The 52,552-nt window shown below is 45.6% G+C and overlaps 5 protein-coding genes, 2 non-coding genes and 1 pseudogene across 7 annotated transcripts; 2 read left to right on the forward strand and 6 right to left on the reverse strand.

The window, feature by feature from the left end:
• The first annotated feature begins 18,900 nt into the window (after positions 1-18,900).
• LOC119366892 (1-aminocyclopropane-1-carboxylate oxidase homolog 1-like) lies at positions 18,901-20,094 on the forward strand. Its single transcript, XM_037632579.1, has one exon. The coding sequence runs from the start codon at positions 19,012-19,014 to the stop codon at positions 20,092-20,094; it is 1,083 nt and encodes a 360-aa protein (XP_037488476.1). The 5' UTR covers positions 18,901-19,011.
• A 116-nt stretch (positions 20,095-20,210) lies between these two features.
• LOC119360284 (NADH-ubiquinone oxidoreductase chain 2-like) lies at positions 20,211-23,261 on the reverse strand. The gene is made up of 2 exons (XM_037625990.1): positions 23,149-23,261; positions 20,211-20,737 (listed from the first exon to the last, which is right to left on the reverse strand). The coding sequence occupies exons 1-2, from the start codon at positions 23,204-23,206 to the stop codon at positions 20,211-20,213; spliced, it is 585 nt and encodes a 194-aa protein (XP_037481887.1). The 5' UTR covers positions 23,207-23,261.
• A 683-nt stretch (positions 23,262-23,944) lies between these two features.
• TRNAY-GUA lies at positions 23,945-24,027 on the reverse strand. Its single transcript has one exon. It is a non-coding gene; the product is annotated as a tRNA-Tyr (tRNA).
• Positions 24,028-24,720: 693 nt separating this feature from the next.
• Positions 24,721-25,638, reverse strand: LOC119366893 (annotated as a pseudogene).
• Positions 25,639-27,420: 1,782 nt separating this feature from the next.
• LOC119366894 (ribosomal protein S2, mitochondrial-like) lies at positions 27,421-29,371 on the forward strand. The gene has a single exon (XM_037632580.1). It carries the CDS (start codon positions 28,156-28,158, stop codon positions 29,227-29,229), a length of 1,074 nt encoding a protein of 357 aa, XP_037488477.1. The 5' UTR covers positions 27,421-28,155; the 3' UTR covers positions 29,230-29,371.
• Positions 29,372-35,134: 5,763 nt separating this feature from the next.
• TRNAD-GUC lies at positions 35,135-35,208 on the reverse strand. Its single transcript has one exon. It is a non-coding gene; the product is annotated as a tRNA-Asp (tRNA).
• Positions 35,209-36,245: 1,037 nt separating this feature from the next.
• LOC119361882 (cytochrome c oxidase subunit 2-like) lies at positions 36,246-38,389 on the reverse strand. Its single transcript, XM_037627041.1, has 2 exons — positions 37,864-38,389; positions 36,246-36,646 (listed from the first exon to the last, which is right to left on the reverse strand). Exons 1-2 carry the CDS (start codon positions 38,249-38,251, stop codon positions 36,252-36,254), a joined length of 783 nt encoding a protein of 260 aa, XP_037482938.1. The 5' UTR covers positions 38,252-38,389; the 3' UTR covers positions 36,246-36,251.
• Positions 38,390-47,604: 9,215 nt separating this feature from the next.
• On the reverse strand, positions 47,605-49,221 carry LOC119361883 (uncharacterized protein C594.04c-like). The gene is made up of 3 exons (XM_037627043.1): positions 48,834-49,221; positions 48,469-48,732; positions 47,605-48,296 (listed from the first exon to the last, which is right to left on the reverse strand). The coding sequence occupies exons 1-3, from the start codon at positions 49,059-49,061 to the stop codon at positions 47,817-47,819; spliced, it is 972 nt and encodes a 323-aa protein (XP_037482940.1). The 5' UTR covers positions 49,062-49,221; the 3' UTR covers positions 47,605-47,816.
• Positions 49,222-52,552: the final 3,331 nt, after the last annotated feature.

Genomic DNA, 52,552 nt, shown 5'->3' on the forward strand with positions numbered 1-52,552 from the left:
CGCCCCGTCGTCGCAGCCCCGTCCCGTCGCCGCCCCATCGTCGCCTCGCCGGTGAGCTCGCTACGGCCGCCGCCAATGTCCACACACACACACACACATAGTACTACACACACATACACACACACTACACACACACACACACACTACACACACATTAGTTTGTTTGTTATAAATTTTTCTGTTTTTTAGTTATAGAAATGTTAGAAATTATTCTATTTTTTAGTTATATAAATATTAGAAATGTTAGATTTATAGAAATGTTATAAATGTTTTCTGTTTTTTAGTTATAGAAATATTTATAGAAATGTTAGCAATTTTTCTGTTTTTTAGTTATATAAATATTAGAATTGTTATGGAAATGTTAGTTATATAATCATGAAATTTTAGAATTAGTTTTAGTTAGATGAATTAGATTAATATCAAATTGTTAGAATTTGCATATATATAGAATTTTAGTTATCACAATCCAATTATTTAAAAAATGTTACTTTTTGCGGGCATATAGTATTTGTTCTCGACGATATGCCCGGCCCGCATCCTCGCCGTCGACCCGTTCGCGACAACGTCATGCTTGAGGGGACCCATGTCCGGGACTGGGCTCCGCCGGGCTGGCACTGGGAGGTGCTACCTGGAGGTACGCGCCGCTTGGTGAGGAACCCGACCTCGGGTCCCGTCGTCGACCCTGGTCTTCTTTGGTGGCGTTCGCGTGGGCCACATTCGGTGCATAGGCAGCCGGCCCCGCCGGAGGTGGTGCGTCGCCATGTCAGAGAGGAAGATGAGCACGTCCATCGCTACATGGCTGCTATGGACGACGTCAGGTTCTCCACTACTTGGCGGGTTCTTTGGGCAGATGATCGGAGATATGATCCTGTGATGGTTCCTTCTCTTTGGGTGTGCACCGCTCGCGCCCCAGGAACCACAAGTGGCGCCCTAGATTCTTCTGTAGTACTCGATCTTTATTAGGTACCTAGCCAGTGATGTATTCGATATATAGTATTCGAGACGATGTATTCGAGATTATATATATTAAGACGATGATGTATTCAAGATTATATATTCGAGAGGATGTATTCGAGATTCAGATTTTCCTTATTGATTAATTGCATCCATGCATTGTAATTTGAATACTAAATTGTTTTATATTTCTTCTGTATTATTAGTAAAGTAAAAGCTATGGCGGACAATACCGGCAGAGAGAGAGAAGAGGAATTGTTCGACATCATACGCAGCCCTCACAGGCTAGATGATTTGAATGAAGCAGATGACGGCTCCCAATATCTTAACAATACCGGAGAGGGTGATGAAAAGATATTCGATCTCGACGACCGAGCTGATGAAGTCATGAACTATGATTATAATTATGACATAGACAATGTTTGTGATGACACAGACAATGCTGATCTTCAAATAACAAACACTACCGGCGAGGTATATTTATATAAGCATGCATCATGGTGATCATCACATGTTTTTTTATTGAAGATATATTAACGAATCGATCTTTCTTCTTTCAGCCCTCCGGATCGAGCAAATCTGCTTCTACAGACAGCAAGACAAAGCGAGGCCCGGGCAGATTGTTGAAGGATGGTGTAAAGTACCACATCAAATCCATCAAACCTAGTGGCGAACCCCTCACGCCTACGAACATTGCGAACAAGTGGACTCGTCAGTGCGGAGTTCTTGTGAAGGACAAACTCCCGATCTCCATTCAAGAATGGAAAGAGCCAAAGACTAAACGTCCAGGTGTTACTTGGGTCGATGGCAGAGCCAAAGAAGACCTGGTGAAATCTCTGATGGAACATTTCATCCTACCAGATCATTTCACTAAAGCAGATATGGACAAAGTCAAGGCCGCTGCTCTTAAGAAGATGGCAATTGCATTCAACACCCACAAGAAAACTGTATGGGCCAACTACCTCGCTAATGAAAGGAAGACTCCAGATTTCAAGGGAACACTAGAGAAGCAAAGAGAACATTGGGACGATTTCGTGACCTTCAAGGATTCAGAAATATCTAAGGAACGGTCGATGAAAAACAAGGCAAATGCCGCAACAAAGACACAGTTCCATAGGTTGGGTCCAGGTGGCTACGCGGTGGCATTGCCTAAGTGGGATAAGTCTGAGCAAGAGATGGAGGATGCAGGGGTCACTCCGGTTACCCGGCACTGGCCCCCCAGATGCAGAACTTGGTTCTATGCGCATGGGAGGGCGTTGGACCCGAAGACAGGCCTGATTTCGAAGAAGGCAAGTCTAAAAGGAGCCGAACAAAAGATAATTGACGCAATAGAAGAAGCTCGAGTGGGGGTGTTCACGCCCAACAGAGAGAACGACGAGCTTACGCGCACCCTGGGAAATCCTGAACACCCGGGAAGAACACGAGGCATGGGTGTTATTCCCTGGTATGAGGGCTTTTCGGACTGGAATGACGACTACAGGTCCCGTGCAAGAAAGAAGATGGAGGAGAAGAAGAGGAAGCTGGAGGAGGAGGAGAGGAAGCAGGACGCAAAACGTCTTCAAGGCCTAGAAGCAAGGCACGCGGACCTGGCACTCAAATTCCAGCAGCAGCAGCAGATCGACTCACTTAGCCAGGAAAGGGGGTCTCAGCAGCGGCAGCAGCAAGCGGATGATCGTCCAGCATTGGATAGCACCGTCCCATCCATGCCGAGAAGCAGCGTTGGTTCTGCTCCGGGCGACACACTGCTGGATACATACCCTGTGGATGACATCATAGAGAACACTAACTATGAGCTACACTCCAAAATGAAGAACATATCCATGAAGGTGGCGGACGGCGTTGCTTTTCCAGTTACCCCCGAAGCAACCTACCATTGCATCCTGATTCCAGAGGGCTATGCTCGTGTCATGGTTGATGAAGTGGTGGACCCATATTCGGGGCTAATGCTTGACATTCCTGGAGGTGAAGACGAGCGCACACTCGGAGAGGCCATACATCGTATCATCCTATGGAGAAAGGATTGCATAATCTTTCGAAGTCCACCGACACCGCGTCGTCTCTTTGAAGTCCGCCACCGAGTCAGCAGACTCCTGCTCCTCCAAGTCCACGAACGCATGAGACGACTCCTCCTCGAAGTCCCCCACCTCCTCCAAGTCCCCGAACGCGTGAGCTGACTCCTCCGGTTTCAAGCCCGGCACAGCGTCATGCCACTTCTCCGGTTGCAAGTCCGGCACCGTGTCAGGCCACACCTCCTACTTCAAGTCCGGCACATCGTCAGGCCACTTCTCCTGGTACAACTCCACGTCAGCCGTCTCCGCCGTCTCAGCAATCGCAGAAGAGACATCCCGCGGCTTTGGTGTGTAGCGGTACGAGTCGAGGTAGTTCAGGAAGTACAGGCGAAGGCAAGCGATATAAATATGGTCCAAGCCTCGCTCCTCTTCCTCAGAGGCCTTACGACATGACTAAGGAGCAAAACACAACCATAGTGCAAGCCCAAGTGGACGCCCATTTTGGACCGAAACCGGCACCGCCGCCAAAGGAGAAAGTGCCTGAGAAAGTAATTGACCACTTCATTCATATGGCTAGAGAACCAGCTCCCAAGCCTGTTGACTCGAACTATGAGCGCCAAATCAGGAAGGCACATCGAGCACGACTACAGAAGGAAGCGAGCTCAAGCTCGAGCCAACAAGCAGCTGGCAAAAAATGCGGGAAAACCGTTCCCCGGTTGGGAGAACAGGCGGCGCAAGCGATCCCCCCGCTTGTTGTGCCAACAACATATGAGAGGAGTAGTACACGCGCCAAATATTATTATGGGCAAACCGTTAGCGTTCCCCAGCATGGCGATGTGGTAATAACAAAGGATCATATAATGCAGGCTCAAATGCTCAATATCTCTGTTGGACAACTCCTCGAAATCGAGTCCATGCCTACGCTTAAAGAATCGGAAATAGCATGGCAATATGTCCGGGGCAAACCTTTGGTCCATCCAGATAAGGTCAAAGACCTCCCAACGAGAATGTATCAATTGCATCAATGGTACATGAACATTACCAAGATTTCCAATCGAGAGTCCCTCATGGTGAATGTCAAGTATGAGCATTATTACCATGAGAAAGCTCTGGCCATTGAGTATCCAGAACTATTTCAGTTATTTAATCAAGACGCACTCGACAAGTCTATCGTCAGTTGCTATTGTCTGTAAGTGATTTCTTTCTGTAATTTAAGTCTCAAGCTAGTTATGTAGTGATAATTTTGATCAATCATTACATGTAATTATCCTCACTATATTTTTTTCTGTGGTATTATATGCAGGATGAAGATGTATGAAATGAAAAAAGCTGGACGCTATGGCGTTGGGTTCATTGACCCAAATATCATTAATCAGGACATATGGGAGATTGAACATTGTAAAGCTGCTGTAGAGGAAAGCATGCTAGAGTTCTTGAAGCGCCTCAATACCTTCGAAGATATACTACTTCCTTACAACTTCCCGTGAGTCACACTGTCTTGTACTACAAATTCTGTTTTTGCTTATTAGCTAGCTAGATGTTAATAATTAAGTGTATATGGTTTACGATAGTTGATTAATTTTATGCACATGCCCGCTTAATTAAGACATGCAAACGTGTGTGTATGCAGTTGGCACTGGGTCTTGATAGACATTGAAGTTGAGGAAGGAAAAGTTGAATTACTGGACTCACTAACTAAAGAAGATAGAGACTACACCACCGTGAAGGGGATAGTCAACAGGTAATTTCAATCATTATTAACTATTAGTTCCTGATATGAACTATTTAATAACCCCTTTATTAATTTTCTTTGCCGGCGGGCAGGGCATGGGCAAAGTTCATCGCGGTGACTCCAGGAGAATGGAAAAAAATTTGTTTTGGCATCGACCCAAGGTAAGTAATTAAGTAGTACTAGCTAGCTACTGTCTCTTTAATTCTTGTTTCAATATCATTAATTAATTATTATGCTTGATTAATCATTATCTGATTCAATTCCATTCTCGTAAAGGCCCTGAGGCAGGCGAAAGGAAATAATCTGTGTGCATACTACATTTGCAAGAACATTCACATGATGACGTGCGAAAGGAGCAGATCTGATAGACAGGACTGGGTACGTTTTTGTCATAACACTATTCACACCATTATCGATATCTAGTCACACAACTAACACACATGCATATTGATCTCCTTCTTAATAGTTCAGAGAGGTGCGGGATAAGCTCCTACCCGAGGAGCGCATACAAGCACTTCAAGAGGAAATAGCCGGATTTTTGCTCGACCAGGTCATAGATCCGAAAGGAGAATACTATTACCCGCTACCTCCCCCATGAACCACTTGTCATTGTGCTCCGAAGGCACCAAGGCAACATGTAGTAGAAATTGTATATGTATATACATGTGTGAATAGTTAATGGTGTTGGCTGTGAGACATTCGATGATATATATATTATATATATATATGCGATTCTACGTACGAGAAAATCTATTTAATATATATGCATAACGTGTCCAATTTGTAGTATCGTGAAATACCAGCAAACAAAAAAGAATTAAATGGAAAACAAAGCCAAATTGAAAACACAAAATTAAAGCAAAAATTAAAAAAACACCCAAACATTTAGTACCGGTTGGTGTTACCAACCGGTACTAATGTTCTACACGCACACGGGCCTGGCTCGTGCCACGTGGTGGCACTTTAGCGCCGGTTCCTGACGAACCGGTACTAAAGGGGGGGCCTTTAGTCCCCACTCTTTAGTGCCGGTTCGCCAACCGGCACTAAACACCGTCATGAACCGGCACTAAAGCCCGGTTCTGCACTAGTGAAGGTGCACTACAGGTATCTCCGAAAGTGTCTGTTGGGTTGACACGGATCGAGACTGGGATTTGTCACTCCATATGACAGAGGGGTATCTCTAGGCCCACTCGGTAATGCATCATCATAATGAGCTCAAAGTGACCAAGTGTCTGGTCACGGGATCATGCATTACGGTACGAGTAAATTGACTTGCCGGTAACGAGATTGAACAAGGTATTGGGATACCGACGATCGAATCTCGGGCAAGTAACGTACCGATTGACAAAGGGAATTGTATACGGGGTTGCTTGAATCCTCGACATCGTGGTTCATCCGATGAGATCATCGAGGAGCATGTAGGAGACAACATGGGTATCCAGATCCCGCTGTTGGTTATTGACCGGAGAGCCGTCTCGGTCATGTCTACATGTCTCCCGAACCTGTAGGGTCTACACACTTAAGGTTCGGTGACGCTAGGGTTGTATGAATATGAGCATGCAGCAAACCGAAAGTTGTTCGGAGTCCCGGATGAGATCCCGGACGTCACGAGGAGTTCCAAAATCGTCCGGAGGTAAAGAATTATATATAGGAATTGTTGTTTCGTCCATCGAGAGAGTTTTGGGGGTCACCGGTATTGTACCGGGACCACCGGAAGGGTCCCGGGGGTCCATCGGGTGGGGCCACCTATCCTGGAGGGCCCCGTGGGCTGAAGTAGGGAGGGGACCAGCCCCTGGTGGGCTGGTGCGCAGCCCCCTTGGGCCCCCCTGCGCCTAGGGTTGGAAACCCTAGGGTGGGAGGGGGGGCGCCTCCACTTGTCTTGGGGGGCAAGCCTCCCCCTTGGCCCCTCCCCCTTGGAGATGCCATCTCCTAGGGCCGGAGCCCCCCCCCAGGGGGCCTATATAAAGGGGGGGAAGGGAGGGCAGCCGCACCCTGAAGTCTTGGTGCCTCCCTCTCCCCTGCTACACCTCCTCCTCCCGTAGTCGCTTGGCGAAGCCCTGCCGAAACCCTGCTGCATCCACCACCACGCCGTCGTGCTGCTGGATCTTCATCAACCTCTACTTCCCCCCTTGCTGGATCAAGAAGGAGGAGACGTCACGCTGACCGTACGTGTGTTGAACGCGGAGGTGCCGTCCGTTCGGCGCTAGGATCTCCGGTGATTTGGATCACGACGAGTACGACTCCCTCAACCCCGTTCTCTTGAACGCTTCCACTCGCGATCTACAAGGGTATGTAGATGCACTCCCATCTCTCGTTGCTAGATGAACTCATAGATTGATCTTGGTGAACATAGGAATTTTTTTATTTTATGCAACGTTCCCCAACAGTGGCATCATGAGCTAGGTCTATGCGTAGTTCTCTGTTGCACGAGTAGAACACAATTTGTTGTGGGCGTAGATGTTGTCAACTTTCTTGCCGCTACTAGTCTTATTTTGTTTCAGCGGTATTGTAGGATGAAGCGGCCCGGACCGACCTTACACGTACGCTTACGTGAGACAGGTTGCACCGACTGACATGCACTAGTTGCATAAGGTGGCTAGCGGGTGTCTGTCTCTCCCACTTTAATTGGAGTGGATTCGATGAAAAGGGTCCTTATGAAGGGTAAATAGAAGTTGACAAATCACGTTGTGGCTTTTTCGTAGGTAAGAAAACGTTCTTGCTAGAACCCTATTGCAGCCACGTAAAAGATGCAACAACAATTAGAGGATGTCTAACTTGTTTTTGCAGCAATTGCTTTGTGATGTGATATGGCCAAAAGTTATGATGAATGATGAATGATATATTGTGATGTATGAGATCATGTTCTTGTAATAGGAATCACGACTTGCATGTCGATGAGTATGACAACCGGCAGGAGCCATAGGAGTTGTCTTAATTATTGTATGACCTGCGTGTCAATGATTTAACGCCATGTAATTACTTTACTTTATTGCTAAACCGTTAGCCATAGTAGTAGAAGTAATAGTTGGCGAGCAAATTCATGGAGACACGATGGTGGAGATCATGATGATCGAGATCATGGTGTCATGCCGGTGACGAAGATGATCATGGAGCCCCGAAGATGGTGATCAAAAGAGCTATATGATATTGGCCATATCATGTCACTACTATATAATTGCATGTGATGTTTATTATGCTTATGCATCTTGTTTACTTAGAATGACGGTAGTAAATAAGATGATCCCCTATAACAATTTCAAGAAAGTGTTCTCCCTAACTGTGCGCCGTTGATAAAGTTCGTCGTTTCGAAGCACCACGTGATGATCGGGTGTGATAGATTCCTACGTTCACATACAACGGGTGTAAGACAGTTTTACACATGCAAAACACTTAGGTTAACTTGACGAGCCTAGCATGTACAGACATGGCCTCGGAACACAGAGACCTAAAGGTCGAATATGAGTCGTATGGAAGATACGATCAACATGCACATGTTCACCGATGATGACTAGTCCGTCTCACGTGATGATCGGACACGGCCTAGTCGACTCGGATCATGTAACACTTAGATGACTAGAGGGATGTCAAATCTGAGTGGGAGTTCATTAAATAATTTGATTAGATGAACTTAATTATCATGAACTTAGTCTAAAACTCTTTGCAAAATATGTCTTGTAGATCAAATGGCCAACGCTCGTGTCAACATGAACTTCAACGCGTTCCTAGAGAAAACCAAGCTGAAAGATGATGGCAGCAACTATACGGACTAGGTCCGGAACCTGAGGGTCATCCTCATAGCTGCCAAGAAAGCATATGTCCTAGAAGGACCGCTAGGTGAAGCACCCATCCCAGAGAACCAAGACGTTATGAATGCTTGGCAGTCACGTGCTAATGATTACTCCCTCGTTCAGTACGGCATGCTTTACAGCTTAGAACTGGGGCTCCAAAAGCGTTTTGAGCAACACGGAGCATATGAGATGTTCGAGGAGCTGAAAATGGTTTTCCAAGCTCATGCCCGGGTCGAGAGATATGAAGTCTCCGACAAGTTCTATAGTTGTAAGATGGAGGAAAATAGTTCTGTCAGTGAGCACATACTCAAAATGTCTGGGTTGCACAACCGCCTGTCCCAGCTGGACATCAACCTTCCGGATGAGGCGGTCATTGACAGAATCCTTCAGTCGCTCCCATCGAGCTACAAGAGCTTTGTGATGAACTACAATATGCAGGGGATGGTGAAAACTATTCGTGAAGTATTTTCAATGCTGAAGTCAGCAGAGGTAGAAATCAAGAAAGAACATCAAGTGTTGATGGTCAATAAAACCACCAAGTTCAAGAAGGGCAAGGGTAAGAAGAACTTCAAGAAGGACGGCAAAGATGTTGCCGCGCCCGGTAAGCCAGTTGCCGGGAAGAAGTCAAGGAATGGACCCAAGCCTGAGACTGAATGCTTTTATTGCAAAGGGAAGGGTCACTGGAAGCGGAACTGCCCCAAATACTTAGCGGACAAGAAGGCCGGCAACACTAAAGGTATATGTGATATACATGTAATTGATGTGTACCTTACCAGTACCCGTAGTAACTCCTGGGTATTTGATACCGGTGTCGTTGCTCATATTTGTAACTCACAGCAGGAGCTGCGGAATAAGCAGAGACTGGCGAAGGACGAGGTGACGATGCGCGTCGGGAATGGTTCCAAGGTCGATGTGATCGCCGTCGGCACGCTACCTCTACATTTACCCACGGGATTAGTTTTAAACCTCAATAATTGTTATTTAGTGCCAAGTTTGAGCATGAACATTGTATCTGAATCTCGTTTAATGCGAGATGGTTACTCATTTAAATCCGAGAATAATGGTTGTTCTATTTATATGAGAGATATGTTTTGTGGTCATGCCCCGATGGTCAATGGTTTATTCTTAATGAATCTCGAACGTAATGTTACACATATTCATAGTGTGAATACCAAAAGATGTAAAGTTGATAACGATAGTCCCACATACTTGTGGCACTGCCGCCTTGGTCACATTGGTGTCAAGCGCATGAAGAAGCTCCATGCTGATGGACTTTTAGAGTCTCTCGATTATGAATCATTTGACAGATGCGAACCATGCCTCATGGGCAAAATGACCAAGACTCCGTTCTCCGGAACAATGGAGCGAGCAACCAACTTATTGGAAATCATACATATTGATGTGTGTGGTACAATGAGCGTTGAGGCTCGCGGAGGATATCGTTGTGTTCTCACTCTCACTGATGACTTAAGTAGATATGGGTATGTCTACTTGATGAAACACAAGTCTGAGACCTTTGAAAAGTTCAAGGAATTTCAGAATAAAGTAGAGAATCAACGTGACCGAAAGATAAAATTCTTACGATCAGATTGTGGAGGAGAATATTTAAGTCACGAATTTGGTACGCACCTAAGGAAATGTGGAATCGTTTCACAACTCAGGCCGCCTGGAACACCTCAGCGTAACGGTGTGTCCGAACATCGTAATCGCACTCTATTGGATATGGTGCGATCTATGATGTCTCTTACTGATTTACCGCTATCATTTTGGGGATACGCTCTAGAGACAGCTACATTCACTTTAAATAGGGCTCCGTCTAAATCCGTTGAGATGACACCGTATGAATTATGGTTTAGGAAGAAACCTAAGCTGTCGTTTGTAAAAGTTTGGGGATGCGATGCTTATGTCAAGAAACTTCAACCTGAAAAGCTCGAACCCAAGTCGGAAAAATACTTCTTCATAGGATACCTTAAGAAAACCATTGGGTATACCTTCTACCTTAGATCCGAAGGCAAGATTTTTGTTGCCAAGAACGGATCCTTTCTGGAAAAAGAGTTTCTCTCGAAAGGAGTAAGTGGGAGGAAAGTAGAACTCGATGAAGTACTACCTCTTGAACCGAAAAGTAGTGCAGCTCAGGAAAATGTTCCTGTGGTGCCTACACCGACTGGAGAGGAAATTAATGATGATGATCAAGGTACTTCGGATCAAGTTGCTACTGAACTTCGTAGGTCCACAAGGACACGTTCCACACCAGAGTGGTATGGCAACCCTGTCCTGGAAATCATGTTGTTAGACAACGGTGAACCTTCGAACTATGAAGAAGCGATGGCGGGCCCAGATTCCAACAAATGGCTTGAAGCCATGCAATCCGAGATAGAATCCATGTATGAAAACAAAGTATGGACTTTGACAGACTTGCCCGATGATCGGCGAGCGATAGAAAACAAATGGATCTTTAAGAAGAAGACGGACGCGGATGGTAATATTACCATCTATAAAGCTCGACTTGTCACTAAGGGTTATCGAAAAGTTCAAGGGGTTGACTACAATGAGACTTTCTCTCCCGTAGTGAAGCTAAAGTCCGTCCGAATCATGTTAGCAATTGCCGCATACTATGATTATGAGATATGGCAGATGGACATCAAAACGGCATTCCTTAATGGCTATCTTAAGGAAGAAATGTATATGATGCAGCCGGAGGGTTTTGTCGATCCTAAGAATGCTAACAAGGTATGCAAGCTCCAGCGATCCATTTATGGGCTGGTGCAAGCATCTCGGAGTTGGAACATTCGCTTTGATGAGATGATCAAAGCGTTTGGGTTTATGCAGACTTACGGAGAAGCCTGCGTTTACAAGAAAGTGAGTGGGAGCTCTGTAGCATTTCTCATATTATATGTAGATGACATACTTTTGATGGGAAATGATATAGAACTTTTGGACAACATTAAGGCCTACTTGAATAAGTGTTTTTCAATGAAGGACCTTGGAGAAGCTGCTTACATATTAGGCATCAAGATCTATAGGGATAGATCGAGACGCCTCATAGGTCTTTCACAAAGCACATACCTTGATAAGATATTGAAGAAGTTCAAAATGGATCAGTCCAAGAAAGGGTTCCTGCCTGTATTGCAAGGTGTGAGATTGAGCTCGGCTCAATGTCCGACCACGGCAAAAGATAAAGAAGAGATGAGTGTCATCCCCTATGCCTCAGTCATAGGATCTATTATGTATGCCATGCTGTGTACCAGACCTAATATAAACCTTGCCGTAAGTTTGGTAGGAAGGTACCAAAGTAATCCCGGTAAGGAACACTGGACAGCGGTCAAGAATATCCTGAAGTACCTGAAAAGGACAAAGGACATGTTTCTCATTTATGGAGGTGACAAAGATCTCATCGTAAATGGTTACATCGATGCTAGCTTCGACACAGATCTGGATGACTCTAAGTCACAAACCGGATACGTGTATATGTTGAATCGTGGAGCAGTAAGCTGGTGCAGTTGCAAGCAGAGCGTCGTGGCGGGATCTACATGTGAAGCGGAGTACATGGCAGCCTCGGAGGCAGCACATGAAGCAATATGGATGAAGGAGTTCATCACCGACCTAGGAGTCATACCCAATGCGTCGGGGCTAATCACTCTCTTCTGTGACAACACTGGAGCTATTGCCATTGCCAAGGAGCCTAGGTTTCACAAGAAGACCAGGCACATCAAGCGTCGTTCCAACTCCATCCGTGAAAATGTTCAAGATGGAGACATAGATATTTGCAAAGTACATATGGATCTGAATGTCGCAGATCCGTTGACTAAACCTCTTCCGCGAGCAAAACATGATCAACACCAGAACTCTATGGGTGTTCGATTCATCACAATGTAACTAGATTATTGACTCTAGTGCAAGTGGGAGACTGTTGGAAATATGCCCTAGAGGCAATAATAAAAGGATTATTATTATATTTCCTTGTTCATGATAATTGTCTTTTATTCATGCTATAATTGTATTATCCGGAAATCATAATACACGTGTGAATACATAGACCACAATATGTCCCTAGTGAGCCTCTAGTTGACTAGCTCGTTGATCAACAGATAGTCATGGTTTCCTGACTATGGACATTGGATGTCATTGATAACAGGATCACATCATTAGGAGAATGATGTGATGGACAAGACCCAATCCTAAGCATGGCACAAAGATCGTGTAGTTCATTTGCTAGAGCTTTTCCAATGTCAAGTATCTTTTCCTTAGACCATGAGATCGTGTAACTCCCGGATACCGTAGGAGTGCTTTGGGTGTACCAAACGTCACAACGTAACTGGGTGACTATAAAGGTGCACTACAGGTATCTCCGAAAGTGTCTGTTGGGTTGACACGGATCGAGACTGGGATTTGTCACTCCGTATGACGGAGAGGTATCTCTGGGCCCACTCGGTAATGCATCATCATAATGAGCTCAAAGTGACCAAGTGTCTGGTCACGGGATCATGCATTACGGTACGAGTAAAGTGACTTGCCGGTAACGAGATTGAACAAGGTATTGGGATACCGACGATCAAATCTCAGGCAAGTAAAATACCGATTGACAAAGGGAATTGTATACGAGGTTGCTTGAATCATCGACATCGTGGTTCATCCGATGATATCATCGAAGAGCATGTAGGAGCCAACATGGGTATCCAGATCCCGCTGTTGGTTATTGACCGGAGAGCCGTCTCGGTCATGTCTACATGTCTCCCGAACCCATAGGGTCTACACACTTAAGGTTCGGTGACGCTAGGGTTGTATGAATATGAGTATGCAGCAAACCAAAAGTTGTTCGGAGTCCCGGATGAGATCCCGGACGTCACGAGGAGTTCCGGAATGGTCTGGAGGTAAAGAATTATATATAGGAAGTGTTGTTTCGGCCATCGGGAGAGTTTCGGGGGTCACCGGTATTGTACCGGGACCACCGGAAGGGTCCCCGGGGTCCATCGGGTGGGGCCACCTATCCCGGAGGGCCCCGTGGGCTGAAGTGGGGAGGGGACCAGCCCCTGGTGGGCTAGTGCGCCCCCCTTGGGCCCCCCTTGCGCCTAGGGTTGGAAACCCGTGGGGGGGGGGGGGCGCCTCCACTTGCCTTGGGGGGCAAGCCTCCCCCTTGGTCGCTGCCCCCCCCTTGGAGATGCCATCTCCTAGGGCCGGCACCCCCCAGGGGGCCTATATAAAGGGGGGGAGGGAGGGCAGCCGCACCCTGAAGTCTTGGCGCCTCCCTCTCCCCTGCTACACCTCCTCCCCCCGTAGTCGCTTGGCGAAGCCCTGCCGGAACCTTGCTGCATCCACCACCACGTCGTCGTGCTGTTGGATCTTCATCAACCTCTCCTTACCCCCTTGCTGGATCAAGAAGGAGGAGACGTCACGCTGACCGTACGTGTGTTGAACGCGGAGGTGCCGTCCGTTCGGCGCTAGGATCTCCGGTGATTTGGATCACGACGAGTACGACTCCCTCAACCCCGTTCTCTTGAATGCTTCCACTCGCGATCTACAAGGGTATGTAGATGCACCCCCCTCTCTCGTTGCTAGATGAACTCATAGATTGATCTTGGTGAACGTAGGAAATTCTTTATTTTATGCAACGTTCCCCAACAAGCTCAACTCCACATAGAAAAAAAAACACCAGTAAGAAGGCAAATCATGTCGTCTTTTTTATGGAATGCCATCATGGAAATTTTAATTGATATTAGGGTTACTCATCATCTGCTAACAGCCCAATGATAAAGTCTGTGGGGGGTCCTCATGTCAAACAACAAATTTCATCCATCCTCATTACAAGCAAGAGTGTGGCCACTCTATTGCTTTCCAATAGGATTGTGCAATAAATGACATCGGTGAAACTTCTAGCAAGAAAAGAACACTTCATAAATAGATGTCGTCAGACCAATGGGATTGCCACCATCTTGCATCTGTGTTGAGCACCTCATGCATTTGATGTTCATTATCAGTCTTGTGCACCCATGCCGTCATGCTAGAATGAGGCCATATCGGAGAGCTCTTGCCTTGGTTGTGAGGGAGTCAGTGACGTGATCCAATCGATGGTTTCTCCCAGTCAAGAAGGTGCCATGATCATTAAGACTACACATGTAGATCTCAAGCTCTTGACGACAGAGAAAGCAACATCCACATTTAATTTGACATGTCCTTCACATGGTTTCTCCCCGCCGTGTCTTAATACACATGCAATTTTATCTCGCCCGAAAGTAGTTGCTAGGTATAGCAACAACGGCTTGTGTATGCACAATCAACATGTTCAAATGTTCTCCCCTTGCCGTTTGTTGCCTCTCACACAACACATACTAACACATTGTCGCAATCATCTCATTTAGGGGGAACATCAAGCGGTAGGCCTCCTGTCCATAGCTTTACACCATAAGCTTTACACAATACTAGATCTTTGACGGCGCGCGTTGCCGCGCCCGTCCATTTTGACGATAGAATGGTAGGAATGATCATAAATGTATGGAGCAAGAAGCTGTTGTTTCACATATGTTTTTCTTGTTCTTTTGAAATGAGAGGTATTTGAACCAGTAGTAAATAGAAACCCAAAAGGGAAAAATACATTTTTCTCACAATGGCGAAAAATTGGAAAAATGCTCATGGTATAGCAACCGTGACACAATTTTCTGCTCACTGACAACTAAAACAGAAGTTCCTGGAGATTACGAGGCCCATTGAAAACTAAAATAGTAGTTCCCAGATATTGATATTACCGTGCCCATTGACAACTAAAGTAGTACTTATTTCCCAAATGTCAGCGACTTCAGTCCTGAAGACTGTTGTTCGAAAAAGCCTTCCTTGCAGGGGTAGCAACCTTGACACCCTTTTCTGCTTTTAGTTTATCCCCAGTGCCCAACCAACAGAAGGTGGGCTTTGTTGTGTCTGAATGAAAAGATTTAAGAACAAATTCAAAAACATCTCTGATTATTTATAAGTGGAATGGGTTTATTAGTTAGTTTAAAGCCTACCTTCTAAATGTGCTTTAATGAAGAAAACATGCATGCTGGCAAAGCATATAATCTCAGGGCATAGGTGTAACACAAATTCAGGAAATCATGTTAGCTTTTGCTTTGAGTAGCATTGGTACTGATAAAGCTCCAGGATTACATACAAAAAAAAGAACAAGTACTCCCCAAGACCCCAAGGGCTGCTCAACTTGCGTATTACATTGCCCGATGATTATGGCATGGTAGTTTATATTTACAACCTTGGAAGGCAACACCTGGATAACCATAATATAATCTCAGGAATAAAAACTGAAGCTCACTATGATCTGTAAGAAAGCGGAGTCACTATCTATTCCGCAATATGTGCATTACAATTTCATAAATAAACCGATAGATACAATAAGTAAAGGAAACACAAGGATGAGCAATCTAAATTTACCTGGCTGAAAATCATCACATTGTTTCTGCATTACACATAAAGCGAGTTAGTGTTTAATGAAATAGACATGGTATTTTCACCTATGTAATTCATTTACTTTGGTACTCATACCTGAAAATGGACCACATGATTTAGAGAAAGATAATCTTCCGGATGGTGTCATTGGTGATATATAGGGCAACATAAACTTAAGATGTTGATACGTATATTGTGCAGTATAATTTGCTGATTCCAGCATATATAGTCACCGGTTTGCTTTTTACTGTCAGAAAAATAGACATTGGTTTCTTTTAGTTGCTTAATCTACAAAACAGGGGAACAAAAATAAAGGAAAGTAGCAAAGGGTGAGAACAAGAAGGAAGTGAAAATACTACCTACACGTCAAGTGAAATATTAAGAAAAGTTTGCATTGCTAGTTAAGGAATGCAACATCACGTACTTGCATTGGAATTATGTTTTTGCTCATAAATTGGAATTGCATTTTTCAGTTGGTACCTTAGGTCCTTAGCACCACTCTGAAATTGAAGAGATGGTACACAAAGAAAGTTAATACTGAATGAATTGTTAAGTTAGAATTTTTGAATTAATAAACTACCTGATTGAGTTCCGACTTATACCATCAATATATTGCATCCGTAATAACTTTGTGACCTGTCAAGTAGATGATTCAAAAGTTTTCTCCTTGCTCACATAGGCAACCTTCGCTGGAAGCATATAACCAGAAATACAAATCAATTTCATCACATATTAGTTCATCCACATGCAAACCAAGGGAAGGGAACTCACTGGCATGGTCTATGTTTGTGGGAGATGTGCCCTAGCGACACAATGTGATACACCATGACAAGACATTTCTGGAGTAAGAAACAATTTAATTCATGCATGATCAGACAAATGGAAAAATAAACAAACACATAACATTTCCACAACTCAGAAAATTATGATCGAGGAAAACCTCTATTGATGTACATTTAATTATGAGAAAAGGTCTAAAATCAACAAACATATTCTTTTTTTTTACTCTGGCACTCAACATATTCAGTGGTGGCAGATCTAAGTAAATCCCATTTGAATAATTCACAAGTTTAGTTCAGTAGCACTCAAAATATTCAGTAGCAGTGAACATACTCAGTTTAATAGAAGCCCAGCCGAGCCATGCGTCCAATCCACCGGGCAGCCGGTCTGCTGATCTTCCCAGCCCTTTGCCTCGAGCGGGAGCACCGGCGTCCCCAAATCCTCTTCTTCCGTAGCCCATGCCATCTCCCTCCGTCCACCCACCAGCACAGCGGCGTCCAGGACGTCACCCGTCGCCGGTGCTGCGAGGTGGTGTCCAGGGCCGTCGCGCATCTCCAGCGAGCACTCCCCCGAGTGCGGCGCCCAGACCCAGTGGCGCGCAGTGGCCGCCGGATCGAGCGCGGGAACCCCGACCCGAGCGCACTGACGACGACACTGTAGCCCCCGTTCTACCCCCTGCGCGGTGACCCCTCCCCCGAGTGGGGCGACCTCGACCCAGACGCGGCGGTGGCTGGGTCCAGCACGATAGCGGCAACATCCTTTCCTCCCTCTTTCCCCGGTAGAAAAAGGGGCATACCTCGACTTGGGATGGGGTGGGGTGGCACGACGTTGACCTCGCGACGGTGTCTTCCTCGTTTCCACGACGATCGAGTTGGCGGTAGTGGCGTTGGCGGCGGGCACGCCTAGCGATTTTGCAGGACGCGAGATCGTGGGCGTGACGAGGTTGAAGAAGGGGAGGAGCGAGCGGGGATGCCAAATGGGCCGGTCCCTTCGATCCAATAGCCCAGTGAACCACAGGCCTTCGATTTTTCTCCCAGAGTAGCTGCTCCTAGGACATCCGACCCACTAAGAGAAAGCGTGGGTGGCGGGCAGATCGGATCAATGGCCAGAGACGATCCAAACCAACAATCTAATGGCTGAAATGACAGGTGGCGTGAGAGGGCTGGGAGGGTGCTCAGTTTTAATGTATCCAAATTAGATCCCATAAGCTTTACACCATATTAAAATTCCCAATTAGTGGAATAAGCCGGACATGTCGTGAATATGCCATTCTCTGTGTTGTTCCAAAAGAAAAGTTTGTACAAAGCTAAAACCTGTTTTTACAACAACAAAAAAAATCATGGTTCTTAGGGCTGGAATTCAAGCCGAGACGGCTTGACTCGCTAGAACTCAGTAAGACAACAAGTTAGCTCAGCTTGACTCGTGAACATAACGAGCTCAAACTCAGCTCGACTCGTGTAACTCGCGAGCTAGCTCGCCTAACTCGTTAAACTCATTATAAACGTGAATAGCAAAAGTATATGTATACACATTATTTAAGCAACTAATCCACAAAAAAGTATTAATACACGCATATTCTTCACAAACCACAACGATCAACAATTTACACTAAATAGACATTTGGTGCACTCTACAAATGACAACAATAGTGATACTTATCTCTTGTCCCTTTTTATTTACGAGGTAAATGATTAACTCGTTAGCTCGAGTCGTTGAGCTCGTTTTATTTTATTAATAAGCTTGGATCAAAACCCAGGTCGATTCATTAGTCAACAAGTTCGACTCAAGTCGAGCCGAGTCACAAGCTACTCATTTAGCTAATGAGTTTCTTGTTTTCGTTTCAGCCCCGACTGTGCTAAAAAAAGTGTTCACCTATCACATAAAAAAAGCAAAAACACAGTGTTTGTATAAAAAAAAACTCACATGGACGTCAGCGTCGAGATTGACAGTCCTTGGTGTTGGTCAAGATTTAACTAATTCTTCGGTCGACGGAGAATTAGCAAAACCGAATAAAACATGTGTGAGTTTTTTGCGGCCTTGTCTTAACGAAATGGAATCGGGGTAAAAGGAGTAAATCATTGGTAAAGGTCTTGTCTTAACGAAACAAAATTTCCAGATATTTTTTTTCATGCTTTCTCTTGTGTGCACACGGCCAATTTAGTGGCCGGTGACGTATACACGATACGCTGCTGATGCATGGGCAGCAACCACGAGATATCACCGGCGGCAACACACTGGCGCACACGTTCGATGAAGAAAACCAAACCAGTGAACCAAAAAGGAGGAGGCAACACCGATCACTCCACGGCGCGTCCACGCCATGGCCTCCGCCCAGCCCCTCCGCGCCCTCAACCTCAAGGCGTTCGACGAGACGAGGGCGGGCGTCAAGGGCCTGGTCGACGCGGGCGTCACCGCCGTCCCGTCCATCTTCCACCACCCGCCGGAGTCCCTCGCCCACGGCGCGCCTCGACCTCATCGCTTCACCGTGCCGGTCATCAACCTGTCATCCGTTGTGGAGAGCGCCAAGCGAGCAGAGGTGTTCGCGCAGGTGAGGGCGGCCGCGGAGACGTTCGGCTTCTTCCAGGTGGTGGGCCACGGCGTGCCGGAGGCGGCCACGTCGGCGATGCTGGCGGCGGTGCGGGGCTTCATCGAGGAGCCCGTGGAGGCCAAGGCGCCCTACTACACGCGGGACACCGGCCGGCGCGTCCGGTACCAGAGCAACCTCGACCTGTTCCAGTCGACGGCGGCCAACTGGCGCGACACGCTCTTCATGGAGATGCCGCCGGCGCCCGAGGAGCTCCCGGCGGCGTGCAGGCTCGTCGCGCCGGAGTACGCGCGTCTCGTGCAGCAGCGGCTCGGCCGCACGCTGCTGGGGCTGCTGTCGGAGGCGCTGGGCCGCCGCCCCGGCCACCTGGAGGAGGAGCGCGGGTGCCTGGACGGGGTCAGCCTCGCCTGCCACTACTACCCGGCCTGCCCGGAGCCGCAGCTCACCCTCGGCACCCCGCGGCACACCGACGCCAGCTTCCTCACCGTGCTCCTCCAGGACGCCGTCGGCGGCCTCCAGGTGCTCGTCGACCTCGACGGCGCGGCAGCGTGGGTGGACGTGCCGCCGGTGGCCGGGGCGCTGGTGGTGAACGTCGGCGACTTCCTGCAGCTCATGTCCAACGACAGGTTCAAGAGCGTGGAGCACCGCGTGGTGTCCAACGGCGTGGGGCCACGGGTCTCCGTGGCGTGCTTCTTCCGGACGGACCGCGCCGCCGCACCCACGAGGGTGCTAGCGCCGATCGTCGCCGACGGTGACCAGCCGCAGTACAGGAGCGCGACGGTGGAGGAGGTGGTCCGGCAGTACTACAAGGTCAAGGGCCTCGCCGGCGTCTCTGCACTCCAGCACTTCAGGCTCTGAATCTCATCACTGAATCCCCCAAAAAATGTGAATTCCCTCTGCTATGTCTGCTCTGCACCCTACTCCGGCCATGCCGACTGCATTTTGATAGCAATACAAATCAAAAGTTGAGTGCTTCAAAAGCAATACAAAGCGGCGAAGAACAAATAGAATTTGCTACAAAAGCCGGCTAACGGGGGTATTCCTGCGTATGAGAACATTGTAACGGAGAAGGTCATAGCCGAAATAGGATTCGTTTTGGCTAGAGCGCCCAAATCCGCTATATATTTGACACGGGTTTGCCGTAATGCTGGAACTATGGCGAATGCATCTATCGTCATTGATGCATAAATAAATATACCAATTAGTAGTGATTGAATTCCTTCTATGGTTCCACATGAGAAACCAGTACGAATATAACCTACATGTCCAATCGAACTATGAGCTAGAGGTCTTTTGACTTTCGTTTGGGCCATGGCGGCCAGTGCTCCTAAGATCATAGAAGCAATGCTGCAGAAAAAGAAGATTTGTTGTAATGCACCCCTATAGGAAGCAACAATAGAAACACGTGACATATTTGCAGAAATAGAGATTTTAGGCGCAATAGAAAGGAATGCTGTCACCGGGGTGGGTGAACCCTCATAGATATCAGGTGCCCACATATATAGAGTCAAAAGAGAGATTGAGTCCGAGGGAGAGGGGGGTTTTCTTGGGGCTCGAGAGATTGAATAGATAGGGCCCCACAAGTTGTTAATTCGCCACTGGGGAATTCACACAAAAGGGAAGGACTTATTCTCAATGAAAAAAGTGCTCTCTGAACCGAACGTGAAAGTTGTTTTCCATCAGACGGCTGTTCACGTAACTCCACTCTCGGCTTGGATTATATATCCATGTGGTCCGCTCTCGGCCATTCCACACGCTGCCTAGCAGAGACGTGGTTATCTGAAGTGGATTCTCTCTTTTGTAGTAGATGCCGAACCTGCTGCTCAGTGGGCGGGCGCAGCAGCTACATGGACCCCTTTCTTTATGTTGTTGCCAGCGCTTTCCCGGGCCGAGCCGGAATTCTTTATTAGAACGTCGGCAGGCAAAGCCCGAAGGAAGGCTGCTATCCCCTCGGCCTTCTTCCTTTTCGATGAAAAACAAATCGACATCTCAATCTCCGAAAGCGTTTTCCTTACCCAGCTAATATCCCCCCCTTCGTCGAGCCTTTCCTTTAGTGGTAAGGGATATGCACCTTATCTGAACGTCGGCAGGCATTCCGGAATTCTCCTTTTTTGGCCCCGGGTGAACATAGGCTCAAACATGATTGGAGGGGTCCTAGCTACGCCATGCGTTCAATAAAAAAAAGCAAGCCTCTGGGAAGCTGCAGGGATTACAAAAAGAGGGTGCTTTCCTGTGTTGCACTGAAAAAAGGACAAAGGAGAAGACACTCTTCGACTTTCTTTCTTCCCCCCGCGCCCGCCTAAGCCCGGCCCGCGTTAGAGGGGAAGATTAGCAAAGCGGAAAAAGACAGAGGGAGGGGGAGCTGCATCTTATTCTCTTCGCGAGAACTTCAGGATCGGAGAAGCATTCGGAAGGGGCGAGGCCTTCATTTCGTTGGCAGAAGCAGAAACGATCCAATCCATTCGGGGCTTCGGGGAACACAAAAACGAACTCTGTTTACTTTTTTCATAGATAGATGATATATATAGGAATAATATATACATCCCTTTACTTGAGATGTCTATGTATCTATTTTGGAATCATCTCCCGATTCTCTTTTTTTTCTAATTCGCACTGCTCTTTCTCTCTAAATTGCATCAAAGAAAATAGAGAGAGAGAGAGCAGATGGATCCTATCCCCTATAACGAACACTCATTCCTATCTATTGATAGAAAAGAAAGATCTTCGTCACGGACTTTTTCTTTGTTCATTTTTTTTAGATTGGAGGAATTCCTCATATCCAAGGCAGCTCCCCACAAACACCCCACCCATATGACTATGCCCCCTTTTGAATCGACAGTATAGATTGGGCTTCATAGCTACTTTCATTTTAAAGACGAATATTAGTCAATAGGCAGGCTTCTTTCAGTGGCAAACATATTCATTTTCACCGGGCTCCGCGCACCTTTGGTACTTCTGGAGGGCAAGCTGTTTTATAGTGACTTCTTTCTTAGGGTAGGGCGATGAATACTTCCAATTCCGGAAAGGTCATTGGGTCGCCTTTGGAAGCTAAAGCGAAAGTTGTAGAAAGCCGGGAGAAAAAGCGAAAGCTTGCTCGAAACGGCCTATACCCTAAACCTCGGAAGCGAAGACGCAAAGCGTCACTTTTTTCAAAAGGAAGGAGTTTTTTCTGACTGAATCCATCCATAAAGCCGCCAAGGAAACGAAGTTCGTTCCCTTTCATCAAGTGGGTAAGGTAGGCAAACCACTTAAGCTTTGCCTTAGACTGACGGAACAAAGCTAAGAAGTAGGCTGAATGGAAAAAGGAAAGGGACAAGGGCGGTCGTCGCTTGGCGCGAAGGCTGCTGGTTCGGTACGGTACTAAAGGTCCTCGGACTTCCAGGCGGTTTTTCTTTTGGGCTGCTGTGAACCCTTGGATCTCGCCAATACAGCCTCCTATGGTTTTCGTTACCGAGATATCTTTTCTTTTTTCCTAGGGATTTTTTGGGTAATCAGCTCCCATGTTGCAAACAGTCAAATCTGAACCTTGTCGCTCTTCTTTCCTCGTGGGCAGGAAGCACACCAGCAGCGTGTGTTGCGTGATTCCACTGTGTTTTTTGCACTTGACTGGGTGGACAGTTGATCGGAAGATAACTTCGATTCGCCCGGCCAGCAAGCGGGCGGCGTGCTTATCTTGTGTGACAACACTACAGAGCGAGTAGCTCTTCTAGTCGGGCAGCTGTGTGACAACACTCCTGAGAAAGCGGCGCTTTTGTGTAACATGCTATGGTCTCAACGCCCTTACGAGGTAGTGATGAGTTTCACGCGCTCTAAGCCCGGCCCGCGCGCAGTTAGGAGGATTGGCCGCTATCTGAGCGGTACCACCCACCCTACCCTACTACCTATAGGGGGCCGTCCGTCCTACAGCCGCCCGAAAAGGAACTGCAGTAATCTTGAATAGGAATCCTACAGCGATAAAAAGAATCCCCATAAAAATACCACTAGATCGAGCACCAGTGATTTCGTATCCGGTCAAAATCTTGGCTAATTGATTGAAGTGGGTAGCTCCAGTAGACCCATAGATCATGGAACAAATAGGGTGGGTAGGCCCAACCACCACACTACACGTATAGACGCGAACCCCCCTCCTTACCGTACGTGCGACTCTCACCGCATACGGCTCCCACAAAGACTCCAAAATCCATCCCGAGCTTTTTATTCCACCTCTCCCTCCTCTCCAATCCTCGATCAAACTAGCCTTCCCCAGCAAGAAAACGTATCCGCTTTAGCAACAAAGCGCTCATCCCTTGCTTGTTCTTGAGCGCGCAAGGCGCTCAAGACGGTGATTCTTGCTTAAAAAAGGGCTAAAGCACTCCAGCTTCGAAGCTGGAGTTTGCAACTTCAAAACTACAGGTTAGTGCCCTCCTGCTGGGTGGGCGCTTCCTTCGTCTATCGTATGTCTCGCTTGGCTTCGTCCCGAACCAAGGAGGCATGATGGCGGGCGCGTGCATGTGACGACTGCAGAGACTACAAGCCGACGCCGGAAGCGACTCGCTTCTATTCTCGATTGGATATAGATGGGGAATCTCTATAGATCGTCTTTTTTCGACAACCTCTCTAAAACGCATACGAGAAAATTGCACTTCACGGCACGGCAAAAAAAAGAGCTTCGCTCGGTTGGCCCTCCTAGGCTTCCGCCTACTTTCTCTTCTCTTAAGTCTACAACAAGTGGGAGAGGCAGGATTCGAACCTACGTAGAAAACCTTCAACAGATTTACAGTCTGTCGCTTTTGACCGCTCGGCCACTCTCCCCTTCCCAGGGATACGCCCTCCTCAAACAAAGGGTTCCTGAATAAGAAGGATGGCGGCCTTCCTTCTTAAGTTAAGAAGAGCAGATGGAACTATTAGATTTGCTAGCGTTCCGGGAGAATAAATAAGGTCATTTAGTAAGTTCATAACAATCCATTTATGTAAAGCAAGGGGCAAAGCTTCTACGACAGCTTCCCCCTCATTGCCATCGTCGGCCTTCCCCAGCTCCCCTCCTTCGTCGCTTTTGGCTAAGCATCTTTCGGCGGAGGAAAGGAGGCGACTAGTCGCTTCTGGCGAAGCAGCGAGTTCATGAGCAAGTGAATGAACGAGCAGCGAGTGAAGTGCAACAGTCGTAAGTAAGGCTCGCCATGTTCCTAAAAGGAGTGGCCATCTTTTCTTCCCTTCTATTGACACTGAGCGAGCAGCAAGCATAGGCAATAGTTTCCGTAGGGGTGGGGCGCAAGCAAGCGTTTTCAGGCTCCGCTAGCTAGCGTACTCTTCTGCTATCAATGAAACCGAAAGAAAAAACCAGTGCCCTTTCGTATAGATCGAGACGCAGTACTTTTTCTTTACTTCTTCCATACTAGGAAGAATGGAAGGAAATCCTTCGATAACACTTCTTCCTTATTTGAAGAAATGATATCCGACGCCCGTGGAAACTCTTTCATTTCAAAAAAGTTCTTCTTCTTAAGAAGCAAATAGCATTTCCTATTGATTTGTCCCCTGGACTAGACCTATGTAGATTCGGAATTATCCGTCGCTACGCTGTTCCCAAGGACTAGCAAAATCGAAATAGCGAAATTCTTGGGTCATCTCAATGGGTTCAGAAACCACACGTTTCTCTGGATCATCATAGCGTACTTCCACATATCCACTCAGAGGAAAGTCTTTTCGTAATGGATGACCCTCGAAACCATAATCTGTTGATATACGGCGTAAATCCGGATGATTGATGGAAGAAACACCAGACATATCCCATACTTCTCGCTCCCACCGGCCGGCTGATGGAAATAGACTGACTACCGGAGATATTCGTGTTACTTCGTCTGCACTTGTTTGTACACGAATGCGTGAGTTATACCGAGTACTCAGTAAATTATGGACAACTTCAAATCTTCGTTTTCGAGAGGGATGATCCACTCCGCAAATATCGATCGAAACTTGAACCCTTGTATAGGTATGCCATTTTAGAAAGCACAACAATGGAAATGGGTAGTCAGTATTGGTATAAGATCTATTCCCATGTTCCGATCTTTTCATTTTATGTACCCATTTCTTGGGTAAAATCTCCCAAATATATTGGAAAATGGATTGGTTATCCATAAATGAAAATAAAGAAAGCTTTATTTTGGTTCCGCTTCTTGTTCTAAGCAGAAAGACTTGTCGGAAATCGCCGGTTGGGTTGGTCCGACCAAGAAAGGCATGGGAGTGGAGAGGCAGAAGTGAAAGACTGGCTACCAATAAAGATCCAAAACTGCACACACACTTTTTAGAGTTATGTATCCAGGATCGGCTGCATGCTCTAGTGTTGAATCAGGTATAGAACCCAGGATGCTTGGTTACAATTCCGAATCCGCTAAACCATCGCTCGGGGAAAAGTATTATACAGAGCATTAGTACTTATTCTGATCCTTTCCTTATATTTAGATTCTAGTAGTTTATTTCAGTCGTATTCGTATCCTTACTGCGGTTTCTTAAGGGTAACAAATAAAAGTATGCAGGTTCTATTTTATTGTTCCGAGACATATGATGATAGCATTGAGAATGAGAAATCTTTGCAAAATGCACGTATTATTAAGGAGTTCTGGAACGATTACTACGCTAAGCTGTTGGATATTGACAAAACGAAAAAGACTTCTAATGTTGATATGTATCAGGATGATGTTAGAAAGTTGTTGATTAATGAAAAGAAGAATCAAAATGGTGTGTTTCCCGATACTGAATTAATAGATTTACAGAATCAAATTGCAAATTGCACAATGAAGTTCGATGAGGATAATCTATTTAAAGTAACTCCTAACATAGTAAAGTTCTTGATTAATAAAGATCAGCCTAACGCTAAGCAATATCTAAAGGGTTGCCTACCAAGTAGCTTACCTATGCTTAAGATGTTTGGTATCTATACGCTTGAGGCTATCATGATTCATGTACTAGGCTTGGTATTCAACACTCTTCAGGAATCATCCGCAGTTAAGGCAGCTAGATTTATAGATCAACTTAATTCAACTGTACGAGAACAAGCAAGGTTTCTACAATACAAAGCACCAGGTAGTGGTAAGGTGGAAGCAGTACTCACTAGTAAGGTAGAATCAGTTAAGGATGTTGTTCAGCCCAAAGGTGCTAGCAAAAAAGAGAAAAAGAAAAAAATGCAGTGTCATTATGATATCGGGAAATACTTGCTCCAATTCATGATTGAAAGAAATGTTCTACATATATCAACAGATAGGGGAGTAACAAAAGAAGATCCAGTGCTGGTTCTTAAGAAAGGTCAAGGGTATATAGAGAATTCTTGTTATGTTATGTGCAATTTGAACATAAATCTGCTCCCTATCAAATTCAATCTTCCGATGCTTTGCAAACCCTTGGATTGGCAACCAGCAGAGAGGGGGTCTGATCCTGATACATTATCGGATCTGATAGGAGGTTACTTATGCAAACCCACGGGGGATATCTAGAATCACTTTCGGCTATTAACTTCCCATGACTTAAACCACTTCTATATAAAGTTACATAAAAAAGAATACAAGCAGATGTGTGATATTTTGAATGGGCTTCAGTCTCAAGCGTTTGAAATAAACAAAAGGCTCTTGAGATTTCTGGAAAAGAATCGTCAATGTTTAGTTGAGTGTGGGCTTCTTTTACCAAATGCTCTGGCTCGCGTGAATCCGACAGAAGCCTCAGACATATTGAGGGAGTGCTACTTCAATAACGTCAAAGGTATTAAGAATGCTTGTAGCTATAACATACTGTTAAATAAATTATGAAAATAGGTGCAGCAGGCTAGTTATGAAGATTTTTTAATAAGACTTGCGTCATCATACGAAGGTTATCAATTCTATTTGCCAGCATTCATGGACTTCCGTGGTAGAATCTACCGTTCAGGTGTATTGCATTTTCATGAGCGTGATTTGTCAAAAAGTTTATTACTCTTTTCTGCCGATCATCCTCAACCTCAAGCACAAAACCACCTGTCGGAAAAAAAGAATCTCAGTCAACACTTAGCATGTGCTGCAGCCTTTAAGTATCCAAAGTTCTCGAACTTAGATGATGCCCTTAAATGGTATAACGAACACCAGACTGAAATGTTTACTTCGGACGAAAGTTTCATTCAATTTGCTGCGCAAGCTAGTGATCCAATTTTTTTCATAGCCAAGATCCTTTCTCAGGATGAAGGAGTGAGTAATTATCATCAGGTTCCAGTGACCCAAGATGCGAGTGCGAGTGCATATCAAATTATGAGTTATCTCTTGCTTAACTTAGAAATGGGTAGGAGAACGAATCTTCTTCCATCTTAAGACGGTCAAATCCAAGATGTGTACATGTGCTTGCGGGATGAGCTTAATAAATTGTTTTTTACCAGATTGAATAATGTTAGTAGTAGTAATTAGAAGAAAAAACTCATAGATTCTATGTTAACCAGAAAGTTCGTCAAAGGATTGTTTATGCCATCTCCACAGGGGTCCGTCCGGTTCTTCCTCAAATGGGTTGCCTCAATCTTTATCAAAGTTTTGGTATCTAGCTTATCCAGCTACAGTATAGTATACTCCTTCCTTGCTCGATAGAGCTCTTTGAATCCGCTTCAACTAAATGCGTAAAATAGAGTAATTTCTTCAAAAGCCAGTTTCTTTCGAGAAGGCAGGAGGCCCATAGCGAGTTACAATAGTGCCAGTTCTTGTACGGAAGGCCGTAATTCCGGTAACCTCGACTGCTCTAAGAATGACCCGGGCTAGCCGGGCACATCACATCAAAGTTAGGTCATTTGTCAAAAACATGGCAAATAGCTCAGTTGGTTTGGTAAGGGAGCTATTCTCTCACTTAAACCACTCCCATATTAGGTATTCTATCTCGTCTTAAAGTTCCCCCGCATTACCCATAACTTACCACCTGTATCTCCGGAACTCAAATCGCAAAATGACAATGCTTTCGATAGTCTGTACTAAATTACTTTGTACGAATGCACATCTCGGCCGTCGGGTAGCTGATCACCATTTCAAAGTCTATATCCGTGGTTCAAGAAATGGAATTGCTATTCTAAAGACACTGATTTGTTTACGAAACGCTCTTCATTTTATAGGATCTCCCAGTCGTCAAAAAGGCCGTTCCTTCTTTTTAAAGACCAATCATTTATTTATTTATGAGATAACGGAAGAAATGGCGAGCTATTTAAGAAGCTATTTAAGAAATGTGAATTCTCATTGTTTCGATGATTCTCAATGGAAGATCGGGGCGTTTTTGACCAATTCTTTTGCAAATAAAAAAAAATTCCGTTCAAGAAAGAAGAAGATCAATTTTGGGTTGAACCAACAACCTGATTGTGTGGTTATTCTGAATGCAGATAGAAAGTCTTCGGTCATACTGGAAGCTGATCGATCACAAATACCTATTCCATCCTTAGTTGATTCTACGATCCCATGGGAATCCTATAAAAGAATCACTTATCCCATCCCAGCGAATGATCCTATACAGTTTGTATATCTATTTCGTCATTCGATCATGAAAACAGTGATTCTTGAACAGAATGCGATTAGTAGAGAAGCGCAATCTCTCAGAGTCACTTTGAGTACGGGGAAGTCCGCAGGAGGGATGAGATCCGCCTGCTACTCCACCTCTTCTTCTTCCCCAATAGACGAAGAAGAAAATAGGGCCAAGGCGCTATTGGAGATGCGCAAAACATATCCATCGGGAGATGGCGCTGACGCTGACGCTAACGCTCACAAGGCGGTTTTGCAGGCAATTTCACAAAATAGTTTTTTTTTCGTTGAGCTCATAACCCGGTTTGGGCCGATTGACTCTGAGAGCGATCGAGGGGTCGCGGGCTCACACCTTGCTTTTGCGCATAGGATCGAGGAGATCCTAGAATTTCATGGAAAGAGCAGCGGCTCTCTGAAAGACCTCATTGATCTGAAATTGGATTTGGAAGACGCCTCTAAAAGAGAGGAGATTCTACTTCCATATTTTTCCTCCAAAAAAGAGGCAAAGTCCTAGCGTGATACAAAAAGAAATAATGGGCAAGGGCGGGGAATGATAGGTTCATAGATGTGGAGTAATCAGTTCTTCATTTGAAGAGTTAGTTGGCTGGCCTACCGGCCCGCAGATGTAGAGAGGTTGCCCCCACCATCCTCTTGAACTGCGAAATCAAAGCGATTCCTGTTGATGGAAGAAAGGCTAATTTCGTTTGATCCGACCCGCCTATGCCAGTTCGAGTCTGGCGAGTCGCTATCATCTGTTGCCCTAACTTTTTCTATTAGCTCATCTTGTCCGTAGTGATATTTTGGAGAAGGAGCAATTACCGGAGTGAGAAAGGTAGAAAGAAGCAATCACGAAAGCTAGTGCTAGTTGTGGCTTTTTGTACTAATCTTGTTTGTTCGGTAGCTCGCATCAGCAGCTTTAAAAGGAATAGAAAACGAGGCTTTTTCCACCACACCAGGGGCGGGCATTACGCTCAAGCAGGGGAAGTCAATTTGACTGCTGCTCGAGAACCTGTTTGAACAAGAAGAAGTAGCATGGCTCCAGCGGGGCAGAGCCAATTGGCTACGACATGGTGACCGAAATACAAATTTTTTCCACCACTTTGCAATTGCAAGAAAAAAGAGGAATCTGATCAAGTACTTGATGAGCGATACTGGAGATCGAATAGAAGGTAATGACTTACTCGATGCACATATTTAGGGCTATTTCTCTCATCTGTTTAATATGCAATTCTCTTTGATAAGGAGGGTTCTCTTGTGTTCCAGGGTTGATTAAGCGTCTGGTGGAACAGGGATACATTGTGTGAGGCCAAATTGCCTGACGAATTGATGAATATGGCTCAATATAGACTGGTCCAGGTATACCGGTCAGTCTTGAGCCACCAGGATAGCCTTCCACATATCATGTTCCTCCCTTGAGTGGTAACTCTTTTCTAACCTTAGAATCCTGAACCAATTTGCTCCAAAGACTCTGTCATTGAAAGGAGTCCATAGGTTGATAAAATAGGTTTTCATGAAAACCACACGTAGATAGAAAAGGTAAGAGTTACACATGCCAGAAGCGAGGAATACCGCTCGGAAGCCCGATTGAACCTGTCCTCATTCACTGCTATCTCCATATATTGGATGCCAAGCTTGAAAGGGTAATGGTCCGAGAGGATGGGGCCGTAGTCTTCTATTACGCACGCTACGCAGACGATATGGTCTTCGGCTTACCGAGAGGGGATAAGTCCACGCGAGTCACCCAGGGTCTCAAAAAGGTCTTAGCTAGAGTCCTTAGGGAGCTCCTACAGGGCTTCACTCCTACTGAAATTTCCAGAAAACAACTAGGGAGGCTACAAATTATCGGCTTGCCCCTGTCTCTGAAAAGTGAAGGTCAGCTCCACGTGGGTATTCCATCCAAACGATGGGAGAAGAGGATGACACTTGTTCGTATTGAAAACCAGAGACGAAGGGAAAGAGGTTTGATTGGAACATGTTCTACAAGAACTCCTGTGTAGAACACGCCCGTATCTATTCTATGGGCTGGCTTCAGGCCAACCCTACTGCTGAAGTAGAAAGCATCATATTCCGGTTTTTCCAACACTTGATCAGGAACCGGGCGCAGAAATTCCTTGAAGAGAAGGGGATGCCTACAACCAATGCCTAAATAAAGGCATATGTCGAAAAGTGCAACTACTAATAGATTCAGTAAAGGAAGGCCCGGAACGGGCTGAGCTACTGCCCGAAATAGAAGAGGACGACTAGAGTAGAGGAGCCTAATTCCAATCCAAACAATTGACGAGGGAGTCTAATTATTTTTCCGTTCTTGATTGTTTCAATTGCACTTTCTTCATTGGAGGGTTGCTTGGAAAGTGCGATAGTTACGGCGCTTGGAGTATACGGATTGAATTCTTCCTTCTTCTATAGGTCTTTCTGGGCGGCGAGGCGGAAAAAAGGTGTAGAGAGGGAGAAGGTACATAAAAAAACGATTTCTAAGGTAGAAAAGAGGCATCCACCAGTCATTGAGAACAGCTAATCCCGGAATTAGCAGGCCGGTATGCGAAGAGAATTCGGTATTGAATCCGCGAGGCCAGGTGAAGAAAAGTCCAATATGGGTGGATTACCTTTTTCTGAAGGATAAGTCTCTGGGACTGACTGAACTGAATGTATAGCGTCAAGATAAGAAGCACGGTAGTCGAAGATGTACCTTGTGGGGTGGGGTACGAGTAGACCAGACCAATGATGAAAAGCATAGATACGAGCATGGCCTCCCTGTCTCAAAAGCAGGCCGCCAAGGGTGCTCGCATGAAGCATTTCTCACTCATAAATAAGTAGTTATCACAAATTTAGAAACATGCTCTGATTTCTCTTATCGAATTTCATTCATATTTTCCAGTATTCGGAGTTGCTTGGGAAAAGGTCTAGTCAGGGTCGGTTCTGTTCGGAGTTTCGGGTTGATCGAAAAAAAAACACCCTAATTAAGACTTTTGTATAGTTTGTGTCAACCTGAGTTTGGTTAAGTGCCCGCCCGCCTAGATAGATACATAAGTGTCAGTTTGAATGAAGTCATGTGTAAACCGTGTCAACAACGAGAAATTGAAGTGTAAATCTGGATGGTTTGAAGTGGAAACCTTAACATACAAAAGTGTCTACCTCATTAGAAAAGCAAGTATCTACCGGCGATATATTCATTCGAGTATCAACCGGCGTCAACCAGTTGTCAAACTCCAAATATTTCGTTCGTAGGGGCATGAAGAAGTTGCTAAACCGGTTGTAAAGTGGCTCTGATAAAAACCATCATTGCTTTATTTTTTACTTTTCATCTAGTAACGTGCATGAATGGATATGGTGGGTAAGATTTGAAAACGTTTGACATCAACCGGGCTCTACTTTGCTTTTACTTTACTTCACTTGCCAGGTCATTGTTGTCGATATTGAGGTGAGGACTCTCTCTTTATTCTCGTTTTATTTATCACTAAATGATCTAACAAACGCATGATTTGATTACTAAATATTAAGTCATTGAACGAATATTCGAGTAAATTCACCTTTTTCTATGAAAGCAAGGATTGGGCTGGGTTGCTTATTCGTCATCACGGAGCAACCCGGTACCTTTTCTTAGGCGAGCGACTGAGACGAGAGCTTTCAATTATGCCGTTTTGGTCAAATCCCAGGGCTCTTTCTGATTTGATTAAATACTTCTATGTTGTATGATAATAGAAAGTCAAGATCTCACTCGCTTTTTCTGCTTTTCTCGACTGTTGCCTTTTTCCACATCGATTGCTATAGGAGTTCCATCCTCAACCTATGTATGCTCAAAGAACTGGATCACGGAACTCTCAGCCCTTCGCCCCAAGGCTACGAAAACGTTTCTACTCCCTTTCCCTTCCCAACGTCATATCTTTCTTCGACAAGAAGGAAAGATCACTCTCTATCTAAATGATAGAACCACCGGCACGGTACCTTTCACATTGGTAAGTCAAATCCTGGTGAAGACATCACGAGCAATGACACGACGACATCATCTCCACTTCGTAGCCCATCGGTCTTCATTCATTGAAGCCAGGGCATTGACTGACTTTCAGCGATCGCTATAAGAAAGACATAAAAAAAGTTCTCCTAAACCTGTTCCTTTCCGTTACTACTACTTGGAATTGGAAGTCTAGGAGCAGGACTAACCTTTTTCTTTCGTTCAAATAAAGTCGAGATGTAGCTTTCTCTATCTCAATAAATTATTCCACCTCCATTCATTGGAGAACAAAGCGTTATCTGATTAGATCCTTGCTTCAAACTCAACCGAATCAAGTTTCAAAAATAGATGTGGAAGAGGCAAAGGGAAGAGCGGGGTTGCCGAATTGTTTCTCAGAGCCGTACGAAACATCTATCTCTATTTACAATACCCCCAAGAAAACTTTGTCGAAAAAGGTTGTCATCGTAATAGGGATTGCACCTCAACATGGCAGCCCTCAATTCTGCCAATTGTGTGTGACTTGTACTCTTCTAGGCTTCCTCTTTGCCTCAAGTGATTAAACTCATCAACTACACCAACCACATTTCTTACCTCAAACCTCTCTACAATCTCTTGAATTCACTCTTGCCAAGATACTTGTCCCCTATTCACTAAGAAACTGTTGTACCAGCTTTCAGCTCTCCCCCTAAGGTGCATAGCCGAAAGTTCTACCTTGTACCAATCCGTAACTTGGTACACCGAAAAGTAATGTTCACACTTTTGTATCCAAGACCTGGCCCCTTCAAATATTGGAAAATAAACTCTAGGAGGTTGATGTATCTGCTGCCCATATTGATATTGATTTTGCGGACTTTGTTCTTGCAGGTATTGGTACGGGTCATGCTGTTGAGTTGGAAGCGGTTGGTTAAGGTAAGTATATATTGGCACTTCTGGTTTCATGGAATTTCCAGCATAGGGCAAAAGTATTGGTTGGGAAAATTGGATATTTGGTATTGAATTGGGTCTTGGTTGTGGTGGTGGAGGTGCAGGATTAGGTCTAATATTATCATGTTTTGAGCTGTGAGGAAGGCCATAGGTGGCTGGAAACAAGTGTTCGTGCCAAGGTTTTGAGGGGGATAGAGAGGGTTATTTTTGTGATTGGGTCTTTTAGTTGCTTTGCTACTAGAGGTCTAGGTGGTCAGGGGTTTAAAGGTCTGGAATAGGTGTGAGTGGTGGTCGTATTCAGTACCAATGGTATGGTAATTGGAGGTTCAGGCGGTTCAGGCCTAGGATAAGAGCTAGAGGCTTGTTGAGGGGTAGCCATGGTTTCAGCTTCACTGGCAACAGCTGGTAGGGACATTTGTTGTGGTGTTCTAGGAAAATGAACCATATTGCCCCTAGTTGTGTTAATCGAGCTCTGCTCTTCTTCAACGCTCCGTGCCTTCAAAAAAGTAGTTTTGTTGCTTGCGCTTTAATTTAGGAGTTTCAACTTAACTAGCATATGTGCATTTGGGTTGTTGGCATATGTCGGCTACATACTGGATGCTTTTCCATCATTGTTCGACTTGCACAGAAACAATGGGTCCCTTCTGGTTTCTTTTTCTCCCTCCAAGTTTGTTCTTCACTGTAATGTGTGTCAACTCAACAAGAGTGAGCACACCCTTCCTGCTGGTCTTCTTCAACCTTTGTCTGTTCCATTACAACCTGGGTCTTCTATTTCAATGGATTTTCTTGAGGCACTCCCCAAGTTTTATGGTTATAGCTCAATACTTGTGGTCGTGGACCGTTTCACTGGCTCATTTCATTCCTCTATCTCACCCTTTTAGCTGTATACCCTATCTTGTATCCAGTAGTAAGTCTACTCTTCTTACCCCCTCTCCTCTACCTTTTGTGGCCCATCTATTAGCTTTTTGACCATCTTTGAGTCATAGCGAGACGGCTCTATCTCTTTTCACAAGTACAGCCGTAAGTACAGTTGCGGGCGTCAACGATCAGCAGTACTGAGCTACGGAAAGTCTATCGAATTATAGCTACGGAAAGTCTATTGAAAGGACCTAATCAAAGGCTACTACAGCTATAACTGACCCGCCTATGGAATCTATTGGCTCGGCTGAACCGACATGAAATGAAAGAGAGGAAGGCGGAAGCTATTGGCAAATAGAGGGGGGATGTTCTCCGTGTCTTTTAGCCCTCACTAGATGACAACTTGCTTACTTTTCACTTCTTCTTAAGCTTGGCAGACTAGTTCCTGACTGACTTGATAGTGCGATGAGCTTACTTGCTCTAGTTCTATCCTCAGGATTTACTTAGCTGAGTACCTAGCACCGAGGATCGATGTAATTTACTTTCAAAAAGATGCTGTTGATGCTAACACGCATATAAATAGATGTTCCCCACTGCTTGCTCCTCTTACCCGAATGGGGTTATATGCCTTAGTGAAACTCAGGGTAAAGTGGCAGAGGTATGACCTCGGGAAGAAAGAAAGATCGGGCAGGGAAAACGGGGTTCGAACCCGTGACTTCTGGCGTGACAGACCAGCACTCTAACCAACTGAGCTATTTCCCCCTTTCGTAACTACTGTCGATTCAACAGTCACCTACCGGTTACCTTTGTAACTATACCAAAGTAGCTGTACAACAGAATGCCCTTCGCCTTTAGTACTTTTCTTATATATATTATGTTATATACTAAATGTGTCAAAGCAATAGAACTTATTGAAAAAAAACAAGCCCATCTTTCTCAAAAAGGAAGAGAGGGTGCGCCCCCCAGAGAGAACCCCATTCTTTCAAGAAAGTTCTAATTAATTATGTAGAAAAAGAAATAAGGAAAATAGGAGTAAGCGAGTAGGGTCAACAAGATTCTAAACGAATACCACAAGTGACGGAACCGACGATGATGAAGAGATAAGGGGCGAAGGATATTTTTTCTATTATTCCAATTCTTATTTATTGATTATCTAATTTATTTAGATCCATATTCATTTGCATTTGCAAATACAAACTCTCTTTCATTTTCTTTTTACTTTTGCGCTAAGGATAAGGGAACTGAGAAAAAAAGAGCTGGCTCGGCTGGTACATCAAGCATATGACATATTGCTTGTTCGGTGTGGTACACATATCTGTCAATGTCAATCAAGTAAGAAAATGCATTCCCACTGTCTGAGGAAAAGGTGAAGAATTGCAATTTATTGAGCTTGTAAGGCCCGTTGAAGTCCCCGAGAAAGGGTATAAATAGGGCTATAAGTAGGCCGTTTGCTATTGCAATAAGGGCTGCTCGCCTTTCCTTTTGACGGCTTGGCTTCCTATCGCTCCTATGTAGTGGTCGGCCTTAAAAGGAGTCTTCCTACCATACCATCATGCATGCCTATGTTATAGTGCGTTAAGCTTCGCCAGAAGCAAGCAAGATGATGAAGCGAAGCTTCGTAGACAAGGCTCGTTCCGTGCTTGACTTACGAGCTCGTGTAGTAAGGCCTCACCCTACTTCAATAAGGGCTTATGCACTCCACTCGTAAACGAGCGTTAGAGATTTTTGAGCGAGCGAGCGAAGCCTTCCTGGAGCTTCCCCCTTCCCTCACCCTAGAATTGCATTTCCGCTTTAGCTTCCCCGGTTTAGTTGGTTTGGAGGATTAATTGATTGGATACCCAATCCGCATAATCTTTCAAAGTCACTGCTTCTACGACGATAGGCATAAAGGCATGATTAGTTCCACGAATCTCACTGCACTGACCATAGTAAACTCCTTCTCGTTGTACCGAGATGGAGGTAAGATTTGAACGACCAGGTACAGCATCACATTTGACACCTGAGGAAGGTACATCCCAACTATGAGGTACATCAGCGGGTGTTACAATCATACGTAGATGAGTTTTGGCTGGTACAACCACTCTATTGTCAACTTCTAATAAACGTGATTGACCCAATTCTGGATCATCTTCTGGAATCGTATAACTGTCAAAAGTGAGTGACTGTTCATCGGAACTGTTATAGTCCGAATACTCATAAGGTTGGGTCGACGCCCGCCTCCCTCCAAACTTGACTTGCAAGTTTCCCTGCAAAAAGCTCTCCATGCCTACTCTTATTTATAAAGAGCACTATTCTTCTTTAGTTAGGTAGTTCTCCCCCCTCTATGAGACCGTAAGACCCCGGTGGAATCGAAGGCCCGCTTACTAATAGGCAAGAGGGGACCCTTTCTCGCCCAGCCCTACCTACATCAGTGAAGCTGGAACCGAGGAAGACAATGTTCAACACACATGAGACAAAATGAAGGTATGGGACGGCCAGTTCACCACGGAAAAGGGATGCTAGTCGGCTTTGGCGAAGTTGTAGGCCCCAATAGATCAGATCTCAAGAGTGATTCCTCACCTATCCTGCAAGGGGCCAAGTCGAAGGCTCGAGTATAGATTCCCTATGCTCATGTGAACGGCCGGCCCGTAGATCTAAAAGGATCCATAAAAAAGACCGGAAAGTATGTCGAAAAAAAACTCGTTCATGAGACCTCGAATTCCCACGTTCCAGCCTGCATTATGCCAGCAGGTCCCACCCCCAATTTCTTGAGTCACCCTTATCTAAAAAAAGGACGGAGTCTATCTAGATCATAGGATCACTGTATTCAGAGGTCAATTCTCTTTCTTTGACCTCCCACCGTTCACGACATCCCTTGCTTCTCGCAAGAACGGCTCCTCGATGGAGGAGTAGAAGCGCTGGTCCCCTTCGGTCAAGTGCTTGTGCGTGCTCTTACCTACCGTAGGACCTCCGTCCCCGAAGCGAAGAAGGAGGAGCAGGAACAACATGTTGTCCTCTCTTGGCCCAGTAGTTCCGCAACTACTACCGTGGTTGTTGCCAACGGGGATCCCCCATTCCGAAAGGTAACAGGACCAGCCCTTAGGTCCAAAGTTGTATGCCACTGCTGTGGTGCCGATAGATTCACTACTGAAGCCCCGTTATTGGACATTGCAGGCTTAGCATCTATTTTTCATATATCGCTCCACCACACCGAGAAGAGGTATGTGTACCTCCAGCAATAACAAGAATGGAACCATAGGCTCCTATGCTGGGAGCATTTCAGGGTATAGGCCTAACCACCTCAACTCCCTGTTTCTGGCATGCTATAGTTCTTTTAGTCTCTCGACGACGGGAATGGGAGATGACCGGTAAGCCAGATGCTTCGCGAACCACCGGTACATTTCATTGCACTTAAATCACCCTCGTTAAGAGGCGCACTCCGATACCATTGATGTCCAATAGCTTTGATAGTAATGGCTGGATCTACTAATACCCCGTCCATTGAGTATAACAGAGCAAACGATGGTATAGCAATGAACAAAAGAATGACACTTGGAAATATGGTCCGAATAATTTCGATAGTAGTTCCATGAACAATCCTTTGTGGGATTGGATTAGTTTGCTCGTTGAAATGCCATAAAGCGCGAACCAACATCCGTGCTACGAAAACCAAAATAAGAATGAGGAAGAAAAAGATATCGTGATGTAAGTCAATGATTCCTTGCATCATAGGTGTTGCTGCGTCTTGAGATCCTAATTGCCATGGTTCCGCAGCATCACAAAGAGCGATTGTGAGGAATCGACATGATAATGAACGAAGAATCATTGGAATTTCCCATCTTTTTCAGCTCTGCTCCCGAAAAGAGAAAGGAAAGGAGACTGATCTTGACGTCGGCGTTGGTTTTTCCAACGAAAAACAAGAACATTCTTTCACGAACTTCCATGACAAAATGCTAGTTGCCTCGTAACGCATACACTGGAGCGTTTGTCCCATCGACGAAGACTACTTACTATACGCGTTTTCTGAAGAGCAACAACGGAAAAAAATAGGTGAACCTGGATACCATACTATTAAAGAGAAAGATACAGACTAACAAGAAATCAAGGACCTCGTGAGTACTACTTAGTCGGCCTCATCAATTAGTCATGCCAATGAGATATCAAGCCCTCGATTTCGACGGGGCTACGGACAAGAAAGGTCCTTTCGAGATTCTATTTCCCCTTGGGTCTATCAAGCTGAACAGTTCGTGGGGATATAAGAAGATCACACTTAGACAACTGTCTACACTACCTCTTTAATGATCCGGATTCCATGACGCATAATTCATCTGTCCATATATATTCCTAATTTCATATTCATCACCATTTCAAATCGGGCAAGGAGAAGTCGTCGTGTTGGTTCTAGGATGGAATGATCTTTTGATCCAAAGATGCCGGTGCTAAAACCTCTTGTGTCTCTTTTAATAGGACCGCGAAGGCAAGAGCATTGAGGAAGCAAGGATTCTCCCATAACTAATTAATGCGGGAAAAAACAAGATTTCACTGAAAAAAGGTGCCTAACCCCGGGATTTTTCGATACTTTTCTTGAAATTGACTGGATTTAGAAGAAAATGCACTCAACCTAACAAATCCTGATCAATTCAAGTGGTTAGTTTAAGGGGGTACATGGGGCTGACGCCGAAGGAGATAGGAATGAAGTAGGGCGGGCAGCTACCCAGAGATTGGAATGCCCTATCGACAGGGAATGCTGGTACCACCTATGGTGCTTGATAGTCTTCAATCCAGACGGTCTCGAGAGTACCTTGACCCATAGCATAGGGCTTGATGTGGCTTTGGGGCTTCCCAAAAGGTAATAGAATAGGTAGTTCAGGCACCATCATCAATATGTTGGTGCTATTGAATCCGGTTTTGAATCAAGCAGCAAGAGTCCGACCTCAGGGTCCACCATAGAAAGGCATTCCTCAGTCCCAGAATAGCATGCATACGGGAGCCATATTCCAATCATGTGAGCAGACTTCTTCGATAAGCAAGCAGCTGTTCGTGTAGGCCCGGATACAGAGGAAAGGGAGGGGAAGGTATAGAAATCTATCAAAAGAGCACCTTAACGGCGATGCCTGGAAGGAGTCCCTCTTATTTCAGTATATAGGACTTCTTGTCCACGGGACCTAACTAACTACCCGATCGATGGAAAATAAGGGCAAGTCAATACCAGATCGCACTCAACAAAGTAAAACGGGATGAATTCAATCGCCAAGACCTGCCACTTGCTGATTCCATAAGCACAGAAACAAGGGTTTACGAATAAAAAAAAAGCTGCTCATTAGGGTCTCTTTTCATATCCGGCTATGTGAAAACCCACGTACTCTTCTCTGAAACAGCCTACCTACCTTTTGCTTTTTCAGATAAGTAAATAAGCGGACCTCCTTTCCAGAGATCAAGTTTCTACTGGACTAACCACGGGTCTTGATCACAAAGTTCTAAGGTCAATTCTCTAATGAGAACAGACTCTGTCCACAAGGGCCATCAAGCCAACTATATGGAAGGACCCAATCCCACATTCCCGCTCGTGTTCCGTTTTCCTTGTGGTTCCCGTAGTCGAAGCAGCTTAAAGAAGGTCAGGTTTGGAACTCGTGAGGGATGTTTCGTTGCATGTGGATCTTCCGCGCCTACTTTGTCCTAAATTTGGTCACCCATGCACTTTTCTAGTTAGGGCTCGACTGGGTCCTTTGATAATATAGGTAAGTCGGGCTTCTTTTTAAGCAATATCATGACTAGAATCTTGAGAGGATGACTACGTCCTTGAAGCTACAAAGTCCAACGAATGTTGAATCGACGCATGACGAAAACAAGGAAAAAGAAAAGGTGACTTCCGTTGACCAAGGAAATCGAAATGTATGTGCCGGTAGAACAAAGATACCATTAGGTGATAAATTGGTGCTGCCTGCACGCACATATTCAGGAGATGACAATTTTAGCTTCAATATGAGATGCCAATGATGCATTCAAAAAGGAATGAGTGCTGCCCGAGTCGACCAAGAAAAGAGGGTAACATCCAAATTATGGACTACTGAGCAAGCTAACTGAATGGAACGGAGTGCAGGATATTTCTGATTAGCTTCAGCTGAGAGGACCCTTAGATCCGAAGCAGAGTCATCATGGTCCTGTAACATAGAATAGCCTGCAGCAGTACTCTGCGATAATTCCGCCATTTCCTGAACAACATGGAGTTGAACAGTAGCTTTACACTGACAATCCTTCGCCCAGCGCTCACCACAACCAATCCAGAGAACCTTCGCGCGCCGATAAGCCTTCAGTCTATCATAAGAAGAATACTTGAAACTTACACTTAGACACTTGAGTAACCAATCAAATCGTACATCTTGTGGCATGCTCACCAATATTGACGTAAAGTGAGGTGATCAGGGTTGATGCTGTGATGCGAAGGGAAGGGGCCACTCAATTCAATTCAATGTCGTAATCCGACCTGGCTTCTCCTGTCCGCACTTGGGACAGATTGATACTCGTTTTTTGCTGGATTTGAACTTGCTTAAAAAGAAAGGACTCAGCTTCCGCAAAAGTGATCGATGGAGAAGCTCAAAAGTCTCAATCCACCACTAGCTATCATTCAAGTTTGCACTTTTCGAGCTCATCCTTACCTTTGCGCTTTAGCTGCTTGTTCCCACTAACCCATTTCATTTTCTTAGCTGGATCCTTCATAAAGTATCTCTTATCGCTTGTCCAGAGCCTGGATGTCAACCTTAGCCAGAGCCTGTATCTCATCAGTCTCCATCTGAGCCTCAATCGTGAACTGAAGATGACGCGCGATCAGCGAGGAATGAATTCGAAAACCCGTACTTGGAGCATTATTGCACTTGGGATAAAGTAGATGTCGAAACAGCTTCTTCTTCAAGTTCGCTATCGTGAGGGATGTCTATGATAATATGCTCACTGCATATGAGTTAGTTCATTCCATGAGGTCGAGGAAAGGTTGAAACCATTTTAGAGCTAGGCGGGGTCTCTCAGATGCAGACTAACCCATTTCGACGTGAAGCATCGCATCGGCTTGTGATCCTAAATCTAGTGATTGATTATTGACTTGTCAAGGGCAGGTTGGTGTCTTAATGTGGAGGAATTCCGTACCTAAGATAAGAAGTTTCATTTCATGCCTACCGTAGTCCCTATTTTATTGGGCATAGTCCCCCTTACCTACTCCCGAGAGTAGAAAATCAACATTTATGTCGTTCTTAATAAGAAAGAGATGCTCGGGTAGCAAAGTTGCCTACCATTAGGTATTGTTTGAGCCCGTAACTTCCATTAGGAGAGGCATCCTCGCTCAGTTTCAACTGGTGGTTACTTAAGTTTCTTTTCTCTGCCGGATTGCGTTTCAAATTCAGACTTGTCTTTGTTAAACAACGCTTTCGGGTTGCCTAGACCAGAGAATTCAAGAAATAGAGACGCGCATTGCCTAATTGGTAGTTTATTTCCCACCATAGCTTTACTCAAGTGGAAATCCTTTGAATCGAACAAAAAGTTCGTAACCGCTAGGCTGCATCGTCCCCTTCAACCAGAATCATCTAGATTACAGATTTCATAACTGCATTTTGCAAGAAGAGAGTGCCTCCCATTCTCTGGAGTAACGATAATAATAACACTCCACGTCGCCTTCAGGCTTGGATCCATGCCTTGCATCTTCTTCTTTCTCAGAAAAGAACTCAGATCGTTCAGATTCTTTGCCAGGAGAGTCCCCGGCTTTCGAGCCCTACTCGTGGGAGTTGCTTTATCCATCATTGCTATTGGCATCTTGGCGTTAAACAATTCGTTTATATAAACACTTTTGACATAGCAGAATCCTTCTCAGGTTGATTTGTGTGCCACTCGTCATTAGACAGTGAAACGTCCGGTCTAGCCCTTAGCTGAGGGATCTTCACTCCTGTCCTGCCATCCATATCCGTGCCCACCCGAACCATGCGAAAGAAAGTTTGTCAGAAATTACTTGTACTTGAGGGCAATGATAAAGTGAAGAAAATTATAGAAACAATGAAATGAAGCTATGGCTCGAACTATTGGAGAAGCCACCATAGAATATATCCATGAGCTTCTCAAGCACTTCTTCTTCCAATTACTTTGTGACGATTTCAAGGAAAAGTGAATGATTTCAATCAAGAAAAGAATCATATGCTCGATCCGTCGTAACAAGAGGGATAAGAAAGTCTCAACTCCAACCGCGGGAGCATTTACTATTTGGAAGTGTGCAAATGTAGCTGGTGGATCGGGGAAACAGGAAATCCTTGTGGTAATGTCGTGGGAATACGAGTTGTTAGAGCGAGGTATTGCAATGAAACAGATTGTTCAATAGATTTCTTCATTGCTAAGGGTAAATGGCATTTTCATGGTCAAAATTCCAGAGAGGAGTTCCGAGCTTCAAGGATGCCGGATCGCACCATTCATAAGAGAAACCCTTGGGTGCCCGATGAGGCACAAAACAGATAACCAGACTGTGCCCTGGGCAAGGAAATAACCATGGCAAGCCACAAAAGGAATGAATAAGCTCCCTCCGGGCTCTCCCTTCGGAGTTTCACGCCAGTGGAACTCACAAAAGCAGCGCAGCTAATGAATCAATGAATCCGTGGGCAAATCGTTGTGTCCATACATTTGAAGTGCCTTTTGAAAGTCGCATTTGTTTTCAACAATCGGAAATGGGAATATTCCATTCCATGGCATAGTTCTCAATGTTAGTAAACAGAGTGCGTTATCAACTCAATAATAAATCTCCCCTACACCGTAACCGGATTACATTCATTCAAGTTGGCAATCCCCTGATCTTTGCTTCCGGTGTGCGATCCGAATTGACATATAATGACCGTAGTTAGCAGGCAATGGCCAAGGTCAGTGCATCTCGAACTAGTGGGTCACTATATCTAAACTATCTAATACAACTATGGAATGCGCGTTGAATTGCACTTCTGCTCGTAACCACTACAAACCGGAAAGGAAGGAAGCAGCTTTAGAGGAGGGATGCCGTCAAACAAAGGATTTTTTATATGCTAAAGATACCGGTTCAATATGTCATTTTCAAAACCGAGGACCACACCGCTGGGAGGACAACTCAAGCACCAAAGACAAAGGTATCGCTCGTAAAAGTGATTTTCATCGTAGTACTCGCTCTAGCGTTAGGTTCAATGCAGCGTGTAAATACCTCTAGCCCTAGGGAAGGGGGCGTGCCGTTCCCAATGGTGGAATTGCTTCTTGTCTGCTTTGCCGAGGAGAGCGCTCGCTACCCGATCCCCCTAAGCTAATGTAGTTCCCAGGTTGCCTACTAGATACCATTTACGGCTATATCCGTGTAGGAAGCCGAGGAAAGAGATAATTGATAGTTGCCAAAACCACGTAAAAGAAATGAGATTGAACATATTTCAATTCAACAAATTCTGATTGTTTCATTATCAAATGCAAGGGATGTGGGACCAGGTTCTATTATTGGAGTTAAGCGGTGTAGGAGCCGTGCCGTTCCTGTGTATTAGCTCGTTGTTAGCAGCCCCGAAGGGCGTAAAGGGGGTAAAAGATTTCTCGGAAGCAGCTCTTCGCCTGTGGGAACTTGCTCTTTTCTTTTGTTTTAAAATGCAACCTATGCTGAAACAGCCGAATAAAAACCAAAAAGTAAAGAGGTGGATCAGTTGATCCTTTTCTCGATTGAATGCGCTTTCTATCTATCTATACCGGTACCAGGAAAAGCAGAATAAGCAGTTGAGCACCAAGAAATTCCTGTTTCAAGTAAGTAAGAAGGGGCAAGAGAGACTGTCATAATATTACTATGGGAGACGGATCCTGTTAAGTCAGTATGAATGTGATACGAAAAATCCTCTTCCATTCTTTCCGGCTGGGCAACATGACTAATGGGAATGTTCGCTACTGCTTCGGCGTCCATCTCATACATATGTTCTCTGACCACCTCCATATTCCACGGCCTGGTTGCAGCATGGATAAGATCCGACACAAACATAGGTGGAACATTGGACCGCGGGCACAACGGCGTCATAACATCTTGTTTCTCAAGAGTACGTAGCAATCGGTCCTTCTTGGAGTTCAACAAAATGAACAGTAGCTAAATTGGAACTAAGGTGACCGATCATCCACCGGTGGGTAGAAATATGAATGTTGACTAGGGTCCCCTGTGCTCATTTGATTCTGAGTCGGCAGCATATCAAGCTCCTAGCCCCGCCTTAACAACCCTCATAGTGTTATGTCCCCCGATCGATAGCTTAATACATTTCAGTATTTGGCTTGCTTTCTTCATTTTCCTTGCGTAGGTAGAAACCTTTCTGGGTGTGTCAGCACACCAAATTATATGACTATATTCAATATGCCCTGATGTCCATAGTATCGTACTCAGACGACCCTACCCTTCCAGAATAGTAGGATTACATTCATCGTTCCAGCTGTAAACACAGTTTCTAGTTTGACTGAATGAGAGTCATGCAATAGGCATCAGTAGGGAGTGCGAAAGCAAAAGCTAAGTGATCGGACTAACACAGAGTGCATTTCTCCCGGGTAAGCTTATGTTCCTGATATCTGATACCTATGTTTGCTCTTTATTTTATTAATAATTGATCCAATTTATACGAAAAATACGTAGGTTGAAGAAGTTATCAAGAAAAATGATTGGGATCTTTCAATATACTATTCTTGATATCATGTTTTTTATTCTTGATCCTATCAAGTATGGATTCTAGATTGTATTGTCTTGCCGTGCCTCGGTGTTCTGGCAGGTAGGCATATACCCTTGGTTCCGCAATGTCCGCTTTGCAAGATCGGATTAGAGGACATACAACATTGCCTTTTTACATGCGCACGGGCACCTGATGTTTGGTCTGAGTTAGGATTGCAGAATGATATTATAAAAGCCGTGCGGCAAGATCGATCTGGTTCTATAACTTTGGAAATTCTGGTCCACATGCGTACCATGATTCATGAGTTGCCAATGGCTGAACTCATCTTGGTTGCGATGTGGTTTATCTGGTGGCAGAGGCGCCAAGTAACTAATGGGGAGTCAGTCCAGACACCGGGACAAACATCAATATCTATCCGAGTTTTAGCCACCAACTTCGTACAAGCCTACACACCAAATCAGCCGGTACGTACGATCAGTCATCAGTGGAAGAAGCCACTGGAGGGAGCGGTAAAAGTTAATGTCGATGCGTCATTCCATGCGGACAATTTTTCAGGAGCCTGCGGCGCTATTGCTCGTGATGATCGAGGCAATTTCTTGGCTGCAACTACTTGTGCAATACCGCATGTGTCTAGTGCAAGCTCTGCGGAATTGTTAGCTATCAGGTGTGGTCTGATCCTTGCAGTGAATCTTGGATGCACTAAGCTTATTTTGGAGTCTGACTGTACGACTGCTTTGGAGGCTATATCTGACCCAAACGCATACATGGGAACTGATGTTCCAATAGTAGTAGAATGCTCTCTTATGGCCATGGAATTTAAAAGCATCAGTTTTACTCATTGTAGCAGAGAAGCGAATATGGTAGCGGATGGCTTAGCAAAGCATAGCTTTAGTCTTAGCAAGTCTGAAACTTGGGACGTTGTCCCGGACTTTATTCTGCATTCTTATGTAAATGATCTTGCTCTTATTTGATGAATAAAGTTTTAATGCTCAAAAAAAAAAAATCAAAACATTGTGGTCGGTAAGCTTAACTGAGCCTCGTTTCAAGTGATCGGCCAGAAAGAGCAGAGCAATTCAGAGTTTTAAAATTTTCCAAACGCCGGCCCATCATCACTTGCTCTATGGCCACTCACGCAGCCACACTGCCTTTCTCCTCTCTAGAGGAGCCTTTCGGCGAAAGTTGAGCAGTCTGCAGACTAGTTTACCCTGTCTGATGAGCAACTGGCTGTTGATTACACACTGATAGAGTAGAGATTCTTAAGTTCATCAGCTGGGGGGACCGTACGTCGAATAGCATCACGAAAGTGCACCATTTGATCAAAGTGTACCTTTCTCTAGGGTTATCGAAGTGTGCTTTCGAAAGCCGATGTTGATCCATGATGAATATCCTTGAAGAGATCGATGGCGAGGCATCATCATCTTCATGCATGTGCTCTGTTTGGGCTGTCCAATCTCCACCAGGGTTCACCTTTTCGGTCAAATTTGGCTGAAATTCGACCGCATTTTGAGTTACTGCTGACCCTGGCTCGAATCCAGGGTTTGCCGGTGACGGCGGTGCCACTGAAACCTCAGTAAAATTTAAATTTCAACGAGCAATTTGCTCCGCGCGATGAACAGTCCACTGGTGTAGCATATGTTCCATGTGTCCATTGCTGCTGCCTTCCTTTCACCTTTCGGAGACCAAGGAAACACCGCGGGAACCAACAAAACGGCGGCAAGTAACAGCTGGTAAATAACCGCCATTCAAATTCTTGAATCCTCAGAAAAGCCCGGGAAACCAGCCAAAGCATGTCCTAATTATGGTCTGCTCCTTATCCTCTTGTTACTGCCCAACAAATTTCCTTGCCCCTCTACTACAAATAGCCCTTCCTCCTCCGCCGTCGGTACCCCTCCACCATTCTTTTCCGTGTTCGCTGCCAAGGCACCAACGCGCCGGTCGGTAGTCGGTGCCGGCAGCGACCGACAGCCGGAGCAATCCATAACGGATTATGGGTTCCTGTGCTAGCAGTCCAAGGGGTTTCCCTGAGGGGGAGAAGCCCATGGTGGATGACATGCCGGTCACCCCCAAGGCTGTTGCTGCACCCGTTGAATCCGATGCTCCGGTTGTCGAGGACAAGTATGAGGTCCTTGTCGTTGAAGCACCATTGGTCGATCCCTCGGCATCCAAAGCCGAGGATGCTTGCAAGGTGAATGAAGAGCTTATCCCCGTGATCAGCGAGCTGCCGGTGCCAATGACTGAGGAGGCTGAAGAGGATACCGAGGTCGTTGTTGTCGTCGAGGAGGTCACAGTGGCTGCAGAGAAGCAAAACTGACTGCCAGTTAGCTGAGTGTTTTGTCGGACAAACTAACTTGTATTGCTTACATTTGATGTAAAAGACCTTGCTGCGTTAACATATGGGAAATCTGGGGATGGCCGAAATGCAACTGACCTGGTTTGGCAGTCCATATTGCATTGGTAACTTCAGTGTCATGATTCTCAGAGGAAACACAAAGTTGGCAGTAAGATCTGAGTCTGGACAATCCGCAATCAGTTTCATATATCTGATGGAGATGATGAACAAGTTTGGGATACACAAATTAACAGGTGATCAGGATACATGTTACAGTCGGTACGGTTAATTACACGTAAACAGCGCAAACGACATAATCACGACACGGCACGAAGGGATGACATGGTGAGCAACATGGAGAAGGAACAAGGCCAACACAGAATACACCTGGAACTCTAGGTCTCCTTTTCCTTTGGTTCAGGGAGGGACTTCCTGAACCAGGGGATCAGAACAGAGGTCCTCTTCTGGTACAGCCTGTAGGCCTCTGCCCGGTGCTCCTGCTTCAGCATGCGCCGCTCGACGAGCACGGTGACGTAGCCGAGGCACATGCTGTTGACGAGCGCCCCAACGAACATCCACCGCTGCCCCAGGTTCCAGGCGAAGAGGTACACGCCCCACCACCAGAGCTGCTCGCCGAAGTAGTTCGGGTGGCGCGAGTACCCCCACAGTCCGTCCTCCAGGGTGGGCACTGTCGGTTCGCCCAGCTGCTTCAGCTTTTCGTTCCTGGCGACGAACTCGTGCAGCTGGGTGTCAGCAAAATAGGCGATCACGACCCCGGCGATGCAGACCATCGTCGCCACGAGGTCCCAGATGCCCAGTGGCTGGTCGCTGGAGTGGATGGCGTACATCGGCAGGCATATGCCAATCAGGAACACCTGCATCCAACAAACACGCCGCTTTTGTCAATCATGAATTTCGACCCAGCTGATTTATGTAGCAAAAATAGCAGCAGGGTGTTTCTTCAAACACATTTCATTGATGTACCAAAAGTTCTGAAAGCAAGCAAGTAGCATTCTAGTGACTGGGCGAAGGGACGCCTGAATTTACCTGCTGCGAGAGGTAGACGGCGAAGAATGACATCCACCACCAGGTCTTGCCGTACTGCCCGCGCATCTCAGAGAACCGCCAGTCCTCCTGCTTGCCCCACTGCCACCCTTCCCTCCTGAAGTAGTTGTGCGTCAGCCGCGCGCTCCACGCCCAGGTCAGCGCCACCGCCAGCGCCGATCTGACCGTGTTCGCCACGGCGGCCGGGTGCGCCCGGAAGTAGTGCAGCAGCATCACCGGGATGACGGTCCAGTACAGGTCGATGAGCTGCGACGCCAGCCACGCATTTCGTCAAACAGGTTCCGTGCAAGCGACACATATCACCATCAGTCGAGCGGGCAGCACCAGCGAGATGGGATATCGCTTACCCAGTTGTTGGAGAGGAGGTGGCCGATGAGCCAGAAGAGGACGTCGACGTTGAGGAGGAAGAGGGCGTTGGCGAGGAGGAGCGGGTGCGCGGCGCACCACGAGGACACCGGGCTGGCTGTGACGACGCTGTGGCCGTCTTGGGGCCGGACGAAGGCGAGGTAGAAGAGGATGGACGGGAGCGGGACGAGGAAGGCGATGACCATGTTCTTGAGGTTGCCGCCGGCCATGGTGACCGCGCGGCGAGTGTCTCGGTGGCGATGGAGTGTATGTAGTCGTGTGTGTCGGGGCTGAGGGGCTGTGTGTGTTGCTTTGTGCCATGGGCGCCGGTTTTATAGCGCTGGGTTCAGTAAAGCTTTGGGATTTTCAATTTCCCCTTCGTGATGTGCATGACTCAATCATGTGTTAAGCTTTGATTTAGGCCCTATTTTGATGTTGATATATACCTATAGTTTTTGCTTTCAGATTTCATTGAAGAAAAATACACACATGGGAATAAACACATGATTTTCTTTTTACAAAAAAGAGTAGACACATATGTTGATATATACCTATAGTTTTTGCTTTCAGATTTCATTGAAGAAAAATACACACATGGGAATAAACACATGATTTTCTTTTTACAAAAAAGAGTAGACACATAAAAAAAATAAGACCAACCCAAGGGCTAACCCTCATTGGCATTTTTTTATAGGAGAAACCTCGCGTGCACCACACGTCCAGGCCGGGATTGCCGGGATTTGAACTCGGGTGGGCTGGCAGCAACCTCAGCTGCCCAGCCAACGGGTCAACGCCCAGTCCTCAAAGAGAGACACATGACAAAGAACATTGAGACGGACTATGTGTTCCCGGTGGGCGCGTTTGGTTCAAGAGCGAGATTTTGTGGCCGTGGGTATCCCCAACCAGCTAGTTAGGGATAGCCATTTTTCTGTTTGGTTGAGCGAGATGTTAATTATTGAACGTAGCCACTTGTACGTTTGGTTTAAGTTATGAACAATTAACGGATAGGAGCTGTGGTTACCCTTTTTTTCATTGTGATGGCGAGCTTGTCACAAAACATGCAATCCCAACATCTCGAAAATACTCCCTCTGGTCGAAATTATTTGTCGCAGAAATGGATAAAAATGAATGTACCTAGAACTAAAATACATCTAGATACATCCATTTCTCCGACAAGTATTTCCGGACGGAGGGAGTTACAAGTCAACACATTTTCGTTTTGCATATGGACCGATAACTTGCATCACACACACACCTTCCTTAATCCTCAACACAGACCATTTGCCACTTCCGAGATCGACAGAGATCTTGAGGGTGAGGAGGCCAACACCGACGCAGCTACTGAGAAAGATTGTGCACACCATGGCTGAGGCCAGGTGCACTGCGAAGAAGACCATTGGCCCCTCCAGAGAGCGCGCCTCCCGCGCGTGGTCGTCGCGACGCTAGGCGCTTTTTCTGTAAGGATGTTTGTAAGGTACCGCGATCCTTGATATATGGTGATGCTAGGAACCAACGAGTGCAAGGTGCTGATTTTTGGAATTTCGACTTTGAGAGTTTGATTCTGATCGACTCCACGGGCTCGGTCAAGGTTTAAAACAGATTTCGCTCGTGCGGGCGGGTGACCAGTGGATGGAGGGTGACCAAAGTGGCGGGCGAGACGTGGAGGATGGAGCGCCATGCCTTGTTGACGCACTGGACCAATCTTTCGTACTGTATGGTGGGTAGATGCGACTGTCTTGTACAGTAAGTTGTACTACTATCACACAAACACTCACTCTCGGCTTGACAAGCAACCCAGACCACGATCTACTCGTTCTTTTTTTATTTTATTTTTCTCGATCAGAAGAACAGAGCGTAGCTCAGTTGACAAGGTGCGGGAGTTTGCAGCCAGCCCACCGTTGTTCAGGTCTTTCTCGATCAGCCACCGCACAAACTGAACAGCCAAAAGCCAGGCCGGCACAGGTGCCTTGCGGCGATGATTAAGGTACGTGGCTAATTAAGCTATTAGGTCGCAGTGTGGGTGTAATGATGGGCTTGGCTTAGCTTAGCACCCCATTTCTCTACCTAGGACCACACTCACTGACAGGCTCATCGCTGTAGGTGTACGCGTACGTTCCTTTCGTTCACTGTAGATCCATCCATATGATATGATCTGGAGCAGTGCGCACCCACGCTACCCTCCAGCACGCTGCACGCCGCAGCATGCATGCATGATGCGGTCCCTCCGATCTCCAGATATACAGCTCTATTCTCCAGCAGATATACTTTAAGCCTTCGATATAGCAAGATTAAAAACCAAAAGGAGCTGCGATGAAGATCATGCATGCACGTAGATCGATCAAGGTGGCGCCCATGCGCGAGCAACTTTCGGGCCTGGTCGATGATCCATCCATAATCCATTCCTCTTCGATCGATCATGAGAGTATTCATTCATACATTGTGTGTGTGCGGTGTGATGATCAGGGTGAACGTACGGCGAACCAATCAATGGACGATGATTGCTGTCGACGGCGCCGTCCGGCCGGGGGATCCCAGTAGCCCAACGGATCATCGATTGTCTAATTGGTCGATGATCCCACTAGTACTATAGGCTCATCACCATGTTGGAGATTATCGCGGTTCTGCTCACTTCTTTTCCTTCACCTTTTATCACAAGTGTTCTTGCTTTGTTTTCGCCGTAAATTGAGGAGGTTCGGGGACGTTAACTGATTAAGGGCATGAACAATGGTTGAGAAGATAATCTTATCTTGATCTCTTGCCACGTAATCCAAAGGCGACACATAAATGATGTAGTACAATGGGTGGCCTCTTAATCTTGTCTCTAGTTTCTAAAAATATGGTGAGACATTTGTTGCTAAGAGATCGTCCCTAAACTAGAGGATACCCTAGCCTGTGCGTTACTACGGGAATTGGTTGATGAAAATTTGAGTTGACATGCGTGAACCAAAATTAAAATAAATATGACTTATTATATTTGATTGTTATAGTTGAAACAATACTTATTGAATGAGAAATATTTTTCCATGCATGGTTCAATGTTGTGGTGGGTTTTTTCCATGCATGATTGCGTGTTAAGGTGGGCCTTGTCCCATTCATAAATGTATGATGAGGTGGCATGTTTGCATGTTGAAATAAATAAATTAGTGAGGATGACTCTCGTAAGTATATAGAATTAGCCATCCATCTCTCGACATAATATGAGGACATAAGCAGTGGCGGAGCTACTGCACGATGCCGAGAGGGGGGGGGGGCAGAATAGAAAATATGAAGCTTTGAGGGGGCCAAATGACCGCACTTTACTGAATTTAGGCCCCTAAAAGAATTTTCTTCAGTAATTTTCCTATGGCTGGGGCAGGGGGGAGGTTTGCATGTAGCATCACCAGTGAACATAAGGAACTGCACTAGCTAAGATTAATTACTACAAACCAGATCGAGCGGAGGGTAAGCAAAACATAACTAATTGCAGAATAACTGCAATGACTGAGATTATTCACTTCAAAGCAGACCGAGCAGCTGGTATCTAAATGACAGAACAAAACTAATTGCACTGCATTTAGTGAGATTCTTCACTAGAAAGCAAATTGGGAAGAGGGTACCTAATGGCAGAACATATGTAATTACAAACAGAGTTGCACTCAAAGTAGATCGAGCAGAGGGCTAAGGCAGAAGAGATCTAATTGCAGAACGGAGTAATGTGGGCATGACTGGAGGTAGATGAGTA

Source organism: Triticum dicoccoides, chromosome 2B (assembly GCF_002162155.2).
Source record: "Triticum dicoccoides isolate Atlit2015 ecotype Zavitan chromosome 2B, WEW_v2.0, whole genome shotgun sequence".
NCBI lineage: Eukaryota > Viridiplantae > Streptophyta > Magnoliopsida > Poales > Poaceae > Triticum > Triticum dicoccoides.

Coding starts and splice junctions, on each gene's coding strand:
- LOC119366892 (XM_037632579.1), top strand. CDS start 19,012: ATGGCCTCCGCCCAGCCCCTCCGCGCCCTCAACCTCAAGGCGTTCGAC.
- LOC119360284 (XM_037625990.1), bottom strand. CDS start 23,206: ATGGGGATTCTTTTTATCGCTGTAGGATTCCTATTCAAGATTACTGCA. Junction 20,738..23,148: donor GATTACTGCAGTTCCTTTTC/GGGCGGCTGTAG, acceptor TTTTGACTCTAT/ATATGTGGGCACCTGATATC.
- LOC119366894 (XM_037632580.1), top strand. CDS start 28,156: ATGACAATGCTTTCGATAGTCTGTACTAAATTACTTTGTACGAATGCA.
- LOC119361882 (XM_037627041.1), bottom strand. CDS start 38,251: ATGATTCTTCGTTCATTATCATGTCGATTCCTCACAATCGCTCTTTGT. Junction 36,647..37,863: donor TGGACATCAATGGTATCGGA/GTGCGCCTCTTA, acceptor CGTCGACCCAAC/CTTATGAGTATTCGGACTAT.
- LOC119361883 (XM_037627043.1), bottom strand. CDS start 49,061: ATGGCCGGCGGCAACCTCAAGAACATGGTCATCGCCTTCCTCGTCCCG. Junction 48,733..48,833: donor ACCTCCTCTCCAACAACTGG/GTAAGCGATATC, acceptor CTGGCGTCGCAG/CTCATCGACCTGTACTGGAC. Junction 48,297..48,468: donor CCGTCTACCTCTCGCAGCAG/GTAAATTCAGGC, acceptor TGTTGGATGCAG/GTGTTCCTGATTGGCATATG.